At 44.1% G+C, this 72,089-nt stretch overlaps 1 protein-coding gene across 1 annotated transcript; it reads left to right on the top strand.

Annotated features, from left to right (window-relative positions):
- Positions 1-18,073: 18,073 nt before the first annotated feature.
- Positions 18,074-71,032, top strand: LOC141086313 (uncharacterized). Its single transcript, XM_073572271.1, has 3 exons — positions 18,074-18,314; positions 60,404-60,485; positions 69,668-71,032. The coding sequence occupies exon 3, from the start codon at positions 69,916-69,918 to the stop codon at positions 70,906-70,908; it is 993 nt and encodes a 330-aa protein (XP_073428372.1). The 5' UTR covers positions 18,074-18,314; positions 60,404-60,485; positions 69,668-69,915; the 3' UTR covers positions 70,909-71,032.
- Positions 71,033-72,089: the final 1,057 nt, after the last annotated feature.

Raw genomic sequence — 72,089 nt, 5'->3', positions numbered from 1 at the left:
TCGTCATTGGAGGCTCATGTTCATGAACCACACCTTTCCTTGTGTCCTTCACCCCAACCAAGATTGAACGATGACGCAGGCCATACAACTGATTACTCCATGGAGCTGTTAGAATCATAGAATCGTAGAGTTGGAAGGGACCTCCTGGGCCATCTGGTCCAACCCCCTGCTCAAAGCAGGATTCGCTAAATCATACCATTTCACATACCATGCCTAGGTTATCAAGTGAAATGGTGAATTACCCAGGCCAAGATGAATCTGACATGGAGTGCACTGATGCACAGCCACTGATAGATGATTCTGCTGGTACATTTACTCGCAGTGTAATGAGCCAGATTCTGACCCTGATGAGACTCAGGTGACCCTTCCCGCATACTATACCACCATACACGGTGATACAGAGGAAGATGCACATGACATTGAAGAGGAGGTGATGGATGACCCAGTTGTTGACCCAGATTGGCATCCATTGGGGGAAGAGGGTGCTGCTTCCAATAGCTCAGAGGAGGAGGAGGAGGAGCATCCACAGCAGACATCGACATCGCAACAGCTGTTATCTGGCAGGCCCAGAGCACTCCAAAGACAGGTTCCAAAAGTCAAAAGAGTTGCTGGACAGCTTGTCCAGACGGTCAAAATAGCACAGCGTGCTAGGCCGCAAAATGTCTTCCAAAGTAGGAAGAGTGCAGTGTGGCACTTTTTTGAACAAAATCCTCATGATCAGGCCAAGGTTATCTGTAAGAAGTGCGCAAAGACCTTTAGCCGAGGGAAAAATCTGAAAAATTTGAATACCAGTTGCATGCTTAGACATTTAAGCAATCTCTCATACAATACTAGAAAGGGTCAAATGTAATCTCATATATATATATATCCCCTAAAAATGATACTTTATTAGTTAAAAACCACAAGTGTGGTAGACACCAACGAAGTGACAAGAAATAAACAAAAATAGAAAAGTGTTCACAATGCATTCTACTTTGATGGCAAATTCTACCACCAGCTCAGGGGCACTGCGATGGGGTGACCCTGTGCCCCGTCGTATGCAAATCTGTTCCTGGGCTGGTGGGAGGAGACCATTGTGTTTGGAGGGGAAGAAAAGTGGTGGCACGGAATGATTTCCATGTGGTATAGGTTCATAGATGATGTCTTTGTAATATGGACAGGGGAAAAGAATCAATTTGAAGAATTTGTAAGAGAATTGAACCAAAATGATGTGAATCTGAGGTTTACCTCAGAAATTCACAAAACTGAAATACCATTTCTGGATATTAGAATCAAAAAAGATCTGATGGGAGGTGTCTCCACAAGTATATTTCGTAAACCGACGAGTACAAATAGTTTGTTACATTGGCAGAGCCACCATCCAATCCCTCTTAAGAAAGGAATTCCGAAGGGACAATTCCTCCGACTTAGGAGGAATTGCTCTAGGAATGATCTCTTCCAGAAACAAGCTGGGGATATGTTTTGCCGCTTCAAGGAGAAGGGTTACCCTAAACATATTTTAGACACAGCATATGATTTTGCAAGCAAAGCAGACAGACAAAAACTCTTGCAGAAACGTGAGGTAGGGGACTCGATGGAACAAATAAGGGTCATTGGGACTTTTGATGTCAAACATCAGGAGGTCAGAAAGGTTCTGTCCAAACATTGGGACGTTCTCAGATTGGATCCAGATTTGAAGGATGCGATCGGTGAGCGCCCCAACAATATGTTCAGAAAGGGTAAATCCATCAGAGACATGTTGGTCCATAGTCAATACAGGAGGCCAGCGGTTGGTGGTACGTGGCTGGATAGGAGACCTTGTGGTTTCTTCAAGTGTGGGGATTGCAGTTTTTGTAAATATATGAGACCGGGAAAGTCCTTCTGTAGTGCGAGTACTGGCAAGACTTTTTAACAATGAGACTTTTCTAACTGCAAGACCACAGGGGTTATCTATATGGCCACTTGCTCATGCCCTAAAAATTATATAGGGAAGACTAGGAGAGAATTCAGAAGGAGAGTAGGGAACACATGGGTGATATTAGAAATCAAAGAGAGACCCCACTTGCTAAACACATGTGGATGTGTCATAAAGGTGACCCCGGTGAAATCAAATTCTGTATTATAGAAGTTGTGAATGTGAACCCCAGTGGAGGAAATGTGGATAAGAATATTCTGAAGAGAGAATGTGAATGGATATTCAGGATGGAGTCCCTGGAGCCGAGGGGGCTGAATGACCAATTGTCGTTTGCCTGTTTCTTATAAACCATAACTGAATAATGTGATCTCCTCTTTTGAGGATATTGACCTTCTGGATTTTGTCTTTTGTTTCCCGTTTGTTTGGGATTCCCATGTATTGCCATGGATCATTATATATATATATATATATATATATATATATATATATATATATATAAATAAATGTTCCCTTCTTACTGCCCTACGCTAACTCACTCCCCACTGGACTCTGAACAACCTCAGTTAATTTATAATACCAGTTGGTATGTACAAAAAAGCGTCTTTTAATTATATGTATTTGACAATGAGGACGCATTCTGGCGCTTGTTCGCATTGGTCAGCGTCGGCTGCAGTTTGTTTGTGTGCATGTTTGGGTTGTTGGTGCACGCTGTGTGGTGGGACGCGGTTGTTGTGCTGCTGAGGGGTGCAATTTGGCCACTGAATATGATATGTTTGCATGGTGGTGGGCTGTGCACCTGGTGCTGTGTCATTTGTGGCGCGTCTTTTCGGGATGGGGGAGTGCGGCATTCTCTGTGGATCGCGTGTGCGGGCGCTGCGCGTCGGACTTGGCGGTGTGTCTCGGCCGCGGCGGTTGGGGGGGCTGCGGGGCTGCCTGTTTGTTCTCCAGGAGTGACGCTGAGCACGTCAGACCATGTAATTTGTCTCAGCTCCAGTGATTGGATGGTGCTGTGGTGCTTGAAGAGACCCGATTGGTTGTCCTTGAGTGACGTTGTATGTGAGTCCTGACAGCCAATCGGAACACCTGGGTCTGGCTAGTGCTGTTTGATAATGTAGTAGGGACACTGTAATAGGCGCTTAGCGTTGCTATGTCACGTGAGTGGGCGGAGCATATGCGGTCTTAGCGGTGGGTTTAAAAAGAGGAACTGGGATGAGCATCGGTTGGCTTCTGCACCGTTATGGGACACAAGATATTGCATTATCGGGCCTCCTGATGAGCCTACTCAGGCAAAACGCGTTGAGGCGTTAACCATTTGATGGCTGGTGGCGATAAACACAGATGAGTATCGCTGTGGCAGCTCTGTGTTTATTTTGCTATTGGGATGTTAATTGATTTAATAATGGGACACTATCCTCTATCCTGTGTTACACTGGTTAAATTGCCAGTTTTGTATACACTTTTTCTCTCTATATGAAGAGATCGTATTGCTATGAGATCGTGGAAACATGGAATGTATCTAAAGTTTCCGGTTTTTGACTCCCAATAATGTGTATATGATACCTCACTGTTGATATTGGATGTGGGGCATCATTATGCAAATGAGTATCTAATTACACCACCTGATGCCATGTGTGTTCTTTATTTTTAACCTCTTTCTTTGGGACACAGGGCCCTCTTTAGAGCAGATTGGTCTCTGTCTAGCAGTAGAGGTTCCCTTTATTATCGGGTAGAGGTGACCACTAGTGGCTGTAGGGTATACTAGGGCCCCTAGGGATAGTCATCATTGAGCGGGGGCGCCACAACGTTCCCCCCTAGGGTGCCAACCTCCGCGGACAGGTAGACTCAAGCTCAGGATCACATCAGGGATTCCTAGGTGTCACCTTAGAGTGGTCTCTGCTTGAACACTTTTCTATTTTTGTTTATTTCTTGTCACTTCGTTGGTGTCTACCACACTTGTGGTTTTTAACTAATAAAGTATCATTTTTAGGTGATATCTATATATGAGATTGCTTAGACATTTAACCAGCATGCATTTGCAAGCGTGGACACAACACCAAACCTCAAGTACCACATGTGCAACTGATCACAAAGAAGGTAGTCAGCAACGCTACATTGTTTCCCCCACTGTAAGCCCACCGGTTAGCACAGCAGCAAATGTTGAGGTGTCGTTGCAAGGCCAAAGCAGTCAGGGAATCCCACTGTTATATCAACGAAAGACTGAATCTAGGCCATCAGAAAGAACACCAACTCCATCACCATCATCAACCCTCTCTCAGTCCGCCCTGTCCACCGCTAGTTCCACCATATGCAGCTCTCAAGTCCAGCTCACCCTCCCAGAGACTATGAGTAGGTCAAGAAAGTACTCAGTCTCTCATCCGTGTACACTGGGTTTGAACGCCCACATTGCCAAACTAATCTAGTTAGAGATGATGCCCTATCGGTTGGTGGAAAGCGCAGCTTTCCGCGAACTCATGGCCTATGCAGTACCACTATGACCTACCCAGTCGCCACTTCTTCTCTCGCATAGCCATCCCAGCTCTCCACCATCATGTGAAAGACCGCATTGTCCATGCACTCAAGCAGTCAATGAGTGGAAAGGTGCACCTCACAACAGATGCATGGTCCAGTCGGCATGGCCAGGACAGTTACGTGTCCATCACTGCGCACTGGGTTAATGTGGTGGATGCAGGGTCCACAGGGGACAGCGGTGATGGGACAGTGCTGCCTATCCCACGGTATAGGAAACAGTTGGCTGTAGGCGCTCGACCCTCCTCCTCCAGAAGTGAAATCTCGTCCACAGAGCACAGTCGTACGAGCACTCCATCTGCAGCTGCCACTGTTGCACACGAGGTGTCCCCCTATCGAGTAGCTAGTGGAAAGCGTCAGCAGGCTGTGTTGCAGATGATGTGTTTGGGCGACAGACACACGGCGGAGGTGCTGGCCGAGTACTTTCAGCGACAAACTGAGTCATGGCTGGGCAGTATACATTTTGAGGCAGGCAAGGTAGTTAGTGATAACGGCCGTAATTTTGTGGCAGCCATAGCCCTTTCAAACCTCAGCCACATACCTTGCTTGGCTCACACCTTGAACCTGGTGGTGCAGTGCTTCCTCAAAAACTATCCGGAGTTAACAGCCCTGCTCCAGAAGGTGCGAAGACTGTGCGCGCACATCCGCCGGTCGCCTGTACACTCCGTTCGTATGCAGAAGCTGCAGCGATTGCTCCACCTTCCCAACCACCGCCTCATTATCGACATTGCAACAAGGTGGAACTCCACCCTGCACATGGTTGAGCGGCTGTGCGAACAGAGGCAGGCCATAATGCATTTGTGGGAGGATACACGGCCAGGCACTTTGAGAGCAGACATGGAGTTGACAGGTGTGCAGTGGTCGAAGCTGAAAGACCTCTGTAATGTCCTTCAGTGTTTTGAGGAATGCACACGGCTGGTAAGCGCAGACGACGCCATCCTAAGCATAAGCATCCCACTTATGCGTCTGCTCATGCAAACTTTGATGCACCTTAAGGAGCAGGCGTCTGCAGCCAATGTTGATGAGGAGGAAGAGGAGGAGGGAATCCTTGATGACATTCAGCCATTGTCTGCTCAGGGACCTCTCCTGGACAAGGTGGAGGAAGAAGAGGAGGAGGAGGATGATGATGGGGATGATTACTTAGGGGAGGAGGATGCATCTCGTGGGGCAAGTGAAAATGTTGGCGTGGCAAGGTCTGGTACAGGGTTTGTGCGTGACTGGAGGGATGTGGATTTGCCAGAAAGTGCTCCTCCAACCAGCACTCGCAGTGCATCATTGACACCGGGAACATTGGCCCACATGTCAGATTATGCCTTTCAGATCCTAAAAAGGGACCCCCGCATTGCCAAAATGATAAACGATGATGACTACTGGTTGGCCAGAATCCTGGATCCACGCTATAAAGGCAAATTACAAAATATCATGCCACAGGAGAACCTTGACCTAATATTGGCTAATAGACAAGCAACTCTGGTAAACCGGTTGGTTGAGGCATTCCCAGCACACAGCAGCGGTGATGGTTCTCACACGAGCCGTACGGGCCGGGGGCAGCTTGGCAGAGGTGTTCGTGGTGCACACAGCAGAAGTGGCATTGGAGACAGGGGTTTCATGACAATGTTGTGGACTGATTTTTCAAGTACTGCTCACACAACTGGTAATACTGCATCGATGGAAAGTGACAGGAGACAGCAGTTGTCAACTATGGGTACAAACTACTTTTCCTCCCATATCGATGTTCTCCCGCACAGGTCATTCCCCTTTGACTATTGGGCCGCTAAACTGGACACCTGGCCTGAATTGGCACAATATGCCTTACAGGAGCTCGCTTGCCCAGCTGCAAGTGTGCTATCGGAAAGAGTCTTCAGTGCAGCTGGATCAATCCTGACAGAAAAAAGTACCCGTCTGTCAACCCAAAATGTGGATGATCTAACCTTCATTAAAATGAACCATGCATGGGTTTCCAAGGATTTTGTCCCACCTTCCCTTGATGACACATAGGTTGCCAGAAAAATGGCTTGCTTTGGTCCTCCTCCTATTCCGCGAACTTGACCTTTTTCACCTTTTGCAGCAGCTGAATGTCCCACATCAACATATGCCACTTTGTAAACCGCCCTAACTGGGCTGCCCCCTCCCCCATGGCCGAGGTCACCACCTAGCGCACGAAACCGTGCGAGTGCCGTTGCCCTGGACAGGTGGGTAGGCCGACTCTTGGGCGCGGGCACTGGCACAGGGTCCCTCATAGTGCAATCAAGTGTCTCTGATGGTGGTGGTGCACACCCGCCGTCAGACACACCGCCGTACTATGAGGGGCCCAGTGCCAGTACCGACGCCCACGAGTGGGCCCCCCTTGCTTGGGCAGGGCCCCAGCATTTGCAATGTTTACCTCTCCCTGCTCCTCCGCTGTGTAGTCTGGGCAGTCAAATCCTTCACTGGGACTGCCACTACAAATTAATTGAACTGAAAGATGATGGTTAAGATGTAGCTATGCCCTGTCCTGCTGGCCGGACTCTAGCTCCAGATGATCAATGGCTTCCATTTCTTATGGACATCGACTCACAATGACATGCAGTGGTGGTTTATCATCAGCTTTCACAGTTTTCCTACTCACAAACGTGTGACATTCCGGCGCACATTTTAAAATGTGCCCTCTCATGCCAATCAAATAGAATAGTCTACGACCTGTGGCTTCTGTCTTTTGCACTCCAAAGTTACGTGACAGATCATGATAGCCATTGAGCACCTTGTTTACATTGCTCCCTGTGATAAAAATTTGATTGAGATGAGTAACAGTGATGGAATCAACGGAAGTGCGATAGAGCAAGACTTTATTCACAAAAAAATGTTTTCACTGTCACACACAAAATAATTGAGGGTCAGCATCGCCTATGAGAATTGTGACGGAAGTTTTTCCCGTGAATAGTAATTTCTAGATTTCTAGCCTTTATGTCAGTAATTGTATGCATCTCATTTCCTATTGCAGAGAGGCTGGACTGTATTACTGAGACAGAAATATATATGAAGATTTAAAAATAACACCAAAAGTATATAGTTGTGTACACCTCAAATGCATTTCCTTTTTTCCACTTTTTAGATTGCTGTGTAATCCATACTGAGAACACAGAGATTTTACATGTTTAAACTATGCTATATATACCTGCTATCCAATGATAAAGTACCCTTTCTCAACTTTGTACAATCTGGTCAAATCCATACTAGGCCTGAGAACATTGGAGTCTGCCTCCTGATCTATAGACATATATTTTTAATGTGTAAACTAGGCTACATATATACATGTTATCCGGTGAAACTGTACCCTTTATCAACTTTCTACAATGTTGTTGAATCCATACTGGGCCTGAGAACGGCTGCCAAGCTGTTATGCAAGCTACAGCACGTGTGGTTAATCCCAGATCCCCATCACTAACGGAGTTCAGCAGGTTATCTGCACCTGTAAGCGACAAAAGCCGGTCCTTTCAGTGCAGCGTGCATGCAGCCCTGGACATGTACGGGAATGCTAGACCTGTTATTGCTCGATCTCACGTGCCAGAGCCTCGCTTATCCCTCTAGTAAGCTTGACGTGTACTGCGGGGGCATGCCGGATTCTTGGTTGTTAACGGAATAAAGCTGAGAAATCGCTAGCACAACTACAAACACACATACCACACCACACACAGAATTGACAAAGCTTTCAAAGTGTGCATCTTTTCTTTAGGTGGCATGGTTGTGGTTTCCTGGGTGGAGTCCAATTAAGCCACAGGCTCCACTCCTGGTGGTGCCCTTTTGGACATTCCTTTAAGGTTCAGCTTTGCAATCATACTGCCCCTGGAAACCAAAAACTTTGCCTTCATGGACGCTGTTTGGAGGTTCGTGGGAATAACTGCGCCCGATCAGCAGTCGGCATATGGGTCGCCCTCCCAGGGCTGTGGGGTACTCGGTACCGGGCCGGTTTCAGTGGGATGTGTTACAGCAGCGATGACCCAGACGGTGGCCCTGGGCACCCATGTAAATGGCATGGTATAATGGTAAAGAGTTTATATAGATAGTTTCACGCCACCTGTGGTGTTGGGCAACATAGTTGTTAGGCCGACGCTGCATGCAGATCCTCTGGGACTGATGATGTTGTGCAGCAAAGATGGTGAAGCTCCCCACAGGTGGAGCTGGAGTCCCAGGGAAGTGTAGATGTAGTGATGGGGGAAAGGCACAGGCGGTGTAGGTGCTGGTACCCAGATGTAGCGGTACTGGAATAACTGTAGGACACCAGAGCGTGCAGTTCCAAAGCTTTACTCACAGTCTGCAGGTTACACAGATGCCTGCCTCCGTGCTGTGTCCTCCGGGTCAGGACCTCAGCCAACCTCCGGGACCAAAATGGAAAGCTCCCTTCCAACACTCCTCCAACATGTACCTTCCTGAACGTCTCCTTTCTAGCGCTTGTGGGGGAAGCACTCACAGGACCGTGGTTCACTGAAGCGCCTCCTGTCTAACAGATGTTCCTCAGACTTTACTTGTATGGCAGACAGCTGTAGCCTTTTCCTTCTGGCTCCCACACGTCGATGCTGGGGCCTCCGAGCCTTAGTTGGGAACAGAGCATTTACAGCTGCTACTTCCCCCGGTTTCTGCTACAGGAACGTCAGTGTCCCTACAAACTCGGAGACCGGAATCGGGACCATGCGCTCCAGCTAGGAGTGAGCCTTAACTCTGCTCATCCTCCAGCTCCCCTTCTCACATCCACACACTTCCCCTTCCCTGCACAGAGTGCCCTAACTTACCTCCTCCCGACCACAGAGAGCAGCTCCTCAGCAGTCAGGTTCAGAGGTCTCCCTGCTAGACTGGAGTGGGAAATGTGTTGTGTGTTGGTTTCACTGCTCGAGAGATCCTTCGTTGCTCCCAAGCTTGACAACATACTCCCTAGGAGGAAGGTAATGCCACAGTGGCGACCGTACTCTTGGGGACGCTACAAGTGCACTGAGGCCCAGCCACTGCTGGATGATGCTGCTGGTACATTGACCCAGACCACTACATTCCCCTCGCACTCTACACTGCCAGAATCTGACCCAGAGGAAACTCAGGTTCCCCTTCCCACATACTATAACACCTTACACGGTGACAAAGAGGAAGGTGCAGATGAAAGTGCAGGTTCCTTGAGCAGGTGGGGGGCATACTCATGGGCGATGTCACCGGCACAGGGCACCTCATAGTACACAAAAGTGTCTCTGCTGGTGGGAGGGCCTAAACAGCCAAGTGCAGTGAGATGGAAGATGGGGACGACAAGGAGTTCAGAGTAGTGCAGGGATTCCCTAGCAAGGAGACTTATGTAATTGTTTTCAATGTTGGGACAGCAATTTTTGGGGAGCACTATACTCTGGTGAATGATATATGGGGCCCACCATACACTGGAGCATTCCAAAGGTGGACATCAGACACTGGAGCGGCATTTACAGGGCCCATTATACACTAGAGCAGTAGAAATGGGGCCCATTATATATGGAGCATTATTTGGGCCCATAAGACAGTGGAGCTTCATCCATTGGGACCAACATACACTCACTGGCCACTTTATTAGGTACACCTGTCCAACTGTGTGTTAAGACTTAATTTCTAATCAGCCAATCACATGGCGGCAACTCAGTGCATTTAGGCATGTAGACATGGTCAAGACAATCTCCTGCAGTTCAAACCGAGCATCAGTATGGGGAAGAAAGGTGATTTGAGTGCCTTTGAACGTGGCATGATTGTTGGTGCCAGAAGGGCTGGTCTGAGAATTTCAGAAACTGCTGATCTACTGGGATTTTCACGCACAACCATCTCTAGGGTTTACAGAGAATGGTCCGAAAAAGAAAAAAAATCCAGTGAGCGGCAGTTCTGTGGCCGGAAATGCCATGTTGATGCCAGAGGTCAGAGGAGAATGGGCAGACTGGTTCGAGCTGATAGAAAGGCAACAGTGACTCAAATTGCCACCCGTTACAACCAAGGTAGGCAGAAGAGCATCTCTGAACGCACAGTGCGTCGAACTTTGAGGCAGATGGGCTACAGCAGCAGAAGACCACACTGGGTACCACTCCTCTCAGCTAAGAACAGGAAACTGAGGCTACAATTTGCTCATCGAAATTGGACAGTAGAAGATTGGAAAAACGTTGCCTGGTCTGATGAGTCTCGATTTCTGCTGCGACATTCGGATGGTAGGGTCAGAATTTGGCGTAAACAACATGAAAGCATGGATCCATCCTGCCTTGTATCAACGGTTCAGGCTGGTGGTGGTGGTGTCATGGTGTGGGGAATTTTTTCTGGGCACTCTTTGGGCCCCTTGGTACCAATTGAGCATCGTTGCAACGACACAGCCTACCTGAGTATTGTTGCTGACCATGTCCATCCCTTTATGACCACAATGTACCCAACATCTGATGGCTACTTTCAGCAGGATAATGCGCCATGTCATAAAGCTCGAATCATCTCAGATTGGTTTCTTGAACATGACAATGAGTTTACTGTACTCAAATGGCCTCCTCAGTCACCAGATCTCAATCCAATAGAGCATCTTTGGGATGTGGTGGAACGGGAGATTCGCATCAGGGATGTGCAGCCGACAAATCTGCGCCAACTGTGTGATGCCATCATGTCAATATGGTCCAAAATCTCTGAGGAATGCTTCCAGCACCTTGTTGAATCTCTGCCACGAAGAATTGAGGCAGTTCTGAAGGCAAAAGGGGGTCCAACCCCTTACTAGCATGGTGTACCTAATAAAGTGGCCAGTGAGTGTATACTATAGCATTATGTGGAGCTCATCACATACGGTTTGAAACATTATATGGGATCAATGATTCCATATGGAGAAATATATGGGCCTCATTACTCTGTATAGCGCACTAAGCGCTGGCCATAATACTGTATGGAGTTATATACTGTCCGTTTTTGGAGGTATTGGAGAATTTAAAATGGATATCAGTTATGAGATGTAAGAAGTGAAGTATTTTTCATTATACTATACTGCTATTTCTCTGCCGTATTGGCGCATCATGAGTTGTGGTATGTGTTAAAGGGGCGCTCTTTGGCCCTGGGCCCACGAAAACCTGGAGCCAGCCCTACCCCCCCACAACTGTAGCCAAATAACCCCCATTTTTCAGTGCGTAACTAGTATTATGAAGTAAATTAAGGTTGACAAGCTTAAGTAATAAGAATTGATGCTTTTGGCATTCAAATGGGCACTGTAGGTGTGTTTCCTGTCCTCCTCTCACTGCCGATTTTAATTCCCCATTGACTTACATTGGGTTTCGTGTTTCGGTCGGACCCCCGACTTTTTCCTATAGTCGGCCGATTTTGCTCGACCCGACTTTTTGAAAAGTTGGGTTTCATGAAACGAAACTCGACCCTAAAAAAACAAAAGTCGCTCAACTCTAGAGACAACCATTACATTAAAAAACAGTCTTTATTGAAGTACATAAAAGAAACCAATGTATAAAAAGAGAACACTGTATACATGTAGTTACGAAGTGCCCAGTGGGGGGGTGCTGATCTGTCCTGTGGTTCAGATACAATGTATATTCCATATATAGTAGTTGTCAGGGTCCTGACAGCGCCAGCGTACAGCCTCTGCTAAGCATGGACTCACCCGCACCATAGGGACCCCTGGGGACAAGAACAGCCGGAAAATAAAGATGCACAGGACCTGAATGTAGAAGTTTAGCAAGCCGGCACAGGACCTACGGTCATGTGAACGGTCATGTGACTGCAAGGGGGCGGGGCTTAGCGTCCTGCTTTCAAAGAAGGTAGAAAACTCAGTCAGGCAAAGCAGAGGTCAAGCACAATACAGGCAAGCAAGGTACAGGAGGGATAAACAGACGGGAGGTCAGACAAAGCCAAAGGTCATACACAAGATATCAGTAAAGTACCAGGGATGAGACAGAACGGATAGTCAGGGCCAAGCAGAGATCAAAAACCAAACAAACAGACGTAGAAGGTACCAAGCAGAATCCAAAGGAATATCCAGAGAACAGACCGAGTCGTACACAGAGAATCAAGCAACCAGAACACAGCACAAACACTCTCAGGGGTCACCACACAATGCCAAGGGCGAGAGTATAACTGACGGGGGACGGGAGCTTCCTGAGGCTATAAGAAGCCTACCCAGAACCAATGAGAGGTCGGTCACCCAGCACTGGTATCATGACAGTACTATAATCAAACAAGAGAAATATGGTATATGTACAATCCAAATCTAGTGACCTCCCATAAAGAAATATATTTAAAGCAAATGTTAAGTGTAATGGTTTAATCAGAAATAACCTCCAATTAGCAATGTATCACTCTCAGTCCCTCCAATTCAGTGGGGCATATACCTCCCACCCCTCCCCCTGTGCAATACTCTACCTATGAACAAGCACTCACTTGAATGCATGCTGTAATGCATAAGGCCCTGGCCATCCCATGGACGCGGTCAGCACATAAAGCCCACTCCCCTTCTGTAATACGCCACTTCCGCGAGAGCGATCCGTGGAACGCATGCAGTCCAAGTAAGGTGCACCCCTGGAAGTGTATGACGCTGTGGAAAACAGCGTATGTGCATAATCCAACACAGAATTAAGGAACAAATAGGGAGGGACAGATGTATGCTACAAACACAGCCTAAATCTCATACCCATGGGCATCCACACAGTCTACGCAATCATCAGCAGAGGAGAAATTATTGCCTAAAACTATATCTGTCCGAAGTATTAGAGAAGGGGAGTGGCAAGGGCTTCATGTGATGACTGCGTTTGTGCATTCCAGTGCTTGTTCATAGGTAGAGTATTGCACAGGGGAAGGGTTGATTTATAGTCTCTATATTCATCTTAAAAAAAGAACGTAATCTTCTCTATAAACATTCATCTTCACCTTCAGAGAAAAAAAAACAAGATGCCAAACTATAAGGGCTGATCACTGAATTATCTGGTAGCTTCTGCCTTATCAAATTCAGGAACACTACACCTTCCATAGCATGGCATGTGATGATTCATTAACATGTGCTCATTCAAAGATCTAATTCGTAGTGATTTGAAATCTGTCCAATTTACGCAGAGTCCCTTATTGCAATCATTCCGCCTGATACTCAGCTTAAAGTGAGTTGAATGTCCTCTGTCACTTACATTGGACCACACCTATTGAAACCCTCATCAATCAGAGACTTATTTTTTGTCCCTTATACTCAGTTACTCATCAATCATGTCATTCAGATGTTCCCATAAATAGTAGTGCTCACTGACACTACGGAAATGCCCAAAGCCACTTACATGAATACAGCCCTAGACAGTTTACTCCCATTCGAAATTGCCACAGCAGTAGACATACAGAGACTGCTCTAAATCTGTACCACACAGCTAGTTAGTAGAGAAACAGATTATACAGATAATACTTATTATCTTGTTACTCTATTATTCAACTCTTATGCAGACCTAAAATCAAAAAACTCGCTGGTGATGTCAGTTCTTGAATCATGTTTTTGCAACCTTACTCAGACATCAGGAGAATCAGAGTGATCAAAAACAAAGTGTAAAAATCAAGCCTTCTTACCTTGCTTGAATTTTCTAGGTCTCAGGAATCTTGCACATGCAGTTTCCAAATAGGCTGGTTGCCACTGCCCCACATTGGGCACCAAAATTGATGCAGCTGTTTTGTTCTGACCCAATGTCATATTATGGGATCACAAGTGAGACCAAATTAAGAGACTAGGCCATTACAATTAGAAGTTGTTAGGAAAAAGAATACACACACAATTTGTGAGCAAATCAATTCTGTTTATTATTCTTTGAGTAGTACCATCTACAGACAAATGTAGTTCCTATTGGAAATCTCTATTTGCCACTGCTTTTTGGGACCACTACAGGGCTTAGAAGAAAAGGAGCACCATTGCTTCTATCGCAAAATTGGCTGGACTAGATAGCAGATACCATGTTGCGTTTGCAGAGCTCCTGATGTGCCTAAACAGTGAAATCTCCCAACAAGTAACTCCATATTGGAAACTACAAGCCAAAAAAAAATTGATCTAGAGCAGTGGTGAGCCTCTTGAACCCATAGGTGCTTCAAATAATTTTATAACGTTGTTGATTTCTATGGATTCTGCCACACTATGGTGTGGCCCGACTTAATTGTGTGTGGCCAAATTGGATCTTTGGTAGAGATTTTACGTGCACGGAGAAAAGAATACACAAGACAAGGTGTATCATGTCAATATGATTCTTCTCTGTCTTTAATCCAAAGTGAGCAGCTTTTATACAGATAATGTGCTATCTCATCGTGTTACATCATGGGTACATTTCTAAGTTACTATTTACTGCTCCCATATCATACACAATCACTTTGTCCATTTCCAAGTTACTGTTTACTGTTCTCATATTGTACACAATCACCGTGTACATAAGTATTGTTCTTTAGCCCGATCCACCCTAGTCCACCCAGTATTGCGGTATTACATGAAGCCTAGGTGGGTCATACACAGAAACAATTCAGCAGAAAATCAGAAGTATCTTAAAGCAACATGATCCTAATATTCAGCAAAGCGTCTATATAGTGGTACAGTTTTGATTCTTGTATATATTCATGTGCCATATATTCTCCCCTTAACAGTCCCTCCTTTGGAAATATGCAAAATCAAAATCCTAATCTCGTCGAACCTATCGATCTGTCCTCCCGGCCTACCTATCTCAACAATGCTGGAACCTAACTAACTAATCTTCACCGTATATACGAGACGACCCATCTCTAGTAGATGGACCCCCTCCTAACGGACTTTGCACAGGAGGAAGTCAGATCCTGGACTTTCCCTCGTTGGCTTGCTTCAAGCAGGCATATTCCGGAGGTGGTGCTTGCATGTTTTCATTAGGACATCTTTCATACAGGGGATCTTCAAAAATGGCATGCATGGTCATCACTGTGGTTTCCATGGTCATCGTCATCATTTTCTTAAGGCATGGAGCTATGCAGCATAGAATTAAGGAAAATATGATCAAAGGACATAAAATAACTATTGTAAGCTTAATGGGTCAATAATTGCCTTTATGGCATCCCCAGTGTATTTTATAAACCGTTGTTGATCATTGTATAAATAGTTTATCCGCTTTGCATTCTTATTTACGGGGATGGTGGGTTTAAACACAACTATTGTCTCGTTCTCGACTTTGAATTTGTCAGGTGCTCCCTGTGTGCCCCCACTGGTATCTATGCTTCTTAGCCAAAATTTACCTTTTGTGGCACCATTTTCCCTCCCAAGTTTAGTACTTGAGCCTAGTACATATAACCCTTGCTCATTCTCTGAGGGGTTCTCAATGGTGAGGTACAGAACTATGCATCCCTCCTTGGGGCAGTGAACGGCAGTGACGGGGAGTATTGAATCTGGAAGGCCACTCTGACCCTTAAAATGGGCTTTGGACAGGGTCATGCGACTTAATAGGCTTATTCCCCATTTGTCCCTTCGCTGTAGGGCCTGGGCTGGTTGATGTCTCTAGTCACTTTCACCAGTGTGCCACCCAACAAGAGACTAATCCTCCCAGTTTGAACCTTCCCCTATTTCAGCAGTAGTGACACAGATGAATTGTGTATTAAACCCGATATGAAACTGTGCCATGGGGCCTGGACATTGTTATTGTGAGACAGTAGTCAAATTGATATGTTACTCTTGGGGTGGAGACATTATACCAGAAAGTCAGTATGCCCTTCTCATGAGTGACTACCCCTTGGTGACTGACTACCCCTTGAGCTAGGAAAAGGATAAGTGCCAGATGGATGAAGAGTGGCAGCCGCTACTGGACTCTGGATCCGGCATCTCCTTGCAGTGGGAAGCGAGGACCCATGGACTGCTGCGATAGTTGACAGGACTTGGAACAGGCTGTCATCTCTAGGTTCAAGGGTACGTCTGTTGAACCTCTTGGTGATGAGGACTCAGTCACCGGGCAGGATCTGGTGGGCTCCTATGTCCTCAGGATCTGGGATGGATGAAAAGACTCGAAAATGCATTTTAGTCACATGTTTTTAAACTTAGTCTACATATAGGCAATTATACTTGTGCGTGTATGTGACCCAAGGGAAAGACTAAACTCTTATGCTATGACTTCCCTGTTTCCTGTATAGCACCAAGTATGTAGAGTTTTGTTCGAGGCCTTAAATTTTCCTTGTTCATCCTTAGGCGTATTTCATCCTGTATAACTTCATCTTAGGTCCATTTCTTCTTTTCTTCCTTGGATACTTGTTTCTGGAGTGTCAGAACATCTTTTTCCAGGGTTATCCCTTTTCCTCTGTTTCCGTGTCAACCGGTATTACTGCTGCTTCTTTTGCTGTTACTTCAGCTAGTCTGTTGCCCACTGCTTCCCTTGAAGTGTCTCCAGGGTGTGTGCTTTTACTTTACCACCGCAACTCTTCCTGGCATCAACAAGGACTCCATTAATTCTTGTATGACTTTGTGGTGTCTGACCGGTGTTCCGTTAGCCGTGATGAAGTCTCTTTCCCTCCAGATTGATCTTGATAGCTTCATGTTGAATGAACCTCTCGTATGCTTCTGTCAAGGCCCGCAGTCCTGCCTTTGGATGTAGGCAGTGGTTTTGCTGGCAGCAAGTTACTTCTGTGGCTACTGCTATACCAGTGTGCGATCGGCCTTCTTGGTCTGCATACCTTGGTCTATCCACAAAGAGCATCAGGTCAGGATCTTCCAGGTGTTCTCTTGCCTCATGACAGCAAGACAATCGCGTTCAGCCATTTCAGAGTCGACTACCTCTTCCACTAATGTGTCAGAGATGTGGTTTTCATCCTCCATCTTCCTCCCCCCTTTGGCAGAGGTAGAAGAGTAGCTGGATTATGGACAGCACATCTGGAGATGGTGACGTTGTCCGGGAGCAGAGTAGGGCATTGCAGACAGGTGCTTTGGGCCAGGATCTTCAACTGGTGACCCATAAAAATATCAGAAGCTTTGTCCAGCACAGGTGGGTTGCAAACACGGTTCTCATGCAGGTTTGGACTTCACGAGTCACTTGGTCAAGTCTTGGAGAGGAGAAGCCAGGAGGGCATTGTCTTCCTCCGTGAAGCTGTGTTAGGACTCCATTTACATGGTCAGGCTTCTTCATGACAAACAGACAAAACAGTTCGGTATAGCCTGGCAGTCCTAGTGCTGTGAAAATGTGATTGCAATTTAGCATATAAAACGCATTGATGCCTTCTTTGGTTAACCTTAAAATAGTTATAAAAAGGTTGCATGTATAGAAGAGCAGTATTGTCTTGGCTGCCTTCAGTCAGGGTCAGAGGTCATCCATATGTATTGTAAAACGAAGTGGCTGTGGGATGTATCCTCTTCCTGGGCTCCAGGACCGTGGTCATGGCTCGGGTGAACATAGAGAGGCTATACTGTGCCCCTTGAGGCATCATAGTCCAAATATATTGCTGGCACCATATGTAAAAACAAACAGGTACTGGCTTGCAGCATGTAGAAATAAACTGAAGAAAGCATTGGCCAGGTCAATCACCATAAACCATAGAAAAATAAATAGAATTGATAAAAAAAAAAAAAAAAAACATAGTGTGTGGGTTTGGCACCACAGATGTGTTCAGTACTATAACTTCACTGACAGCACACAAATCATGCATCATCCATAACTTCATAGAAATAATTACAAATTATGAAATGGAGGGTGAATATTGCAATTTCCTTGGCAGCAAAGCTACTAGCTTCAGCCACACCTTTACAAACTGGATTTTCAGCCTGCCAATATTGAGTCTGGGATCAGTGCCATTAGTTCAATGTCCACATGATCTACAGATGTGTCCTGTAAAAAAGAAAAGACTACATACTTCTTCAGCAAGTAGATCAATGTCCCTGATCACTCTTCTGATTGCATTGGGACCCACCAGGAATTTGAGAGGAGTATCCTCAACCTCTTTCTGGGTGAGAGATGTTGTTTCTCTATTGTATTTTTGTGGGGGGGGGCTGTAAGAGTATACGTACTTTCATGGGTTGTGGAATCAGTATGCCAATACCCTATTAAAATCTGGAGCTCGATGTTGGTGGGTGTCAAGCTTCTTCCAACTGGGAACTAATTTGCATTTTAAATCTGAGATCCAGAAACTTTTTGTTACATTGGTGGAAGAAATTATCCACAAGTTCTCCTTTTATATATACCTCCATGTCATATTCATCTTTTTCCTCATTATTCTTTTCATAAACGACATTAATTAATAAAACTATAGTGGATGCTGGACAGGATGTAGCATAAGATATGCCGTCTATATAAATAGTTGGATAGAGGGTAAGACTACTTGAATTGGTCATCTGACAGTCAGAACAAGTTTCACGATATTCTGCATTCTGCGTTTGACAGCTGGCACACGTCCAGTCATTGGGAATGTATATAGAAGTATAAATGAATGTAATGCAGATATTGCAACTGACACATCTTCCTGTGTAAATATTTGTTTTGCATAACATTCAGCAATCTTGTTATATTCCTCTCCTCATGCCTTTTTTCCTAACTTCCTCTGCCATCTTATAAAATGCTTCAGGGTCCTGTAATACCTCATAATACCTGAGGCTGTGACGCTGCTCTCCACTCATTAACACATTCTTCTATACCTTCTTATCTAATGCTCCTCCCCTCGGGATCGGAGGGTTTCTTAACATACATTTTCTTCCTCACTTCACTATGGGTCATATCTGTCTTATAGATATCGACTGACTGCTCCCACCCATTCTATCATCTGAATTCTGAGTAGATCTGAAAAACATATGTATGTGTGCGTCTTGAAACAAATTCTCACGGGATTATGAACAATTGGATATGTGACTGTAAAAGCTCCTTATGTCCGAGTAAAGGGGTCTTCAGTGAACATAGTGATGTCTAGCTATCTTGAACACAGTAATATAGGGAATTAACCAACAACTAACACCAGAGTAGTTCACAAATCTCGTGTATCCAGAAACTGCGTAGTATAAAAAGTCTTAGTTACTCACCGGTTAACGGTGTTTTTCGGAGTCCATGACAGCACCACCTAAGAGAGGGGATCCGCCCTTCAGGAACAGGAAACCTACAGATACAAAAGGGCGGCACCTCTCCCACGCATCAGTTGGATTACAGAGCACAAGAGGACCACAATGGTTAATGGCAAAATTTATATACAGTACTTTTACACAACTATTCCTTACCAGTGTACATACAAGAGGAAGAAGTGCACACCCAAATTTAAACTAAAGGGAGGGAATATACGGGTGCTGTCATGGACTCCGAAAAACACCGTTAACCGGTGAGTAACTAAGACTTTATCGGTCGTCCATGACAGCACCACCTGAGAGAATTACAGAGAGTAAAACTATTTAGGGAGGGACTACAGCCTGCAGTACCCTTATACCAAAAGAGAGGTCTGTGGAAGCACCCAAGTTTAACCTATAATGATTATAAAAGGTGCTCGGAGAGGACCAAGTAGCCGCCTTACATATCTGGTCAATGGAGACTTCTGATCTCTCGGCCCACGAGGACGCCATGGCTCTGGTGGAATGCGCCCTCACTTTTGCAGGTGCCGGTCTGCCCTTTGAGGTGTATGCAATTGAAATAGCCTCTCTAATCCACCTAGCTAGTGTATTTTTTGACACTCTACAGCCTTTCCTGGGACCTTGATGGGAGATAAATAGGGCATTCTCTTTTTTCCAGGGGTCAGTAACCGCTAGATATTCTTTAAGGCATTCTCTAACATCTAAGGTGTGTAATTTCTCTTCCTTCTCATTAGCTGGATTAGGGAGGAAGGATGGAAGGACTATTTCCTGTGTTCTATGAAAGCTAGAAACTACCTTCGGTAAGTACGCCGGGTCAGGTCTGAGTATTACCCTATCGTCCTTAAACTGTAAATAAGGAGGACGCCTAGATAATGCCTGGATGTCGCTTACTCTACGAGCTGAGGTTAGAGAAACCAGGAAGGCTACCTTGAGGGACAGGTTTTTTATAGAGGCTGATGAGATGGGTTCGAATGGAGCTTCTGTCATGGCTGTAAGGACTAGGTTCAGGTCCCATGGCATGAATCTATCCTTCACCACTGGCCTGGATCTACCAGCTGCCTTGATGAATCTACTGATCCAGTAATTACACGCGATGTTGCAGCTAAAGAGGGCCCCCAAGGCTGAAACTTGTACTTTGAGGGTACTAGTGGAGAGCCCCATTTCTAGACCTTTCTGAAGAAATTCTAAGATTTGATTTATAGGAGCCGAACCCCCAGCGACTACTCTAGAGTTCTTTAGGAATCTCTTCCAAATTCTGACATAGATCTTGGTAGTAGTGATCTTTCTACTTTTAAGTAGAGTGTCAACCAGGTCTGGGGAGAAGCCTTTATCTTTCAGCAGTGCCCGTTCAAACTCCACGCCGTCAGATGTAGGCCAGCCACCTGAGGATGAAAGACTGGGCCCTGGGATAGGAGATCCGGGATCTCCGGCTGGACCCAAGGATCGGACACTGACATGGTCCTGAGGCATGAGAACCAAGCCCTCCTGGGCCAAAACGGAGCGATCACTATAACTTTCGCTCTGTCTCTCCTGATTTTCCTCACCACTAGAGGTAATAGCGATAGGGGAGGGAAGGCATAGGATAGCCCGAAATCCCACTTTATCAGCAAGGAGTCTACCGCCAGGGGGTCTTCTCTGGGATTTAGTGAGCAAAACTGTCTTACTTTCCTGTTTTCTTTGGTGGCGAAGAGATCTATCTCTGGCAGTCCCCACTTCTGTACAATCAGGTCGAAGATAGAGTTTTTTAGGGACCATTCTCCTTGCCTTAAGAGATTGCGGCTCAGGAAATCTGCCGTGGTGTTTTCTTTCCCCTTTATATGTAGAGCTGTTAATGATAGGAAATGCTGCTCTTCTAGCTGGAACAGCCGTTCTGCTACATTCATTAGGGATTTGGAACGGGTCCCGCCTTGGTGGTTGATATACGCTACGGTGACCAGATTGTCGGAGAACACTCGCACATGATGGCCCTGTAGATACACAAGCAGTTCTTTAGCCGCCAGCTCTACTGCTGTCAATTCTTTCAAGTTGGATGACATCTCTATCTGATGATGCTCCCATAGGCCCTGGACCAGAATTTCCCCCATATGAGCCCCCCAACCGGAAGGGCTAGCATCCGTGGTGATTATGCGGGATATGTCATATTCCCAGGGAACCCCTCTGGATAAATTATTCTCATCTAGCCACCATTCTAGGGACTCCCTTGTGTTTCGGGACAAGGTTAGCTGGCCCTCTAAGTAACCCCCAAGCATTTTTTGATGCCTTAAGACCTCGCCCTGTAGAGTTCTTGAATGAAACTGGGCCCACTGGACCGCCGGGATGCAGGAGGAAAGTGAACCTAGAAGGGACATGGCTTTCCTGAGGGACATGGTCGGGTTATTGGAAGCGTTCAGGACCTGATAGTGTAGGCGAACCAGCTTCTCTGGGGGCAGACGGCATTCCTGTTTTACGGAATCTAGGATGAGGCCCAAGAATTGTTGGATTCTCATCGGCTGTAACCGAGATTTTTTAATGTTAAGCAGCCATCCTAACCGTTCTAGGGCAGACCTTGCCCTTTGTAGCTGTTGCAAACAATGGTTAGCCATTTTCCCTACAATCAAGAAGTCATCTAAGTAGGGAACTACTAAAATGTCTAATTCACGTAGATGGGCCATAACTTCCGCTACTACTTTAGTAAACACACGGGGAGCGACTGCCACCCCAAAGGGAAGGGCCGCATACTGGAAATGTTGAACTGACCCATCTAACTGCACTGCCACTCTGAGAAAACTCTGATGATCTGCATGAATGGGTATATGGTAGTAGGCATCTTTCAAATCTAACACCACCATGAAGCAGTTTTGAAACAGTAATTTTATTGTTGAATTAATTGTTTCCATCTTAAATGGGCGTGTGACCAGGAATTCATTGAGGGATTTAAGATTTATTATGGTCCTAAAGGAACTGTCTGGCTTGCGGACCAGGAACAAAGGGGAGTAGAAACCTTTCCCCCTTTCTTCCTCTGGAACTTTAGTTAGGACCTTTTTATGGCAAAGATCCCGAACTTCAGCTTCCAGGGCAGACTGTTCTGAAGAGGATGACCTAAGAGGAGTGACCTTAAAACGATCTTGGGGAACCCGGGAGAATTCAAGTCATAGGCCCGCAGCTACCACCCCCAGTATCCAGTTGCTATTAGAGATTAATGTCCAGGCCGGGTAGAAGGCAGCTAGTCTCCCCCCTACCGGAGCAACTAGTCATTGGGGCGGCTTTTTAGTGTCCCGTGCTGGACCTTCCTGGCGCCCCCCTCCTCCAAACATGAATCCAGTACCTCTCCTTCTTTTGTCATCCCATCTGCCCTGATCCCTGGACGGCCTCCTACGGAAATATCCTTTCCTGGTAAAGGGGCGTCTAAAAGAGGGGTTCGGCAGACAGGGGAACTTCTTTTTATCGTCCCCGGCCTTCTCTAAAAGTTCATCCAGGACGGGCCCAAACAGGTATTCGCCCTCACAAGGAATGGAACAGAGTCGAGATCTGGCCTGGATGTCTCCTGGCCAGCATTTTAACCAGAGAGCCCTTCGAGCTGCGTTGGATAAACCTGCGGTTCTAGCCGCCATCCTCGCAGAATCTGCTGACGCATCAGCCAGAAAAGCAGCAGCACTTTGGATAACTGGTAAAGCTTTTCGAATGTATGCTCTTGAGGTTCCATCCTTCAATTGGGAATCCAGCTGATCCAGCCAGACCATCAAGGATCTGGCCGTACATGTGGCCGCTACCGCTGGTCTCAAGGCACCCGCTGACATCTCCCATGTTCCTTTCAGAAAAGAATCCGCTTTATCTAGCGGGTCTTTTAAGGAGGCCATGTCATCGAAAGGTATGGAGGACTTTTTGGAGGCTTTGGCCACTGCCGCGTCCAGCTTAGGGGCCTTGTCCCATTTGGTTACCACTGGGTCATCAAACGGGTACCTTCATTTGAAGGCGGGTGGCAAAGAACCTCTTTTTTCTGGCTTTTTCCATTCTCTATCTATTAGGTTCTGGACTTTATCATTCAGCGGAAAGGATCTGCGCTTTCTGGGATCTAGGCCTCCGAACATCACGTCCTGTGCCGAAAGTTCCGGTTTTGTGTCTGCTACCCCCATGGTGGACCTTACTGCTTTAACTAACTTATCCATCTGGTCTAAGGGAAAGCAGAAACGGCTCGAGTCTTCCTCTGAAGATGATGAAGTGGAGGCCGAGGAATCTGAGGAGATATCGATTCCAGGTGCGGCCGAAGACTCTGAACCCGAGAGGTTAACATCTCTTCCCTTAGAGGAGTCTTTTTTAGATAGGGCCTTCATTTCTGTCCTGATTATCTCCCTCAGGCTTGTGGTGAAGTCTGGTGTTTCTTCCGCCACCTGTATGGATGGGGAAAAGTGTAAGGGCCTGTCAATCTACCCCTAGGGTACCGTCCCCATCCAACCCCTACCGTTTGTCGCACGCAAGGCTGACACAACTTTTTAGGGTGGCCGTCTGGCAAAGGACAATTACAGAGGGCACATTCCCTGTGCTTCTGCTTCCCCGTAGCTTTCCTTGCCTGCGAAAGAACGAAATAAAACACTGCATCAGGGTACATTCACGGAGATCTCTTACCCATGCAGACGAGGCAGGTACCGGGTCACGGAGGGAGGCAGGAGGGTCCTTTAGCCTGGAGGAACTTCTGTGGCTTTGTTCGCCCGTCCGTTTCTTCTTCTGCTGGCCACTCGCATGTAAATTCGCTGTGGCCTGTTTCTCTGGGCGCTCCTGCGCCTCGTCCTGCTGCTCTGTGGGGGCTTCTGTCGAATCCATTGCTGGGCCTTCAGAAGCACCCCAGCAGCGTCACCTCCTGCTTTTAAAGCCTCCCACAGTGTCCGGGTTAGCAGGGCTCTGTCGCGGCACCTCCCCCCGGGTCCTCCCCCCCCCGCGACTCCCCCCCCACATGCTCCGTCTCCCCCCCGCCCCCCCCCCGGGGCCGCGGGCCGCCCCAGACCGCCGAGCACCGGCGGCGCATCCCGGAAAGCCGGCCGGCACCCGACTTCCGGTTTCGGCGTTCCCGGCCCCGCCCCTTCCGCTGCGTCACTTCCGCCGCGCGATCAAGGCCGCGGGAGCGCGCGGAAAGGAGCCGGCACGGCGCCCCCGGCTCCGGAATGCCCGCCGCCCCCACATGCGCCGACCTGCGCCCGCCGAACAGGCGCGACCACCAGCCCCCGGCAAGAGAGGGAGAGAGAGAGAGAGGAGCAAGCGGAGACCGGGTGAATGCAACAGGAGGGGTTCCAGGGGTCATACTTACCTTGTGCCGGCCCTATGGAGACGGCTGTCCACCGGACCCTCTGCTCCGCCTGCTCCAACCACTGTCGTGGTGACCTACCCGGCCCCACCGTGGCACATCCAGGGACCCGAGCTTGACCGAGGTAGGAGACCCCCCCGCTACCTGGGTCGGTCAGCCGGCCTGGGAATCCCTCGACGACTCCATGATGGACCATCTGTAGGAAGTCCCGTCCTATAGGAACAGGAAACCAACTGATGCGTGGGAGAGGTGCCGCCCTTTTGTATCTGTAGGTTTCCTGTTCCTGAAGGGCGGATCCCCTCTCTCAGGTGGTGCTGTCATGGACGACTGATAAATACCTGATAAATTGTTAAAATTTCTGTTTCCTCAACATTTTTGCTCCAAAACATTTCAAGGAAAACCATCTCATAGAGAAATGTAGTGACATTAGTAAACAATAACTAAAAAGTAACAATAGACCTCGGATCTCACAGAGATATCTGTACAAATCAAGCAATTACCATTCAAGTAATTCTCTTTCTACCTGAAACAACTAACCTTATAATTATAGTATGCAGAACAAAACCAGTTTATCCAATTCTCTAATTTCACAACATATATATATGTATACACACATAGAATGCATTCAAAAATTTTAACCACATGCTAGTACGCCTCCTGCAGGCAAATCATACACACTACAAAAGACAAAAGACAATGAATTTAAAACTGGTACTGACATCAAATACTGCGAATCCTTGACACCAAAACAATTCGCAATTTACCTATCCATATGCCAGCCTGATTTGTAGAGGTGAAAAATCTACACCTGGGCAAACCATACTTTTCAGGGAGAGAGCAATCACTCAGTCTCATCAACACGGTAATTGAAATTAGTATAATTACCCTTCCACCCGTATAACTTATGAACCTATGCTGCAGCTAAAACACCATCATCTTAGCCAGATGATGTCCGGTGGGAAACACGCAAGAAGTCACCAACCACTTAGAGGTTGGAAAATCACTCAGAGTAATCAAGCCCCTACTCCCACTTGCCCACTGGGAGAGACACAGTTCAGACTTCTGCGATCATCGGTCAAGCCGAGAGCAGGACCGGAACCAGAGTGACAGTGAATTTGCTCAGTACGTCTCCCTATCTATATTTTTTCCTTTTCAGGCTGGCTGAGGTAACAATCACGTATGCAAACAACCAAAACAGCAAAGCAGAGAGGCAAAGCAGAAAAGGCAGACAATTAAGGAAATCGTGACCAGGGTGGGTTTTTGGTGCTAGGACTTGTAGTAAATAGTGGTAATCACCTCTAGATAGGTGGTTGATATTTCAGCAGAGGGGGAAGAATAGTAATCACCTCTTTCCTTAAAAATATATATATATATGCCGTGTCATTCACGTCACCGGGCCCAGTTTATACCGTGGGCGTATGGCCGGACGTGAGCACCTATATGTGTATATATATATAATACATATATATAACTTCTTCGACCGTCAAGGTCGGAACCAGGGTGATAACCCAGTGTGAACACCCCCTTTGTACTCTGCTCTGTTTGTTTCTAGTAGCCCTATTGCAGTTTGAAATAGTTTTTAACAGATACTTGACAGATTCTAGATACACCCTCTGAATTTGTTAGACCGGACAATACACACAGACAATTAAGGAATTATATACCTGACCGGGTCCGTAGGCTCTGGACTTTCAAACGTGGTCAGTTTAATGGTTCAGAGAAGACAGCCAACTATCTCCTCCCAGCCAGACGTGAATACAGAAGGGTAGGTAAGATGATATATTTTCTCACCAGGTCTCGAGCTGCAGCCTCGTCCTGCTGGAAAGACGTCCGTCCTGGGGGAGATTTTGTTGTGGCTGTGATCATCTGGTATCGTCCTGAGCCCCACTGTTTGAGCGCCAACTGTTGATTTCTATGGATTCTGCCACACTATGGTGTGGCCCGTCTTAATGGTCTGTGGCCAAATTGGATCTTTGGTAGAGATTTTACGTGCACGGAGAAAAGAATACACAAGACAAGGTGTATCATGTCAATATGATTCTTCTCTGTCTTTAATCCAAAGTGAGCAGCTTTTATACAGATATTGTGCTATCTCATCATGTTACATCATGGGTACATTTCTAAGTTACTATTTACTGTTCCCATATCATACACAATCACTATGTCCGTTTCCAAGTTACTGTTTACTGTTCTCATATTGTACACAATCACCGTGTACATAAGTATTGTTCTTTAGCCCGATCCACCCTAGTCCACCCAGTATTGCGGTATTACATGAAGCCTAGGTGGGTCATACACAGAAACAATTCAGCAGAAAATCAGAAGTATCTTAAAGCAACATGATCCTAATATTCAGCAAAGCGTCTATATAGTGGTACAGTTTTGATTCTTGTATATATTCATGTGCCATATATTCTCCCCTTAACAACGTCATGAAAGTGGAAAAATAAATTTTTCTCGCAAAAATGTTGCTTTAGCCACAAATTTTTCATTTTTAGAAGGATAACAGGAGAAAATAAACTATACAGTTTATTCTGCAATTTCTCCTGAGTGCACAGGAACCCACAAATGATGGAAAACTACTGTTTGGGTGCACTGCAGGGTTTGGAAAGAAAGGATCACCGTTTGATCTTTGGAGATCAAAATTAGCTGCAATAGATAGTGGGTGCCATGTCACATTTGCAGAGGATCTGAAGGACCTCAACAGAGGAAACCCCAACAACTGACACCATCTTGAAATCTAAACCCCTGAATGATTTTATTAAGAGGTATAGTTAGCATGTTGAATCACAGGTGCTTCGCAGAATGTTATAAATTTGAGTCATGAAAGTGGGAAAAATGCATTTTTTCCACAAAAATGATGCTTTAGCCCCAAATTTTTATTTTTCAGAAGGGTAACAGTAGAATATTGGCCATAAAATTTGTTGTGCAATTTCTCCTGAGTACACTGATACCCCATGTGTGGTGGAAAACTATTGTTTAGGTGCACTGTAGGGGTCAAAAGAAAAAGAGCACCATATAAACTCTGATGAGCAAATTTAGCTGAAATAGATTGCGGGCACCATAACATATTTGCAGAGCCCCAGAGATACCAAAAAGCTGAAGCCCCTGACAAGTATCCCCATTTTGGAAAAAAAAACCTCTCAATCTAGGTGTGTGTTGAGCAAAGTTCCCAGATTATAACATTTTTATGCGATAATAAATTAATTTTTTTCCAGTAAGATGTTATTTTAGCCTCAGGTGTGTAATTTTCACAAGCTCTAACAGGAGAAAATGACCTCAAACATGGTAAAAACTACACATGGCACATGGCAGGATCTAGAATTGGATGGGTGTTTTTTGGAGTGTAAACTGTGCTGTAATGGATTATGTAACAGCTGTGTGAAAAAGCTGAATTTGTTCACAGGACAAAGAACATTCAGGGATATTGCTATGCTTGTTTTAAAGGGACTAGTTGTACAATGTCTCTGTAGCCCAATCAATCCATATATGAGGGACGAATATGCCATGTGATGCTGGCACACTAATAGGTCCCTCTCCGACAAGTAGGAACAACCCATCGTTTTATAGAATATATAAAGAAGTATGCGACAGTTCACCCTGCTAGACCCTTGCTACAAGGAGAACCTTGCATCTCTCCTTCTTGAGACAGAGAGGTTTACTGAAATGGTGCTATAGCAGAAGGCCATTGTGGAAAATATGTTGGAAAAATTCCCATCAGACAACACTAGTGGCAGGGTGAACACTTTCTTGCTCAACCAATGAGGAGAACTGGAGGGAGACACAGCAGAGGAAGGGGTACACTGTCAAATGCCTGGGTCAATTTCTTGACAGCATCCCAACGTCCAGGCCTGGATGACCGGGTATTTTTGACAAGCAGGGACATTTTTAAAAATGGTCAAGCAATACTTGGCCAACCAAACCTGTGTACTCCCTAATTCCTCTGTGACTTTTAGTTATTGGATGCCTGGCATGAGCTGTCACTCTATGCCTTGGAGTTGTTGTGCTGCCCTGCCACTAGCGTCTTGTCTCAGCAGATTTTTAGTGCCACCAGGAGGTCAAAACAGACAGACGCTTTTTTATCAGTCTCACTCTGATAAAAAATTATCAAAGCTCGGATTAGCCCACACTTTTAAACACCACCAGATGACAGCAGCAAACAAAGTTTTTATAATTTTCAATATTTAATTGAGGCCCAACAGTTGTTGCCTTCAACAGTCTATGGATGACTAGATGACCCTTCTTATTTTTTCCAGGCTCTGCACTTAGTGCAAAGCATTTATGAGTGTAGGAGCACATCAACTACACTTTCTTATTTTAATTAGGCCCTCCAATTATTGCCTTTATGCTTCTATGGATGAGCCGGCTTATATTTTTTTCCTGGTTTTGTACTGTGTGTAGAGCCTATAGGAGTACTACAACTACACTTTTGTTCACAATATTTGAATAGTTCCTTCAAGGGTGAATTGATGACCCTGCTTGTAATTTTTGTGCTGGATTCTGTTGATTGTCCCCTATGAGGGTGGATTCCCGCAGGCCTAAAGACTGTGCTATATGTTATCTTTCCCAGTTTTGCCAGAAAGCCCATGTTTATTTATTTTTTTTCCAGAAAATATTTATTAAAGTTTTTTTTTTTTTATAACAAAGAAAGGGTACAATACAATAGACCATATACTACCATTATCTGAGTAATTAAACATTATTTAAGTATGGAAGTAGAGAAAAGAAGAGAAAGACATGAGGGAGAAGACATAGTAGTAAGAGTAAGGAAAAAATAGGTATGGGGATATAGGGTAAGGGAAGGAAGAAAGGGGGGGGGATTATAGCCCATCAGTAAAAAATAATAATTTAACTTATTTAACTCAAATCATCTAAATTACTCGGGAGCTAAATATGTATCCAGTTGGCAAATTCCGGACTCTCTTTGAATGAATGCCAAGGAAACCAAGTGTGTCCCTGTCTAGATGTGGAGCCCCTATCTTGGGACATCAGTGATTCCATACGCTCCAATCTGTCCATCTCCACCACCCATTCCATCACAGAAGGGACCCTCATGGATCTCCAATGCCTGGGTATGATCATTCTTGCTGCTATTAGGCAAAATCTCCAGAGGCCCCTTTTAATTGTTTTTAATGGGCCAGGGATTAGAGAAAGGAGAGCAATCTGAGGAGATGGTTCATACCTGATTCCAGAAATGATATAGAAAATCTGGAAGATCGCCAACCAAAATGGCTTCAGCAGACGACAGGACCACCAGACATGTAGCATGGAGCCCCCGTCCTCTCCGCATCTCCAGCATAAATCAGGGACCCCCGGATAAATCCTGTGCAGCATGTCAGGGCATCTATACCATCTAGTCAAGATTTTGTAGTTCTTCTCCTGTGACTCACAAGAGATAGACAACTTATGAGTCAGGGTGAAGATTTTATGGCGATCCGCATCGGAAAAGTTAATCTGCAGATCTTTCTCCCATGCAGTGATGAAGCGGGGCGTGTCTGTAGATTCCAAATCAGAGATCAGGCCATAGAGGAGTGAGATCACATGAGCAGGGCCCTCCGTTAGCTGCATAAGGGTCTCAATTGGTGTCGGCAGGCCAAGATCTATCTTTGAAAAACAGCTCTTGAGCTGAATAAATTCAAGCCAGGGTATCGATCTCCCCGGGCAGGCCGTCCTCATATCCCCCACCACAGGGAATCCTGCAATCTTGTCTGCAGCCTGGCCCAGACTAACCCGGTCGTCAGAGTCCCAACAAAGAAATGAAGTCCGTGTCGTGGCAGGAGGGAAGTCTATGTTATTAAAGAGGGGGCCTAATCTACTTGGTCTGTTAATGATTTTCATTTTGGTGCTATATTTGTACCAGAAATTTATTACCACTTGTGTGAGCGGTGGGAATTCAGAAACTGTGTAGTTCCGAGGATCATAGGTCCAAGGGAGCCAATACAATGAATGTGGGGACATCAGCTTTTCAATGATCACCCATTGTTTATACAGGTCACCATATCTCCAGTCCACCAGTCTGGAAAGAAGAGCAGACCGGTAATATGTTTTAAAATTAGGAAGACCCATGCCACCCCTCGACTTAGGTCTAATCAGAGTGGAGAACCCAAGTCTTGGTTTTCTTGTGCCCCAAACAAAACTGTTAATTGCTGATTGGAGACGGTTAAAGAAATGGTCAGGAACAAAAATAGGGACTGTCTGGAAAAGATAAAGAAAACGGGGAAGAATGTCCATTTTGACTGCATTAATACGGCCAAACCAGGAAAGTTGGGATCTATTGTATTTCTTCAAGTCAGCTAGGGTAGTATGGAGGAGTGGGATATAATTAAGATTGAGTAGATCATTGGAGTTTTTAGGAATCATAACTCCCAGATATTTAAGTGCCCTGTCCTCCCACCTAAAAGGGAAGGAAGATTGGAGTCTATGGGCCTCTTCCTCGGGGAAAGTTATGTTCAAAACTTCTGTTTTGGAGTAATTAACTTTAAAGTTAGATACCTCCCCAAATTTTAGGAACTCTCGCATGAGCACTGGAAACGCAATTGTAGGGTTTGTCACGTATATTAATAAATCATCTGCGTATATTGATAGTTTAAAATTATCGTGGCCAATCTGTATGCCCTTAATGTCAGGAGCGCTCCGCAGTGCAACTGCCAGGTGCTCCATGGCAATTATATAAAGCAGAGGGGACAATGGACACCCCTGTCTGGTACCATTAGATATGCTCAAGCAAGATGAAAGAGTACCGTTGACTCTAATACGAGCCGTGGGGTTTTGGTACAAAGCGAATATTCTCCCCAACATTGTAGACCCCAGTCCCAGTTGTGTCAATGAAGAACGTAAAAAGGTCCACCCAAGGCGATCAAAAGCCTTCTCGGCGTCAATAGATAAAAGGCAAGCTGGAATCTTGTGTCTGCGTACACAAGATGCGAGCAGTAGTGTTTTAACAGTGTTGTCTTTGGCCTCTCGTTTCTGCACGAATCCGGCCTGATCACCATGGATGGAACCCGGAAAAAGAGGGCTCAACCTGTTAGCCAACGCCTTAGCAAAGACCTTCATATCCACATTAATAAGTGAGATGGGACGATAATTTGAACACATCGAATGGTCCTTACCAGGTTTAGGTATCACCGTAATTGTGGCGGCCAAGGTCTGTCTGGAAAAAGGACAGGTCTCTGAGATAGAATTGAATAGTTTAGTTATAATGGGTACTATATTAGGTGTAAATAATTTATAAAAGGAAGCTGGGAACCGGTCGGGTCCGGGACTCCTACCATTAGCCATAGATTGAATAGTATCTGAGATCTCCTGATCTGTGAATGGTTCCTCCATGGCTGCTGTATCTGCCACTGGAAGAGGAGGGAGCGGGGTGTTGTTAACATAGTCGTCCACCCTGGCCTGGAAGTTAGTCGGGGACATATCAGCTATTGGCCCCCTGAGATTGTATAAGGAATCGTAATATTCTTTGAAGGAAGCCGTGATTTCTTCTGGATGATGTAATAGTTTACCAGTTTTAGATTTTATGGTAGGGATGTAAGTAACAGGAATACGTGGGTGCAGGAATCGTGCTAAAGCCTTACCAGGCTTATTGGAGAATTCATATAAATATCTCCTAAAACGGTCTCTTTGCCGTGCTGATGCCGTATCCAACAGGGAGGTAAGGTCTTTCCTGGCCTTTAAGAGGTCAGCCAAGGTTTGAGAATTGTGGGTATGCTTATGATCTAGCTCCAGCTTTTGAATGCGTGTGAGTAGATCGTTGATTGCGAATGCTCTCTTTCTTTCTTTAACCACGCTCCCTGTTGGATAAACACTCCTCTAATTACTCCCTTTAAAGCCTCCCACTGATAGGGAAAGGCTGTGTGGTCTGATTTGTGGAAGTCTATGAAGTCAGTGATGGCCGTTCGGATTGCTGTCTGGCATGTGGGGTCTTTAAGGAGGCCAGGGTGTAACGACCACGTCCATTCCGTAGGGGCCAGGTCCGGTAGTCGTATGGACAACAGAACAGAGGCATGATCTGACCAAATCATCGGTCCAATCTGAGTCTCTGGGTGACATGTTAATAGTTTGTGACTGATCAGGAAGAAGTCTATCCTACTATAGGAGTCATGTATAGCTGAGTAGTAGGTGTAGTCGCGTGTAGTGGGATGAGTCAGTCTCCAAACGTCCACTAGTCTAGACTCCACTAATTTGGTCTTTAGGCTCTCCAGTTGGGACGGGGGGTATGGACGACCTACCAGACGATGAGTCCACGGACCTGTCAAGTACAAGATTGAAGTCCCCACCGGCAATCACCAAGCCCTCGGCGAACGTTGCGAGGCAATTCAAATATGCTCTACATGTCCAAGCCTGATCCTGATTAGGAAGATAAAAATTAGAAATAGTGAACACACCAGCAGCCATTTTCAATTTTAGAAATAAGAACCTGCCATGGGGGTCCAATTTAGAATCCAGTACCTGAGCCTGAAGGGATTTGTGAAGTGCAATTCTGACCCCCTTTGATTTAGATTCTGGGTTGGTACCATGGAACCACTGTGTGTAGTACCTATTCTTAAGGGCCGGTATGCGGTCTGATCTGAAGTGGGTTTCCTGTAGCAGGAGTACATGGATATGTTTCTTATGCATATGGTAGAGCACTTGGGAGCGCTTTTCAGGAGTGTTAAATCCCCTAACATTCAGTGAACACAGATTTAAAGTTGCCATATCAATATGCTATCCGAGCCGAGGGAATAGTAACAGCGGTGGTTGGTAAAAGGTTGGAGAGGGAAGGTTTACACAAGAGGGAAGAAGAAAGATGGGAAGAAGTGGAAAGAAAAAAGAAGTAGTAGATATTAACAGACGAACAGCAAGAAATTTTCAGACAGGAGAAACTTTCCTGTCAAGACAGCTCCCAGGTCACTATGCCTGAGAACTGGAAACTATACAGAGGATACTCTGTAACGTAGTGTCCTTAGACACTCCCTAAAGTGGGGACTGACTGGACCAGGGCACTGAGACTCAGCCAAGCCCCCGCAGCAATTCAATAAGACATTTAAACATAAACACGATTAACTGTAGACCGGCATAAAGGCAAACTGTGTTAGTAACTGTTCCTATTAACAAATATCAGAGAGCTATGAAACAAAACCACAGTCTAAAGTAACGGGGCCGCAAGGTGATCTACAGATCATATTAGTATATGGAGACTATATAATAACCAGAAAATATAAAATTGGTAATAAGATAGCATAATAATAATAATAATTATCAGCTCTTCTCTGGTCACCAGCAGGAACAGAACATCTGTATTGCTCCCGATTTATTAGCCCAGGGTATAATTCCACCAAACAGAGCGTAGTTCGAGATCTTCAGGTAAGGTGGAGAAGAGGGGTCAATGGGGGGAGAATTCCCCTTGAGTCGATCTAAATAAAGTCAAGGGTCCCCATCTTGGGCTCCAAAATCGTGCCTCGGGCCACGTCTCCTCTTCCTATTAGGTCCCGATGGTGGTCTCCCCCCTCCCTGTCCTCCCCACAACAATAAAGGTGATGGTCGAGGCCACTCTCCCAGCTGCACCAAGGGTAAATCCAGAGCAGAAGAAAAGGTTGATAAGTCCGCCGGTGTCCTCAATATCACTGGGCCAGCTTCTCCGAGTACTTGTAGTTGAAAGGGGTATCCCCATGAGTAGTTGATGTCTTTAGTGCGAAGAGCCTCCAGGAGTGGCCTGAGCGCCCGTCGTTTGGCCAGGGTCAGGCGAGAGAGATCTGCCATAAGCTGAATGTTAGAGTCATTGAATTCAATAGCCTCTTTCTCCCTGGCCCTTTGCATAATTTCTTCCTTTTGTCGATAGAAGTGGATTCTGCATATCACATCTCTTGGTTTGTTGGAGTCGGGATTTTTGGGGCCAAGGGACCTATGTGCTCTGTCCATTTCAATATGATCGCCTCCAGGTTTGCCTAGAAGCGAATTAAAGATGTTTTGGATGGCAGGGACCAGGTTTCTATTAGTCACTGTTTCCGGAAGTCCACGGATGCGAATATTATTCCTCCGGTTCCTATTTTCGGAGTCTTCCATCATATCAAACACCAGCTGGAATGTCTGGGAGTGATGATCTAGGAGTTCATGTTGGTTATGTAGTTGAGATGCAAGATCCTCCACTTTAGATTCCAAGGTAGTGATTGTACCCTTAAGCTGTGACACTTCCTCTTTAAGTGAGCTAATTTCACCTCTATATACTGCTTCAAGGCGCTGGATATAACCCTCCATGTCAGATTTAGTAGGTATAGCATTCAGCCGGGCATATAGAACCTCATAGCTCATGTCACAGGATGGGAGTCCTCGAGGTGTCTCTGGAGTGATTGAGGATAGCACCATCGGGTCCACAGACTGCATATCTGATATGTCGTGGTTAGGGGACTGTAAATTCTGCATCTCAGTGGTGTTTTGCAAATGAGCCAGGGCCCCAGTAGTGGGCTGAGGAGGCAAAGTTACCTCCTGCTGGACTGGGGAGGAAGGGGTTACACTGCTTGCTTCTTCAATTGCGAAATGGCTGCCTCCTCCCTCCTGCTCTCTGAGACCTGCTGCAGACAGTGAATGTTTAAGTGATGAATATGTGGCAAGGGGGGGATGGGAGCCCCCACTCACTTCATGGGGCTGTTGCTTACAAACTTCTCTGGCCTTTCCCGGGGAGAGCCCTGTCAGAAAGGAGGTCTCTGAGGACCCCCGTAGATCTGGGGAGGGTCGGGACATGCCGCTCACCTTTCCCTGCTTATGCTGAGCATTCTCCCCGATGGGTTTCTCCAGTCACGATTGAGGTACGGCTGGTGACTTTTCCAGAGGACTGGCATCGCTCTGCACTGCTGCGCTCCCCTCCTTTGTCCACAGGAGAGGAGCGGACCCCTCCTGTTTGTCCTGCTTTTAGTGTCGCTCCAGGAGCCATCATGGCCGCACGGGTAGTAGTTTTTCCCGCTCTCCCCGAGGATGCCAGAAAGCGGGTAATATCTCCATTTGAGGTCCCCGTCGGTGGTTCCTGTGATGCCTGGGATCTGAGGCCACCTTTGCCCTTCATTTGGGAAGGTTAATGTGTAAATTAGTGCTAGATTTCAGCTGCAGGGGCTCAGAAACTGAGGAGCTCTCAAAAGGCACGTCCTCCCAGCACCATGTCCAGGCCACGCCCAGCCCATGTTTATTTTGTTGAACCCTGCACTAGTTTATGCTGTGATTTAAAGAAACCAACAGAAGAAACGTTCCTGTGTCTAACTCTGAGCAACTGCTTAAGTTGACCTACCACAACTTGTTACTTGAAACGAGTATCTTAGTATTAGGAATTGCTCGGTTTGAGTAATGAGTATCAGAGCATTTTAGTGTTCGCTCAGCTCTAAAGAACTATCAATTGTGGATACGTGAATAAAATGACCAAAATTTGACACTGTGTACCCACAGTTGATAGCTAAATTACTGTCAATGAGATTAAGGCAGAACCTGACTCAATAAATGCAGAGGTAATTTTAACTCCAGATTTTGTAACTAAAGATACTTGTAAATAACAACCAGTAGCATGCATGAGAGATACCATCAAACTTTCAGGATCAGTGCCCTTCCTTTAAATGTTTTTTTTAAATATTATTTTCCTGTAATAAATTAATCATTGTATTTGGAACACCAAAATCATTACATGACCCATTTGACCGCAGTATAAACAGATACTTCATGGGATCATCTGCATCAATATGATGATAGGGAGTAATTACAGAATCACAGAATTAGTCTCAAATGTGTCCTTACCCCATTGGTCCAGCTGCACCGCAAGAAACATGGCCTCATCCAAGGAAAACGTAAAAGTACTATAAACCATTATATCACGTATTTTACTAGAGAGACTCAGGCAGAATTGACTATGGAGAGCTGCATCACATCAGGCGGTCTCCAATGCCCAGCGTCTGAACTCAGAACAATAGTCATCCACTTTACGATTTCCATGAAACAACCTACGAATCCTTGATTCAGCAACTGCAACTCTATCTGGGTCATCTGTGCCTTAGACTCCAGAAAAAAGCATCAAAGGAAAACAATGTAAAATCCTCAGGCAAAGGAAATGCCCATGCCTGAGGATATCCATGAAGCAACGACCAAACAATACCCACTCGTTGACTCTCCTCCCCAGACGAAGTAGGACCAAGATGAAAAAATAATTTACATGAAGCAAAAAAGATTGAAAACATACTTTGATCCCCTTCAAAACAGTCCTGTAATTTCACTTTAGACTCAGATGACTGATTAGTGGGGAGTAGTGAAAAGTGCAAGTTGTTGCTGCTTGATGTGTGCCGCTTCCAAAGAAAATGACCCCAGGTGCATGGTCACAGCACCCATGATGACTTCTTGGCACACAACAAATGGAGTGGGCTGGTGATAATGTTATTACCGCCAATGCACATTAACACGGGTAATATACAAATCAGAGGGACATATACCTGAAATTGACAGGACCCTGTTCAGACTAGGAAAAGCCCTTCTATGACAGTAGTCTATCCCTGACTGATTGTGGAGTTTGACACACTGAGAAAATGCAATGGTGTTCCCACTCCCTGAATGTCCTTAGCAGCTCCCAGGATAGCTAGAGTAGCAGTTCAAAAAAGAATAAAGGAATCACTCGCAAAAAAACTGCAACCACCACAAACTACAGCAAAGTGAATGAATGAATGAAGCAAAGTCTATCAGTAGTAGGATGCATCAATAGGGAAGTTATTTAAAACAGCATCCAAAAGGTGACAGTACAAACGGAGTATATGAAAAAACCTATTACCCAAAGACGAAAGAAACCAAGATAACAGAACTAAAAACACCCAAAGAAAAGGTATCTGTTGTAGTTCAGTGGAAAGAGATACCGACCACAAAATTAAAGGTTTGAATCCAGAAGCATGACAATGGCTAACTGGTAGCTCATAAGCTCTCTGATAGATTCTATAAGACATTGTGGTATTCATAATCGCTGTAAAAATTAATTGAACCTCAAAAAGTTCAAGGACCCATTAAATTCAACATTTTCCAATATTCATTAAAAATGGATCAAACATAGCTCTCATGCCTCCTTTATAAGCAGTCATAATGATGTTAATGTAAACTGAGCCCACCAGGCTTTTTTTTTATGCATTTTAATAAATCTTAGTGTAAGTATGGGAATGCCGACCACATAGTTTAAACCATTATCAATCTACATTACATAGTTCAGTCATTAAGTAGTCTGTCTTTATTCAATTATATGATACACATCACATTATCTTTGCCATCAACTCTTCTGTTTTTATCTTAACTTGAATAATTCCTGAAAAACTTTAAGAAATAATAAAATGTATTAACGAAAAGTGATTGGTGCTTGACATTGTTCTGTTCTTTCTAATATTACTCTTCTTTTTATAATACAGTCAGAATGAAAAAGTGTCAAGCTACTTTTTAGCAGAACCATGAAATTACTGTTTAAAAAGATCATAATATTTGTAGTAACACATTATCACTTCAACTGACTGCAGGGCTTATTAATATGTATTAATTTTCCTTTTGAGTCATGCTGTAAGGCACCTTTTAAATGTAAATGCAATTTGCTTTTATGATAAGTTTTAACATTTCTTGATGACATGTGCGGTTCTCTTAGGACAGTTTATGGTCATGTTTGACACAACATCTGAATATGTCAAAAATTTCTGTAAGCTTTAATACATTCTAATGACTTTAATGAAAAAAATTGGTTCAAGAATTTTCAGAAATAATTTAGCACATTGAAATCTTTTTTTTTTATCTGCTTTTATTGAAAGATTCCACAGGAAGGTTAAAACCATATAATATCACAGTATAAGGTCAGAATGATTCAGTCACCATTCACAATATCATGTAAGTAACATTACACTGTCAATAATAGACTAAACAAATAAAGCAAACAAACAGAATGGAACAAAGCATATTAGGATCATTTCCATTATGAAGCATTGCACACTCAAATTAACAGGTTCTTTATCAAAATTTAAATCACATACCAATTCGGGTCATAATAAAAGTACACTCTTGCAGCCTATATACATCATATTCCATATGTTGACAGGGACATACATCAGGGTTTGTATCGTGAGATAGATGAAGCCATGGCATTAGGGGATAGGTGCATCAAGGGTGAGTCACACCATTTCTCCCATATTTTATGGAATTTCTGGGGACATCCTCTATTTCCATACAATACATTCTCATATGGTGTTATATCATTCACTAATTTTTTTTCCACTGGTTAATAGTGGGAGGCTTCGACCATCGACCTTAATGCTATTGCTTTTCTGGCAATAAATAGAACGTCCAGAAGAAATATTCAATCATAGTGCAACCACAGTTCTTCATCCACAAAGCCTTTGGCCTTTCGCAGCTCACTAATTCTCCAACGCATGAAGACGGAAACTCCCTCGACTTGGTTTTCTCTCGGCTTTGTGCAGTGGATGATTTTGCAAACTCCCCTCTCCCGCTCTCTGACCACAATCTTCTTTCCTTCTCTATAAAGAACTGCCAGGCTGCTCAGGTCACCCCCACTGTCCAGACTTATAGAAACATACAGGCCATTAACACCCAGAAACTTATGAAGAACTTGCAGTCTTCATTGGCCCCTATCTCCTCCCTCTCATGTCCTGATTCTGCATTGAAGCATTACAATGAAACACTTCAAACTGCCCTGGATGAATTTGCACCCCCTATAAATAGAATACCACAACACAGACGGCGACAACCCTGGCACACGGTGCAAACACGTTTCCTGCAGCGGTGCTCCAGGTGCGCCGAACGTCTGTGGAGAAAATCCAATCTACACGAAGATTTCATCCATTTTAAGTTTATGCTTAGAACATACAACACTGCCCTTCACCTCTCCAAACAAACCTATTTCAACACCCTCATCACCTCACTGTCCAATAACCCGAAACGTCTCTTTGACACTTTTCATTCTCTACTCAATCCAAGAGTACAGGCCCCAACCACGGAGCTCCGAGCTGACGATCTGGCCAATTACTTCAAAGAAAAAATTGACCAGATCCGACAGGAAATTATCTCCAAATCCCCTCATACCATGCACCGTCCTCCCTCCCCCACTGCATCTAACTCACTCTCTGATTTTGAACCAGTCACAGAAGAAGAAGTAAGCAGGCTCCTTGCATCTTCTCGCCCAACTACTTGCACCAGTGACCCATTTCCGTCACATCTCCTCCAGTCCCTTTCCCCTGCTGTCACCCCTCACCTAACTAAAATATTTAACCTCTCTCTCTCTACTGGTATTTTTCCCTCCTCATTTAAGCATGCCATCATACATCCACTACTTAAAAAACCATCCCTCGACCAAAACTGTGCCGCTAACTATAGACCTGTCTCTAATCTTCCCTTCATCTCTAAACTCCTGGAACGCCTGGTCCACTCCCGTCTTATCCGCTATCTCTCAGAAAACTCTCTTCTCGACCCTCTCCAATCCGGTTTCCGCTCTTTACACTCCACTGAAACTGCCCTCACTAAAGTCTCTAATGATCTGCTAACAGCTAAATCAAATGGTCATTACTCCATGCTAATTCTCTTGGATCTCTCTGCAGCATTCGACACTGTGGATCATCAGCTTCTCCTCACTATGCTCCATTCCATTGGCCTCAAGGACACCGTTCTCTCCTGGTTCTCCTCCTATCTCTCCGACCGCTCCTTTACTGTTTCTTTTGCCGGTTCCTCCTCCTCTCACCTTCCCCTTACTGTTGGGGTTCCTCAAGGATCGGTTCTAGGCCCCCTCCTCTTCTCCTTGTACACTGCCCCTATTGGTCAAACAATCAGTAGATTTGGTTTCCAGTACCATCTCTATGCTGATGACACCCAATTATACGCTTCTTCTCCTGACATCACGCCAGCCTTTCTAGAAAACACTGGTGATTGTCTAAACGCTGTGTCTAATATCATGTCCTCACTATATCTGAAACTGAACCTGTCAAAGACTGAACTCCTGGTGTTTCCTCCCGCTACTAATGCACCTATACCCGACATTGCTATTTCTGTGTGTGGTTCCACTATTACTCCCCAGCAACATGCCCGCTGTCTTGGGGTCATACTTAATTCCGAGCTTTCCTTTGCCCCCCACATTCGATCACTGGCTCGCTCTTGTCATCTGCACCTCAAAAACATTTCTAGAGTTCGACCTTTTCTTACTTTTGACTCTGCAAAAACTCTTACTGTTTCTCTTATTCATTCTCGTCTCGACTATTGTAACTCTCTTCTAATCGGTCTCCCTCTTACCAAACTCTCCCCTCTCCAATCTGTCTTGAATGCTGCAGCCAGGATCATATTCCTCACCAATCATTACACCGATGCCTCTACCTTGTGCCAGTCATTACACTGGCTACCCATCCACTCCAGAATTCAGTATAAAGTTATTACCCTCACCCACAAAGCCCTCCATGGCTCAGCACCACCCTACATCTCCTCCCTTGTTTCAGTATACCACCCTACCCGCGCCCTCCGTTCTGCTGATGACCTGAGGTTAGTATCCTCAATAGTCAGAACCTCCCACTCCCGTCTCCAAGACTTTACACGTGCAGCGCCAATTCTTTGGAATGCACTTCCCAGGTCAATACGATTAGTCCCCAATCCCCACAATTTTAAGCGTGTCCTGAAAACGCATTTATTCAGACTGGCCTATCGCCTCAACACATTAACCTAACCTATCCCTGTGTGGCAGAGCCAAAAGTTTTACCATAACCAGGTTCCCAGCATCATGTTCCCACATGCTTTATGCATCCATTAGCCCTCTGTGTCTGTACTGTTACACACTTAACATTATGGCTGGTCCATACAATCAGAGCAACTGTTACCACCCACCTTTCGTGTCTATCTCTTTCCTCATAGACTGTAAGCTTGCGAGCAGGGCCCTCACTCCTCTTGTTATTTGTTATAATCTACTGTATGTGATTATTGTTATGCTGTAATGTCTATTGTCTGTACAAATCCCCTCTGAAATGTAAAGTGCTGCGGAATATGTCGGCGCTATAAAAATAAAATGTATTATTATTATTATGATACATACCTCTGGACTACATTCAATTGGTATCCCAATTATTCGTTCTAATATAGTTATCACCTCAATCCAGTATCTTTGTATTATACCACACTTCCAAATAAGATGCCAGAAGTCCGCTCCCGATTCCCCACAACTATGACATTCATCAGTTACTAGTCTGCCAAATCTATGTAGTCTATTTGGGGTCAGGTAGGATTGATGTAGTATATATAGTTGAATTAACTTATTATTTGCAGCTGGCGATACCATCGTATGTGCCTCTAGGGCATCATTCCACTGATCATCAGTTACAGAGCTAATTAGTTGCCACCATTTACTCTCTACAGAAAGTTGGGTTGAAGCAATCATGGAGTTTAGTAGAAAAGTACATAGGGAGGATATTACGCCTGTGGGTCCTTGAGTTGTTAACACTCCTATCAATGGATATCAGGATATACGCATCCTAGAATATGGAAACTGGTGTCTAGTGATGAGCAAGCACTAAAATGCTCGGGTGCTCAATGCTCGGGCTGAGCAAATTGGTATACTCGGGTATTCTGATAGAACAACGAGCCCAATGTAAGTCTATATGAGACCTGAGCATTTTTATAGCAATCCCCCCTGGGGATTCTTTCAAGGTCTAAAAACATCAGAAAATGATGGAAACACTGCTAAAATGCCACGGGAACATCATGGCAACTGCCCCTGGAAGCATTCCTGACTCCTAGTTCACAGCTTTAAACAATATTTTCAGCGTTTCATGCCATTTTTACCGATGCACAAAAAAAACATACCAAAACGAAACCAAAATGGATTTTTGCTGGGAAATATGTTAAGGTACATCCTTTCCAGGTTAATGACTTGCATATAAGGCAAAATAATTAACCTCAGACCCAAATTTTTCTCCTCCACTTGGGCTATGTTCAGATGCAGCATTTTTGAAGCGTTTAACTTTAACAATACAAATGCATTCACTGGGAAATGTCATTGTAACATTTAACAACCCTAGCTGGCCATGTGGTGTGTGACACATAAGCAGACACATCTTGTTTCATTTATGAAGGAGGGACTCTTAAAGTCACAGAGCCTATTTTTACAGGGGCATCAGGCGGCATTAATATTCTGTTATTTTTTATGCAGTGCGTGGATGGGCTGCCAAGAATTACAACGCACCACAATACCCCTTTCACGAGAAGTAAAGGAAGGCTTCCTTTAAAAAATGTTACATTGAATGCAAGGCCTGGCTTGCCCCAAAGTTACATGCATGTACGGGATGGCAACTGGAAAATCCACTTCACATTATTAATTTTGTACTCCCATTCTGCAAGGCCTGCCCTGCTGCCAAGTCATATGCACCCCAATAAGCCTTTGAACCCAAATACTGGACGGGCACAGGAAAAACACTTCACATTATTCATTTTGTACTCCCATTCTGTTTTCTTATGCATTGACTGCAAGGCCTGCCCTGCTACCAAGTCATCTGCACCCCAATATGTCTTTGAACCCAGGTACTGGATGGACACAGGAAAATCCACTACACGTTATTCATTTTGTACTCCCATTCCTTGATTCTGGCGCCGCTGGAGTGACAGCCTGTTACAGTAGCTCCTTCTTTGCTCTCCTTTTTTCTCTATTTTTTCTATTTTTCCTTTCTCTTTTTTATTGTTACTCCAAAGGACATTGCACTATGGAAAACCATAAGAGGACCTGGACCTTCGATGGACTTTTTACCTTGTTTTTACTTGGATCTATTGTGTTGGGAAATCCAGGAACTGAAAAAGACCCTATTGTCTACTCCAGAGAAGCTATACTGTTGCTTAGGGATACAGCAAGGCAGCATGCTGCTAATAGACCAGAGGACATTCTACCAGAAATAAGGAGGACTAAGAGAAGAGGTTGCAGAGCTGGAGCCCTCAGGAAAGCTAGAAGAAGGCGCTATAGACCTGCTCTTCCCTCCGTCATTATGGGCAATGTGAGGTCACTCGGGAATAAGATGGGCGAACTGTTGGCGCTGACCAGACATCATCGGGAATTATGGGAATGCAGTATGTTGCTGTTTACAGAGACCTGGCACCCCGAAGGTACTCCGGACACTGTTGTCTCGCTGGATGGCTTTAAACTCATTCGCGCAAGGGCAAGGACAAGGGAGAGCGGTAAGAGGAAAGGCGGAGGGCTGGCGATATTTGTGAATGATAGATGGTGTGACTCTAGGCACATCGTGGTCAAAGAGCAAACATGCTGTAAGGAAATTGAGCTATTAGCTGTGGGCATGAGACCTTTTTATTTACCGAGGGAACTATCGCATGTAATCATGATAGCTGCATATGTCCCCCCTTCTGCGAAAGCTGATGCCGCCACTGAGGTCCTACAATCCACAGTGAGCATGATGCAGTCCCTTCACCCCCACGCACTCCTTCTGGTTTCGGGAGACTTCAATCATGTGTCTCCAGCATCCATACTACCCAGTTGCACACAGTATGTTACCTGCCTCACTAGAGACAACAAAATATTGGACTTGTTCTTTGCCAATGTGAGGGCCATATGCCTCGTCAGCCCTACCGCCCCTTGGAAGATCGGATCACAACCTAGTGCACCTCCAACCCGTGTACAAGCCACTTGTACAGAGAGAACCTGCTGTCACTCGCACAGTGAGGATATGGACTGAGGAGAGTGATGATGCTCTGAGAGACTGCTTTGAAACAACCACTTGGGATGTGCTGCAAGATTCCTATGGTGATGACATGGATGGTCTCACACACTGTATAACGGACTACATTAATTTCTGTGTAGACAACACGTACCCACAAAAGTAGTGAGGTGCTTCTCTAACAAAAAACCATGGATGAGCCCCGGAATAAAGGCTCTTCTCAAAGAGAAGAAGTTGGCCTTCAGATCAGGTGACAAGGGCAGGCTGAGAGAGGTGCAGAAAGATCTGAATAATCTAATCATGCAGGGAAAGGCTAATTATAAGAGAAAGATTGAACTGAAATTGTCACAGAAAAGGATTCATGAAGTCTGGGAGGGTCTAAAGTCTATATCTGAGCATAGACAGACTGTCTCCAGGATGGTTGTAGATAAAGAGGGGCTTAATGAACTTAATCTATTCTTTAACAGATTTAATCACACACTGGCTGCTCCTGCATACCATTCACACCTCTCTGCTACAATAACCTCACCCCCTGCTGCAACTTATCAACTGAGCCAGGGTCTGTTCTTCACAAGTACACAGGTTGCAAAAGAACTGGATAAGATCAAAGTTTTGAAGGCTGCAGTTCCTGACGGCATCAGTGCAAGGCTAATCAAAACCTGCGGGCACCAGCTGAGTGAGATCATTACATATCTGTTCAATGTGAGCCTGAGAATAGGTATAGTACCACAACTGTGGAAATTATCGTGTGTGGTACCAGTTCCGAAGAAACCTTATCCGAAAGACCTTAATGACTATAGACCTGTAGCATTGACTTCACACCTGATGAAGGTACTAGAGAGATTGGTTCTCACACGTCTCCGTCCTCTAGTGAGCTCGGATATGGACCCTCTCCAGTTTGCCTACAGGCCGGGCATTGGTGTGGATGATGCCATTATCCACCTTTTAGATAGGACTCTCTCTCACTTGGAGAAACCTGGGAACACTGTGAGAATAATGTTCTTCGATTTCTCTTGTGCTTTTAATACCATACAGCCAGGTCTACTGAGAGACAAGCTGGGCCTTGTTGGCGTGGACCTCCAACTCTCCACCTGGATCCTTAACTACCTCACGAACCGACCTCAGTTTGTAAAGGTTCGGGACAGTGTGTCAGACACGGTGATCTGCAATACAGGGGCACCTCAAGGTACAGTTCTTGCCCCTTTTCTCTTCACACTGTACACTGCGGATTTTAAGTGCAACTCATCTAGCTGCTACTTGCCGAAGTATTCTGATGACTCTGCAATAGTAGGCCTCATCACAGGAGGAGATGAAAGAGAGTACAGAGATACTAACCAAGCTTTTGTGGAGTGGTGTCAGAGGAACCACCTTAGGAATAATTCCGGGAAGACCAAGGAATTGGTGGTGGACTTTCGCAAGGGGAAAAAGCCACCATTTTTGGCAAGGATAAATGAGGCCTGTTAGGGAGATACCACAACCAAACGTTTCTGGCCTGTATTTTTTTATAAAAAAAATTTGTGCTAAATACTGCTTTATATAAGTCCAGTGACACCCAAGACCAAAAAAGAAAACAGCTGTAAACCGGCCAAACTTTGAGCACACACAGATATGAGCTTGCACGGAGATACCACTTTGACAAATGTTTTTTTTTAAAGAACTTATTTTTTTGCTAAATAATGCTGTATAAAAAAGTCCACTGACACCCAGGACAAAAAAAGAAAAGAGCCGTAAACTGGCCAAACTTTGAGCACACACAGATATGAGCAGACACACAGATACCACACCAAAAAATGTGTGACCTGTTATGAATGAGTCACCGTAGGAGGCAAAAGCAGAAATACAAGCTAAGTCCAGAAAACCAGAGAAGTTGGCAACTATCAGATTGCAGACCCCTGAACCTAACAACACAACTAGCAGTAGCCGTGGGGGGTTCCTACGAAGCCCTAGACCCCTCGATCACAGCCGGAGGAATAAATAGGCCTAAAAGAAAGAAAGGGGAAATCTAAACTGCCCCAGAGCAGACCCCAAAGCAATAGGCAGCCCCCAACATATAATGACGGTGAAGCAAGATGAAAATACTAACACAGACAGAAAGATAGACTGAGCAAAGATGGGGCCCGCAACTATCTAGATCGGAAAGGACAGGAAGGCTGCTGTCTGCAATCTGCCAAAACACTATCAAAGACATAAGCCAACAAGCTGATATGAAAAAGGCCCTGAAGCAACTAGGCTTCAAAAACTAAATCAGCACTCAGGTATTTTCAGAACACAGAGCTAAATGAATTCAGCACACCCCAGCAGGGAATGGCAGAAATCCAGAAAAACAAAGCAAAAACAAAGTCAAAGCACAAAAGCAAAAGGCCGAGCAGCAAACTTAGCTTTAGAGGAGCAGGAATTCAGACTGGTCTCCAAGGATCCCACAGAGAAATCACCTGCAGGGCAGAAGGGCGTCGGCAGCCTTATATCCAGTCCGTAACTCCACTCAGCCAGTCATCATCATCAGCCTCAGGTGTTTGATAATCAGGCTCACTACCTTTCTTTACCAGAAGAGGGAGTTCCTCGGGCCTCAGTAATGAAGGGGAAAATGACTCACAACAGTACCTCCCCCTTGAGGAGGGGTCACCGAACCCTCAACTACGCCACCAGGGCGATCAGGGTGAGCCCGATGAAAGGCACGCACCAATCTTTTGGCATGAATATCAGAGGCAGAGACCCAGGAATTATCCTCCTGACCATAACCCTTCCACTTAACCAAATACTGGAGTCTCCGTCTAGCCAGACGGGAATCCAGTACTTTCTCTACCTCATATTCCATGTTACCTTCAACCAATACAGGGTCTGGAGGTGCCACCCCCGGAACAACAGGTTCAAAAAACCTCTTCAACAAAGATTTATGGAACACATTATGGATTTTAAATGTGACAGGAAGAGCCAAACAAAAAGAGACCGGATTAATAATCTCCACAATCTTGTAAGGTCCAATAAATCTAGGCTTAAACTTAGGAGAAGCCACCTTCATAGCAATATTTTTTGATGATAACCACACCATATCACCAACCTTAAACTGGGGACCAATGGTCCTATGTCGGTTGGAAAACCGCTGGGCCTTTTCCTGGGAGAGAGATAACTTATCCACCACTTGGTCCCAGATCTGGTGCATTCTCTCCACCACAGTGTCAACACCTGGGCAGGCAGAGGGCTCCACCTGCCCTGAAGAAAATCGAGGATGAAACCCAAAGTTACAAAAAAAAGGTGACATTAAAGTGGCAGAACTAGCTCTATTATTTAAAGCAAATTCGGCCAAGGGCAAAAATGAAACCCAATCATCCTGATCAGCCGAAATAAAACATCTCAAATATGACTCCAAGGTCTGGTTTGTTCTCTCTGTCTGCCCATTGGTCTGAGGGTGAAAAGCAGAAGAAAAGGACAACTGAATTCCCAGCCTGGAACAGAAAGTTCTCCAAAATCTAGACACAAACTGGACTCCTCTGTCAGATACAATGTTCTCAGGAATCCCGTGCAAACGAACCACCTGTTGTAAAAACAGGGGCACCAACTCAGAGGAAGACGGCAACTTAGGGAGTGGTACAAGATGAACCATCTTAGAGAACCTATCACAAATCACCCAAATAACAGTCATCCTCTGAGAGACAGGCATATCAGAGATGAAATCCATTGAAATATGGGTCCATGGCCTCTTGGGGACAGGCAAAGGCATCAACAACCCACTAGAGCGAGAACACGATTTAGACCGGGAACACGTCCCACAGGACTGCACAAAATTCCTGACATCACGAGACAAGGAGGGCCACCAAAAAACCGACTCACCAGATCTCTAGTACCAAAAATACCTGGATGACCAGCCAAAGCAGAGCAATGAACTTCAGACATCACTCTCTTCTTCCACTGGTCAGGAACATACAACTTTCCACTGGGACAACGCTCAGGTTTGTCCTCCTGGAACTCTTCCAGAGCACGTCTCAAATCGGGCGAGATGGCAGAAAGAACTACCCCTTCGCCTAAGATGGTAGCAGGCTTGGTCACCACAGGAGAATCAGCAAAGAAGCTCCTAGAGAGGGCGTCTGCCTTGACATTCTTTGTTCCAGGAAGAAAAGAAACCACAAAATCAAAACGTGTAAAAAACAAGGCCCACCTAGCCTGTCTAGGGTTCAAGCGCTTAGCCGACTCTAGGTAAATCAAATTCTTGTGGTCAGTGAGGACCATGACTTGATGCTTAGCTCCCTCCAACCATTGTCTCCACTCCTCAAATGCCCATTTCATGGCCAACAGTTCCCTATTCCCCACATCATAGTTACGTTCAGATGGAGAGAACTTTCGGGAAAAGAAAGCACAGGGATTCATTTTAGATGTTACAGGATCCTTTTGGGACAAAACAGCTCCTGCACCAATCTCAGAAGCATCCACCTCTACCTGGAATGGAAGTGAGACATCAGGTTGCCGCAAAACCGGGGCGGAGGTGAATCTTTGCTTCAGCTCCTGAAAGGAAGAAACAGCCTCCGGAGACCAATTTAACACATCAGCACCTTTCTTAGTCAAATCAGTCAATGGCTTGGCAATACTAGAAAATTTTGCTATAAATTTCCGATAAAAATTAGCAAAACCCAAAAACTTCTGGAGGGCCTTCAAAGAAGTGGGCTGAACCCAATCGGAAATGGCCTGTACCTTGGCCGGGTCCATTTCAATAGTTGACGGAGACAAAATAAATCCCAAAAAAGAAATCCTCTGTACTCCAAAAAGGCATTTAGATCCTTTGACATACAGGGAATTCTCCCTCAAGATCCGGAACACAGTCCGAATATGTTCCACATGAGAATCCCAATCCTTGGAGAAGATCAAAATATCATCCAGATAATCAAAAATTTAATCGACAAAATCTCGGAAAATATCGTTCATGAAGCATTGGAAGACAGAAGGGGCATTAGTGAGCCCAAAAGGCATCACCAGGTACTCAAAATGTCCCTCCGGAGTATTAAACGCCGTCTTCCATTCATCCCCATGCTTAATGCGAATAAGATTATACGCCCCCCTGAGGTCAAGCTTGGTAAACCAGCAAGCACCTTTAACTCTGGAGAATAGATCAGAAATCAGGGGTAACGGATACTGATATTTAACAGTAATTTTGTTGAGGGCACGATAATCAATACAAGGTCTTAATGATCCATCCTTTTTGGCTACAAAAAAAAAAAAACGGCACCTAAGGGTGACGAGGATGGTCTAATATGACCCTTCTCCAACGCCTCCTTAATATAGGATCGCATAGCCTCGTGCTCGGGTACAGATAAATTGAAGAGCCGACCCTTGGGAAATTTACACCCCGGGCTCAGTTCAATTGCACAGTCATAACTCCTATGAGGAGGCAGAGACGCAGACTCATTCTCACTAAATACATCATAAAAGTCCGCCAAATAATCAGGAACATCATGCGACTGAGGAGAGGTGGAAAACACCGGAGCCTCACTAAAGGCACACCGACAACCCCAACTCACCACAGACACAGATTTCCAATCCAAAACTGGATTATGAATCTGTAACCAGGGAAACCCCAGAACAATAGTATCATGCAGATTATGCAACACCAAAAATCTGCAATTTTCTTGATGGTCTGGGGCGACCCGCATTACCACCTGGGTCCAAAACTGGGGTTTATTTTTAGCCAAAGGAGTAGCATCAATCCCCCTCAAAGGGATAGGCGTCTGCAGAGGTGTCATCGGAAATCCACAACGTTTAGCAAAATCCAAGTCCATTAGGTTTAGGGCTGCTCCCGAATCCACAAAAGCCTTGGCGGAAAATGTGGACAGGGAGCAGATCAGAGTAATAGCCAGAAGAAACTTAGGTTGAACACCCCCAACAGAAAACGTGTGTGCAAAGCGTTTCTCTCATTTAGGACAGACAGAAATAATATGCGAGGCATCTCCACAGAAAAAACACAACTTATTACGCCTTCTGAACTCCTGACGCTGCTCTCTGGAAAAAACTCTATCACATTGCATAGGTTCAGACATTTGTTCAACAGGTGGCAACACCTTTCGTGCAGCTTTGCATTCGCGCAAACGCCGATCAACCTGAATGGCTAGTGACATAGAATCGTCAAGACCAGAGGGAACAGGAAATCCCACCATAGTATCTTTTACGGCTTCTGACAACCCCTTCCGAAAGAGAGCAGCCAAGGCATTATCATTCCAGGTAGTAAGTCCTGCCCACTTTCGGAATTTTTGACAGTACAATTCAGCAGAATCATGACCCTGGCTCAATGCCAGCAGGGTCTTTTCAGCCTGATCAATGGCATTAGGTTCGTCATACAACAACCCCAAAGCTTGAAAGAATGCGTTCACATTAGTCAGAATAGGATCATCTGGTTTCAAAGAAAACGCCCAATCCTGGGGATCGCCACGCAGCAAAGAGATGACAATTTTAACCTGCTGCGCGGAGCTCCCTGACGAGTTAGGCTTCAAGGCAAAAAATAATTTACAATTATTTTTGAAATTCAAAAATTTAGACCGATCCCCAAAAAATACATCAGGTGTAGGAATCTTTGGTTCAGCAGCATGTGAATGAGCAAGGTAGGCAGAAATTCCCCGCACTTCCGCAGCGAGCTGCTTCCACATGATCAGACAATTGCTTTATCTCCATTGAGAGAAAAAAAAATTCCCCCTACGGCCTCAGAGATATAGAGGAAAAAATATACACACTTTTTTTTTTTACAATTCTTTCCTGCTATTGAGTACCCTAGAATCTGCGGTATGGCGGGTGATTCTGTTATGAATGAGTCACCGTAGGAGGCAAAAGCAGAAATACAAGCCAAGTCCAGAAAACCAGAGAAGTTGGCAACTATCAGATTGCAGACCCCTGAACCTAACAACACAACTAGCAGTAGCCGTGGGGGGTTCCTACGAAACCCTAGTCCCCTCGATCACAGCCGGAGAATTAAATAGGCCTAAAGAAAGAAAGGGGAAATCTAAACTGCCCCAGAGCAGACCCCAAAGCAATAGGCAGCCCCCAACATATAATGACGGTGAAGCAAGATGAAAATACTAACACAGACAGAAAGATAGACTGAGCAAAGACGGGGCCCGCAACTATCTAGATAGGAAAAGGACAGGAAGGCTGCTGTCTGCAATCTGCCAAAACCCTATCAAAGACATAAGCCAACAAGCTGATATGAAAAAGGCCCTGAAGCAACTAGGCTTCAAAAACTAAATCAGCACTCAGGTATTTTCAGAACACAGAGCTAAATGAATTCAGCACACCCCAGCAGGGAATGGCAGAAATCCAGAAAAACAAAGCAAAAACAAAGTCAAAGCACAAAAGCAAAAGGCCGAGCAGCAAACTTAGCTTTAGAGGAGCAGGAATTCAGACTGGTCTCCAAGGATCCCACAGAGAAATCACCTGCAGGGCAGAAGGGCGTCGGCAGCCTTATATCCAGTCCGTAACTCCACTCAGCCAGTCATCATCATCAGCCTCAGGTGTTTGATAATCAGGCTCACTACCTTTCTTTACCAGAAGAGGGAGTTCCTCGGGCCTCAGTAATGAAGGGGAAAATGAACTCACAACAGTGACCTGTATTTTTTTAACTTTTGGGCTAAAAACTGCTGTATCTAAGTCCAGTGATACCCAGGACCAAAAAAAGAAATCAGCCGTAAACTGGCCAAACTTTGAGCACGCACAGATATGAGCTAGCATGGAGATACCACTACAACAATTTTTTTTTTTTGGGGGGGGATAAATACTGCTGTATATAAGTCCAGTGACACCCCAGACAAAAAAAGAAAATAGCTGTAAACTGGCCAAACTTTGAGCACAAACAGATATGAGCTGGCACGCAGATACCACACTGAAAAATGTGTGGCCTGTATTTTTTTAATTTTTGGGCTAAATACTGCAGTGACACCCCGTACCAAAAAAGAAAACAGATATACCATAATGTAAAATATGTGGCCTCTCTGTATTTTTTGGGGGAGTTAAGCAAAATAGTGTTAAGAAATTGTGTAAGACACTCCAAAAAACCTGCTCAACCATACCACATAAATAATAAATATTTATCTGCACACTCAAAAGGGATGTTTGGGACCCCTTTAAAATAAATTGGTGGATTTTCATGCTGTGCTAGGAAAAGGATCTGGTTGTATTGTGCACTGTCAAAAAGCAAATGGAGGGAAAAAAAAGGGCTCTGGATTGCTTTGCAATAAAAAATGTTCTATTAGCCCTGGCCTAAATAATTTTCAAAGCCAAATACACCTGGGGCTAGGTATATGCGGCCAATATATCCCACAGGTAGCAGCAGCAGCACCAGAACACAGGACCCTCTTGATACATGCAATGATATGTATATACACACACATACAGTGCCTGCAGGCCTTGCAGTGATGTCTATACAGCGATGTACACTACCCTGCCTCCCCAACACTGGAACCTATATACTCTGGAATTTGTCCTTAGAAGGACTATTGGTTTAGCTGGATTTGAGTTGTTTAGGATGGTAGACCCCACACTCACTAATAAATCCCCAATTCTGACCCTGTTAAGGCAGCAGCTCTCCCTACACTATCTAAATCCGGAGCTAAATGCGGCGAGCAGGGCGGCGTCCGGTCTCTTATTCCCCTGATAATGCTGTGCAGCCAGGCAATCACTGCACGACCACAACAAAGATGGCTGTGGCATTTCATTGCCTGGCAGACAATCCCTGCATTGTGATTGGTTCTGTAAAGTTCACCAAAAAAGCTGGGTGGAGACCCGAATTCCCGCAGAGTAATCCCGAAAATGGTCGCTTGCCGAGTACACCGAATACAGTGATACTCGGGTGAGAACACGTTCGCTCATCACTAATAATTGTGCATTTTTATCATTACGGAGGGTTTTGTTTTCATATGGATACTTTTAGAAATATTTTTTTTATATGCGATACTAATGTTTCCATATATTTTTGCATGTATTAGTTTTATATTTAGATATATATTTTTTCACCTAATAATTATATTTATTCATTATATCAAATTTATACACATTTTTACACATTATCTTTAATACATTATTTATGACACCAGGACGTATTGACACCCCTATATCATATCCTTGCTTTACCTTTTTATCCATTTTTCATTTTTATTTATAAATACTTTAACCTCCTTCATCATTGTCATTTGTCCAATCAGTGTTGTAGTCTTACTATTTAAACCGGTATGCCCCTGCCCTGACAAGCCTCCCGTAGAAGCAGAGCGAAATGCGCGTTGGGGCAGAGGGACGCCTGAGGATTTGCACCTGCCCTTCAGTAGGTATGTAACGCCCTGCCACTTACCATTTCACAGTTTTCTAGGTGCTGCGCATATTTTGTTAATAGCCGCTCTTTTTCAGTGAAGTTAACATTAGGACACTTTAACTCCAGCATATTTTGTATAACATGCATTCATGGCAGCGTTTTGACTAAAGTGGGTTTTATTTGTGCTATTACTACCATTTCTGCTATTTTGCTGCTATCATCAGCGTTACTCTTCTTATTGTGTATGTATTTATTATTATCGGTGCACCTTTGTGAATGTATTGGATGTTACTGTTTGGGGCACGATTACATCAATGGGTTCTGTTGTAGGATTCCCCAGGGCCTTGCAGTACCTCTAGTTTTGATCTAGTACCTTTCTTATATAAATGTTTTTTATTGTCTTAACGATAAAGCTATACTTTTTATTCTGTAAGTACCATCTATTGAGATCATTTCTTGCATATTGGTTTCCATCAGTGTGATATATAGTGTAAAAAGCGTAAGGTGCCAGTGCAGCCACACACCGGTAGGTGTCACCATAAGTCATAATGTGAAATCAAGACACATTAACAACTTAAATAGGCATGTCCTAATAAGGAAGAAAGAGACCATATATGGGTGTAGAAAAATCAATTCAAAGTGGAATATAACTTACAATGATAGTGTGGTCCCAATCTACTGGTGGACGCCATCCAGTAGTTTGGGACCTCAATATCATTGTAAGCAACAAAAAGAACAGAGAGTCCTGGAAGTTAATAATATGGCCCCCAGAAAGCAGTGATCTCAACACTGTCTGTGTAGGATAACATGGAGAGATAGAAGGATTTGCATTAGTCTTCATCCACATAAGATCTGTGGATGTTTCTCCAAGATGTTTAGAGCAGCATCCCTGCAGAGTTTGTCCAAAAACTGTGCAAGTGTGCCTAGAAGTATTGATGCTTTGGTGCTGATACTTCATAGCATTTTCTCAACCCCTGTTTAAAACTCTTGCACAGTACTGTATATGCTGCCAAATATATTCTCTCGTCATTTCATGTATCATATACAGCATTTTGTGGAGTCTACTGATTTATGAAATATTGGAACAAATTAGAAAGAAAACAGGGCTTCAAAGAACTAAGTTCAACCACTGATTTACACAAGTCCATATGTGTGAGAACTACTGTTGATTTTACCTGCAAATTTGCAGATTTGCATAACAAATATCCACAGTGGATTATAGTACTATGCATGAGGATATGATTTTACAAATCTTCTTTAGATACTGCTTTATATTTTGTCAAACTTAACGGATGCTCAAAAACTCATTAGGTTGTTGTAACACACGCATTTCGTAAGGTAGACAGTCACATAGTTAAACGCATTATTTTTACTTCTCATTTGTATTTTTTTTACAAAATTCACCTCTTCTCAAAAAGAGTAAATGAAAAAAAAATGCTAGTTTTATGCCCAAAAAAACATCAGCGGCAACAGATTTCAGTTGCATGAATATACAGTTGTGTGAAAAAGTGTTTGCCCCTTCCTGATTTCCTATTCTTTTGCATGTTTGTCACACTTAAGTGTTTCTGATCACCAAACAAATTTAAATAAATATTAGACAAAGATAACACAAGTAAACACAAAATGCAGTTTTTAAATTAAGGTTTTTATTATTAAGGGAAAAAGAAATCCAAACCTACTGTATGTCAAACTGTATGTCAAGTTGACTATTAAAAACATGTAAAAAAATCAGCAGTTTGTAACACATTTACTTTATGAGTCAGTAATAGAATAAAATGCTTTTCTTTTTGTTTCAGTGGCTTGCTTTTGCATGAATGCAAAAAAAAATGTATAATTGAAGTGCAACAGCAGCAACACTATAATCTTTGTATTATTCTTTTCTTACTCATGCACAAATCTACTTTACTGCTGTACTACAGCATTAACTGACATTATCTATCCAAATTTTCGCCAAATTTCCGTCTTTTCCACAAATAGACGCAAGTTATTTGAATGAAATTTTACCACTAACATGAAGTACAATATGTCTTGAGAAAATAATGTCAGAATCACCGGGATCCATGGAAGCGTTTCAGAGTTATTACCTCATAAAGGGACAGTGGTCAGAATTGTAAAAATTGGTCTGGTCATTAACATGCAAACCACCCTTGGGGCTTAAGGGGTTAAAAAGTGCACAGAACATTATAATTTAGCACATTCCTTTTACAGATACATAAAAAACTATTTGAAATTTGTATGTGAATACAACATTCTTTTAATTTTAGTTATTGATGTTTTTCAGAATATGTACTTCAGTGTGTGAAATAAAAAAAAAATCTAGTTTGTTATCTAAAATTGTATAATGAATGATCTGTGCTGTTTAGCAATTTCATAGTCCACTTTTTATGCTTGGCACACAGGCCAGAATCTGGATGCTTCATGATGGTTAGATACAATATCCCAATCAAGATGACTAAAGATGAGATAAATTAACATTATATTGAGACTTCATGTTAGTGGTAAAATTTCATTCAAATAACTTGCGTCTATTTGTGAAAAAAAAACGGAAGTTTGGCGAAAATTTTGAAAATTTCGCAATTTTCCAACTTTGAATTTTTATGCCCTTAAATCACAGATATGGCACTCAAAAAACTTAACAACATTTCACATATGTTTACTTTACATCAGCACAATTTTGGAACCAAAATTTTTTTGGTTAGGAAGTTATAAGGGTTAAAATTTGACCAGCGATTTCTCATTTTTGCAACACCATTTTATTTTTACGGACCACATCACATTTGAAGCCACTTTGAGGGGTCTATATGATAGAAAATACCCAAAAGTGACACCATCCTAATTTCACCATTTCTCCTGAGTACGCTGATAACTGATATGTGGGGGGAAACCACTGTTTCGGCACATGGCAGAGCTCAGAAGGGAAGGAGCGCCGTTTGACTTTTTCAATGCAAAATTGGCTGGAATTCAGATCGGACGCCATGTTACGTTTGGAGAGCCCCTGATGTACCTGAACAATGGAACCCCCCCACAAGTAACCCCATTTTGGAAACTAGACCCCCAAAAGGAACTTATCTAGATATTTAGTGAGAACTTTGAACCCACAAGGGCTTCACAGAAGTTTATAATGTACAGCCGTACAAATAAAAAAATCATATTTTTTCCACAAAAATAATCTTTTCACCCCCAATTTTTATTTTCCCAAGGGTAACAGGACCCTAAAAGTTATTGTGCAATTTGTCCTGAGTACACTGATACCCCATATGTGGGTGTAAATGACTATTTGGGCGCATGGCAGAGCTCGGAAGGGAAGCAGCGCCATTTGAATTTTTTGGCTGGAATTGAGATCGGACACCATGTCATGTTTGTAAAGCCCCTGACGTACCAAAACAGTGGAAACCCCCCACAAATGACACCATTTTGGAAACTAGACCCCCCAAGAAACTTATCTAGATGTGTGGTGAGAACTTTGAACCCCCAAGGGCTTCACAGAAGTTTATAATGCCTGGGCGTGAAAATAAAAAAATCATATTTTTTCCACAAGCATGATCTTTTAGTCCCCAATTTTTTTATTTTCTCAATGGTAACAGGAGAAATTGGACCCCAAAAGTTGTTGTCCAATTTGTCCTGAGTACGCTGATACCCCATATGTGAGAGAAAACTACTGTATGGGCACACGTCGGGGCTCAGAAGGGAAGTAATGATGTTTTGGAATGCAGACTTTGATGGAATGGTCTGTGGGTGTCATGTTGCCTTTGGAGAGCCCCTGATGTGCCTAAACTGTTGAAACTCCCCACAAGTCACCCCATTTTGGAAGCTAGACCCCCCATGAAACTTATCTAGATGTGTGGTGAGCACTTTGAACCCCCAAGTGCTTCACAGAAGTTTATAACACCCGGGCATGAAAATAAAAAAAATCATTTTTGATATTTTTGGCCCCAGGTTTTTTATTTTTCTAAGGGTAACAGGAGAAATTGGACCCCAAAAGTTGTTTTGAAATTTGTTCTGACTAGGCCGATACCCCATATGTGGGGGTAAAATACTGTTGGGGCACATGGCAGAGCTTGGAAGGGAAGGAGCACCATTTGACTTTCAACGCAGAATTGGCTGGAATTGAGATCAGACGCCATGCTGCATTTGGAGAGCACCTGATGTGCCCAAACAGTGGAAACCCCCCAATTCTAACTCCAATCCTAACCCCCAACACACCCCTAACCCTAGCCCTAATGGGAAAATGGAAATAAATACTTTTTTTTATTTTATTATTTTTCCCTAACTAAGGGGGTGATAAAGGGGGGTTTGGTTTACTATTTATAGCTGGTTTTTATGTTTGGCAGCTGACATACGCTAAAAGACGCTTTTTATTGTAAAAATAGTTTTTACATCACCACATTTTGAGAGCTATAATTTTTCTGTATTTTGACCCACCGAGTCATGTGAGGTCTTATTTTTTGTGGGACGAGTTGATGTTTTTATTGGTACCATTTTCGGGCACGTGACTTTCTTGATGGCTTTTTATTCCGATTTTTGGGACGCAGAAAGAACAAAAACCAGCATTTCAAGAATTTCTTTTGGGGGATGCGTTTACACTGTTCCGCGTGCGGTAAAATTGATAAGGCGGTTTTATTCTTTGGGTCAGTACGGTTACAGCGATACCTCATTTTTGTCTTTTATGTTTTGGCGCTTTTATGCAATGAAAACAATTTTATATAAAAAATAATTATTTTGCATCGCTTTATTCTGCGAGCTATAACTTTATTTTTTCGCCGATGACACTGTGTGGCAGCTCATTTTTTGCGTGACAAGATGACATTTTCAGCAGTACCATGGGTATTTATATCCTTTTTTTATCGTGCGTTATTGCACTTTTTGTTCGGCGGTATGATAATAAAGCATTATTTTTTGCTTTGTTTTTTATTTTTATTTTTTAAGGGGTTTGCTAAAGGGGTTAACTAATGGGACAGTTTTATAGGGCGCGTCGATACGGACGCGGCAATACAAAATATATACTTTTATTGTTTTTTTTTATTTCCCAAAAATGAATTTATTAGACATTTTTTTTTATTTAGCGATTTTTTATAAATTATTTTTACACTTTTTTTTTAGCTTTAATACAATGTCCCAGGGGGGACATCACTGTCATGTGACAGATCGCTGATCTGTCACATCACTGATCGCTGTGACAGATCAGCGATCTGTCACAGGCAGTGCAGAAGGCTTCCTTGTGCCTGCGCTTTGCAGGCATGAGGAAGCCGGCTCTCTGCAGGCCCCTGAAGGTCCCTGCCGCCATATTGGATCCAGGGACCTGCAGGGAAGGAGGCCCCTGCGGCAGTGATGCACATTGCGCCGCTGCGGGGGTCTTAGGGAAGCACGGAGGGAGCCCCCTCCCTGCCGATGCTTCCCTAAACCTCCGGTACACTGCAATCGTATTTGATCGCAGTGTGCCAGGGGTTAACGTGTCGGTGGCAGTTCGTGACTGCCCCTGACACATAGTGCCGGGTGTCAGCTGTGATAATCAGCTGACACCCGGCCGCGATCAGCGGCACTCACCACGTGAGCGCCGCTGATCGCTATGATGTACTATCCCGTCCCTGGGAATTAAGTCCCAGGGCACATGGACAGGATAGTATGTCATATGGCAGAAAGAGGTCAAAAGGGGCAATTCTGTGCAGTGAGAAGTGTAAAAAAAGCATAGATAACGAGATAATGAGTTCAAAGTGAGCTAATTGGTTTGTAGACAGAGTGACTAGGACCTGGCTGCATGTTCACTGCATCTGTATTGTGATAGACAATAAAACAAAATCGGGTACTGAGTTTTGAGGTAACAAGTTTTCCGCACAAATTGTCTATCAGATAGCTTGCTTTGCCTTGAGGAGGGGCAATACTCTGAAACACGTCTGCAAATAGAGATTAAAAGATTCTGGTTTGACTTTTATCCCAAGACATGTGTAAAGGGTCAATATTATCTTATAGGATTTCTACTTCCAGCAGGTGGCACTAGAGTTCAAGTATTCTACCTCCATGAAAAGGCAATTTGCATATTTAATTTTCCAGAGGAACAATATATGGCCTATATATCTCCTTAAACTGGCATGTCAATCTCCACAATGAAAAATGTTACCCTGTAGACTACAGCACAAGCTGCTAAGTTTTGAAGATAGAGACTTTATAAAGATACTAAGTAGAGATGACCGAGACATTTTTTATTTTTACAGAAACTATTCTTTAAAATTCTGAGATGGATTTAGCGTATCTAAAATTGCAGATACTTTTTAAAAAAAATGCCACATAAAATAATGGAAAATTGGAAAAATATACAGCTCTGGCAAAAACCCTGTCATGGGCAACCTGTTCTCCAGACCTGAAGCCCATTGAAAACCTCTGGAATGTAATCAAGAGGATGATGGATAGTCACAAGCCATCAAACAAAGAAGTACTGCTTAAATTTATGCGCCAGAAGCAGTGTGAAAGACTAGTGATAAGCATGCCAAGACGCATTAAAGCCGGTTTTTAGAAATCATGGTTATTCCACAAAATATTGATTTCTGAACTCTTCCTGAGTTAAAACATTAGTATTGTTGTTTCTAAATGATTATGAACTTGTTTTCTTTGCATTATTTGAAGTCTGAAAGCACTAGGTTTTTTTTAAATTTTGACAAATTTCTCCTTTTCAGAAAAAGACAAACAAAATTTATTGCTTGGAAATTTGGAGACATGTCAGAAGTTTGTAGACTAAAAGAAAAGTTTACATTTTACTCAAATGGATGTTATGTCTCTATTACAGAGCCCCTGATGTGCATAAACAGTGGAAACTCCCCAAAAGTGACCCCAATTTGGAAAATAATCCTCTTGAGATATTCATCTAGGTAAGAAGTGAGCATTCACAAAATTGTATAAAATTGGTCTGAGTAAATTGAAATTTACCATTCCACTAAAATGTTGCATTGTCCCAAAAGTTTTAATTTTCAGTAGGGGTAATGTCATGCTGTGACTGTCTTTATAAGGAAAGGGGGCCACAAACTGTCCCTGGAACTATCCCTTTCCCAGAGGTACTGTTGAAGGTATAGAGGACCAAGTCTCCAACCTTACTAGGCTCCTGTTAATGTCTTAAGCTTTCCCCTCCCTTTCACCCAGGAGGTCTGGGACAGATATGTTAGAGTGTGAAAAATGTAAAGCGCTGTGGAATATTTTAGCGCTATATAAAAAAAAGATTATTATTATTAAGGCAAACAGGAATAACATAAAGCAATTTACATACAAAAATACTCACTAAGGGTAGAGAGGAGTAAAGGGAAGGATAGAAATGTACAAACCAAATGGGAATAGGATAATGGAGAAAGCAGAAAGTGAACTTTCACAGGTGGGGATGAGAAGATCTAGCCAGGTTTTATATAGAGAGAAAATGAGCAGGTCAGGAGCAGTTGTGAGATGGAGCTGCATGTCTCTAACCAGCATACAAAGAGTCATTAACCTCTTCATCGCCAAAAGAAACGGAGTCCATTTAATATGAGGAACAAAGCACACAGGATAAATGGAAGACCTTCGATTCACAATACATAATGATCGCCTAACCCCAGATCTCACAGGAGCACGTGACACTCGTGACAGGTAGTATGAGAAAACGATCATTACAATTCCTTACACCAGTTCTCTTGAGCATGCCAATTCCCCATATGTGGTCAAAAACTAGTTTTGAGGCACAGTGCAAAGCTCAGAAGTGAAAGAGTGCTATATTGGATTTCAGATTTTGCTGCAGTGGTTTGAGGGTGTCATGTCACATTGACAGAATCCCTGAGGGGCCAAAACAGAACCCCACTTTGCAAACTACACCCATCAATGAATTAATCTAGGTGTGCAGTCAGCATATTGACACCACATGCTACTAACAGAATTTTATACCACTGGGTATACCACCCTCAATTGATCATCATTTGCTCTTCCATCTCGCACCTTCAATTCATCATCATCTGCTCTCCCCAGCCCCACCCTCAATTCATCATCATTTGTTCTCTTCCACACCCACCCTCAATCATTTACTGTCCCCCACCCTCAATTCATAATTTGCTCTCTCACCCTCAATTCATTATCATTTACTGTCCACATTCCCACTCTCAATTCATCATACCTTGATCTTCCCCACCCTTCCATCCACAATTCATCATCATTTGCTGTACCCCCATCATCTACTCTCAAGTCATCATCCTTTGCTCTTCCCCACCCGCAATTTATCATTTGCTGTACCCCATCCCTCACCCTTAATTCATCATTATTTTGTCACTCCTACTCCCATTTAATTCATTTTATTTAAAAGAAAAAAAAAAGTTTTTCATAGTTACCTCTTCCTCTTCAGCTCCACTTCTGAAAAGCCAATGCATACATGCTGGTGACATTGTCAGCTGAGCCAAGTAGGGAGCTCCCCTGGAGCTGTACTGCTGCTTTGTTTTGATGGCTGTGGAGCTTCAGGTAAGCTCCCTGCGCAGACATTGATGGCAGCAAACAATACCTTATAATGAGGGCAATTTGGCCATGGGCCTCCCAGAGTGATGGGCCACAGGCGGCCTAGATTGCCCTCATAATAATCCGCCTATCGCTATAACTTACGCCGAGCTCACAGCAGCAATCGCAAGGGTACAGCTCCTGTGCCCGCATGATCTCCACAGTGTAAGTTTGTCATAAGTTGTAAATCCCTCCCCAGTCATGATGTAAACTTACATCAAAGGTCATGATGGGGTTAAATAAACTTTCACGCTTTGAATGTATGAAAAAATAACCTTTTCACCAGACTGTACCATTGTTTGGTTGCGGTTGTTATAAAAATTCTTTCACAATTGTTTCTGTGATTTGATTTGAATGCTTCAAAGCTACTTGTCCCAATAACATAGTGATCAAAGGTGGGTCTGCTACCATTGGGCTTCGATGATTCACACGTACCAATATCCATTTAATTCCCTTATTGTGCAGTACTGTCTGTGCGAACATAACTATTTAGATATGTAATTGGAGATGTTTTGGAGATTAGGTCAATAAATTAAGATGTGGGATGCAAAAGAGGCAAAGTCCAAAAAACGCTCATCTAGATCTAGATCTTCCTCTGTTTATGTTAGGTCACCTTTGTGTGACATAAGGCCCCGTCACACATAGCGATCTCGCTAGCGAGATCGCTGCTGAGTCACAAGTTTTGTGACACAACAGCGATCTCACCAGCGAGATCGCTGTGTGTGACAGTGATCAGCGACCGGCCTCCCTGCCGGTATCGCTGATCGCTCTGGGAAACCTCTGGACTTTTCTTTGGTCGCTGGTCTTCCGCTGGCAAGCACGCATCGCTGCGTGTGACAGGCGGGAGACCAGCGATCTGCTGGTAACTAACGTACACATCGGGTATCCAAGGCACATGCTGCTGCTGCGGATTTTTCCGCGCGGTTTTGCTGCGGTTTACAATCCGCAGCATGTCAATTCTTTTGTGCAGAAATGCTGCGGTTTCACACTTCATCCATTATGAGGTGTGAAACCGCAGGACAAAACCGCAGGCAAATCCGCAGATAAACCGCAGGATTTTAGTACTGCGAATTTATCTGCGGATTTTACTATGAAATCCGCACCACCAAAAAACTCTGTGTGCACATATCCTAAGGCCCATTGACACACCCACACCTGTGTTTTGGGATTGAAACTCTAGTGATCCATGTCTGGTTTGCTCCATTAGCTGTACATGCTGTGCTTTCATCTAGCATCCATCCTTGCTGGTTTCCAGTCCATCTGTCTGACTGCTCCTGCGATTCCACATGCCCTCTGGGAAGCTACATTAACATCCGATGCCTGTGTGCCACCTCATCCCACCCCCAGACCAGATACTTAGAGGATCCACCTCACCTGGGGAGCCCTTACATACCGTAATTATTATATGCACCAAAATAATATCAAGTCTCTTGGTACATAATTTTATTTTGCACTTGTAACATAATCTAGGTTTTTATTTTACATTGTATCCAGAACATGCTAATATTAATAAAATGTATTGCAGCTTAATAAAATAGTGAAGCAACAGCATTCTGAATGTGTATGCTTAAGACTTTTACTATATGACTGTAGAGTTAAAAAAGACAAAGAAGCAAAGAGGAAAAAAAAAATTCCCAGATAAAAAGTAACAAGTTATATTATGAAAAAGTATTTATACACTGAAAACTAACAACATAATAACATAAATGACCAAGTAGACAGTTTTGGAACAAAGGTTTAAAACATCAGGACCCACAATATTTAGATGGATGGGATAACCGATAGAATAGCAGCAATTTATATAAAGTGGCAGTGCTCAAATGGTTAATATCTAGCCAAAGTACAGCTCTGGGAAAAATTAAGAGACCACTTTTAAATGTTTGGTTTGTCTGATTTTTCTCTTTATAGGTATATTTTTGAGTAAAATGTAAATTGTTCTTTTAGTCTATAACCTTCTGACAACATGTCTGAATTTCCAAGCACTAATTTTTGTATTTTTTTCTGACAAAGAAAAATGGGCAAAATAAAAAAACCCAGTGCTTTCAAACAACGCAAAAAAAAGGTCATAATCATTTAGAAACAACAATACTAATGTTTTAACTCAGGAAGAGTTCAGAAATCAATATTTTGTGGAACAACAATGATTTTTAAAAACAACTTTCATGCATCTTGGCATGCTTTCCACTAGTCTCTCACACTGCTTCTGGGGCAAAAATTTAGGGTATGTGCACACGCTGCGGAATGCTCTGCGGATTTGCCCACGCGGATTTTGTAAAATTCGCAGGTAAATTTGCAGGTCAAAAGACCTGCTGTTTTACCTGCGGATTAGCCTGCGGTTTTGCCTTGCGGTTTATCATCTCTACAATGGAGGAGATGGTAAACCGCAGTGGAATCCGCAGAAAGAATTGACATGTTAATTCTTTCTGCGGTTTAGCAACCGCAGCAAATCCGCACAGAAAAATCTGCACCGTCTGCACTGCGGTTTTTAATATCCATAGGATATTATGGTACTGTACACCGCAGCAAAAACTGCTGCGGATCCACAGCGGCCAAATCCTCTACGGATCCGCAGCAGAATCCGCAGCGTGTGCACACACCCTTGAGCATTTCTTCTTTGTTTGATGGCTTGTGGCTATCCATCATCCTCTTGATTACATTCCAGAGGTTTTCAATGGGGTTCAGGTCTGAAGAATGGGCTGCCCCTGACAGGGTTTTGATGTGGTAGTCTCTTAATTTTTGCCAGAGCTGTATATATACATGGTGACATAGCCACTCAGTGCCTCAAATACACCTGTGTATAATAATAATGCTGAGTGAATAACTATAGTTAAGAGGCAGAAGTGAAGAATCAGCAGTAGAGTGGTATATATAAATACCGTATATACTTGTGTATAAGCCGACCCCCCCTAATTTTGTCACATAAAACTGTGAAAACTTATTGACTTGTATATAAGCCTAGGGTGCAGTGAGTGGCCCCAGTTTCGCTGCACAGTGAGTGGCCCCAGATAATGCTGCACAGTGTGTGGCCCCAGATAATGCTGCACAGTGTGTGGCCCCGGTTTTGCTGCACAGTGAGTGGCCCCATCATGTTGCTGCTGCTGCCACTGCCTCCGTTACAAAAAAAACTATATACTCACCTCCTGCTGCTCATCAGCGTTGCCGGCTCTGGAACGGGGACAGGTGAATATGGCTCCCCCCGTTCATACTCACCCCCTCCTGGCGCTCGTCTCTGCAGCGCAGCCCCTGCTTGTTCCATGTTCTCGGCGCTGCTGCTGTTCCTGCTTCATCGGTCACATGGTACCGCTCATTAAAGTAATAAATATGTGCATATTCATGAGTTTAAAGAGCGGTACCACGTGACCGCTGAAGCAGGGGCTTGAGAACATGGAACAAGCAGGGTGGCTGCAGAGAAGAGCCTGGAGGGGGTGAGTATGATCTCTGATATCCCCAATCACCCTCCCCCTGCCGATTCCCACCCGGTATATGACTCGTGTATAAGCAGAGAGGGGGACTTTCAGCCCCAAAAAATGGGCTGAAAATCTCAGCTTATACACGAGTATATACGGTAGCCTAAGTATGAAAGGTGTATATCACTAACCCCTTTCCGACATTGGGCGTAATAGTACTCCGATGTTGGACTCCCTCCCTTTGATATGGCCTCCGGTGGTGAGCCCACATCTTTCCTGGCACACGTCAGCTGTTTTGAATAGCTGACAAATGCCCGGAACAGCCATGGATGGAATTGCGATCCACCTGTGGTTATTAACCCATTAAATACCGCCATCAAACACTGACAGCGGCATTTATCATAGGTCTGGATACATCTATGGTTGTCACTGCCGGCTTGCTATGAGTGCTGCCCAGCAAGTGAGTAATTTGGCTACATATAGGCAATCTGATCATTGCCTGTATGTAGCAGAACTGATCGGGTTATGGCAGCTTCTAGTCTCCCATGGAGACTATTGAAGCATGCAAAAGTAAGAAAAAAAGGTTTTAAAAATATATAAAAAAAAATTAAGTTCAAATCACCCCCCTTTCGCCCGATTCAAAATAAAAGAATAAAAAAAAAAATACACATATTTGGTATCACCATGTTCAGAATCGCACGATCTATAAAAAAAAATTAACCTGATCGCTAAATAGCATAGCGAGAAAAAAAGTCAAAATGCCAGAATTACTTTTTTTAGATCGCTGCAACATCACATTTGACTATATCTGCACCAAAATGGTATCATTAAAAACATAAGTTCGGCTCGCAAAAAATAAGCCCTCACCCAACCCGAGATCACAAAAATGGAGACGCTACTGGTATTGGAAAGTGGAACAGTTTTTTTTTTTTTTTAACAAAGTTTAGAATTTTCTTTCACCACTTAAACAAAAAAAACCTAGACATGTATGGTGTCTATGAACTCGAAATGACCTGGGGAATCATAATGGCAGGTCAGTTTTAGCATTTAGAGAACCTAGTAAAAATGCAAAACAAAAAACAAGTGTGGGATTGCACTTTTTTCGTAATTTCACCGCACTTGGAATTTTTTTCCTATTTTCTTGTACACAACATGGTACAACCAATGGTGTCATTCAAAAGTACAACTTATTCGGCAAAAAACAAGCCCCCACATGGCCATATTGATGGAAAAATATAAAAGCTATGGTTCTGGGAAGAAGAGGAGCAAAAAAATTAAAATGCAGAAGCAAAAATACCTCTGGCCATTAAGGGGTTAAAATTATTGGGAAATGCAGCATTTTAACATTTAGTTGGGTAGAAAGATATTGTATATATTCTTTTTTTTCTAGAGCCTTACTATAGCCTAATAATGATGTTATTTTGTAAAGCTGTTATTCAGAATTTCTTTTGTTTGTTTAAAACCCAGAGGAGTGTTCTTATTTAGTGCAAGCAATATATTTTGTGTTTCTTTGTGAACAGAAGTCATGAAATTTTTGCGAGTGCAATAAGATAAGTCTCTTAATGGTTGTGAAAAATCTATTAAAATACTTGGCACACAAGTTGTGTTTTCTCAGCATATGTAAAATAAGGCATCTCAAGCATTAGATATAAATGGCTGATACATTTAAAAAAAAAAAAAAAAAAAAAAGGATTTTCTGCCATTTATATTTTTATTCATTTTAGAAAGCAAACATAACTATAAATGCAACAATTTTAAAAATATATAATATATGAAACTTATTGTCATACATACTCTAGTGTTCATAAAAGCAGGAGTAGAATAAAAACATTGCTCCTAAGAGTAAGGGCCCCGTCACACATAGTGACTCACCAGCAATCCCGACAACGATAAACGTGTCAGGATCGCTGGTGAATTGCTACATGATCGGTGGTGAGCTGTCAAACAGACAGCTTCACCAGCGATGCCGAGCACGCGGCGTCGCTGTGTTCGTTAGTTAGTGGACGTGCGTCCCTTGGATACCCGATGTGTACGTTAGTTACCAGCTCCCTACATCAGAGCGCTGGTAACTAACGTACACATCGGGTATGGAACACGCGGGGTGAAAATTTCGCCTCACAACATAGCTTAGGACGTTCTCGAGATCCAGACGTGTGACTGTGCCAAATTTTGTGACTGTAGCTGCGACGGTGCGGATGCCTATCACGGACATAGACACACAGTCACACGTCTGGACCCAGAGAGCGTCCTAAGCTATGTTGTGAGGCGAAATTTTAACCCTGCGCGTTCCAATTCACCAAACAATTTTGCCCCTATCTACATACTGGGGAAAAAGTGTGTGCGCGTCAAGCCCCGCCCCTCATTATGATGTCATAATGCCCCTATCTACATAATGGGGAAACTGTGTGCGTATCAAGCCCCGCCCCTCATTATGATGTCACAGTGGTTGCCATGGCGACGCTGATGTCATCATAGGTTGCAAGCCCCGCCACTCATTATGATGTCATAATGGTTGACTATGGGATGGAGGATATGTTGACAGGTATATGGGCATGGGACTATGGGATGGAGGATGTGTGATGGGTATATGGGCACGGGACTATGGGATGGAGGATATGTATGACGGGTATATGGGCACGGGACTATGGGATGGTGGATATGTATGATGGGTATATGGGCATGGGATGGAGGATGTGTGATGGGTATATGGGCACGGGACTATGGGATGGAGGATATGTAGGACGGGTATATGGGCACGGGACTATGGGATGGTGGATATGTATGATGGGTATATGGGCACGGGACTATGGGATGGAGGATATGTTGACAGGTATATGGGCATGGGACTATGGGATGGAGGATGTGTGATGGGTATATGGGCACGGGACTATGGGATGGAGGATATGTATGACGGGTATATGGGCATGGGACTATGGGATGGAGGATGTGTGATGGGTATATGGGCACGGGACTATGGGATGGTGGATATGTATGATGGGTATATGGGCATGGGATGGAGGATGTGTGATGGGTATATGGGCACGGGACTATGGGATGGAGGATATGTAGGATGGGTATATGGGCACGGGACTATGGGATGCTGGATATGTATGATGGGTATATGGGCACGGGACTATGGGATGGAGGATAATTATAATTTGTTATAACTAACCACAGTTAGTTACTATGCCTGGGCAACGCCGGGCTTGTCAGCTAGTATACTGTATATATATATATATACATATATATATATATATATATATATATATATATATATATATATATATATATATACACACACACACATACACACACATACACACACACACATACATACATATACACACACACATAAATTAAAAAAAAGATTGAGGCAGCGCACCATATTAAAGCTGAAAAAAAGTGCTCTTTTAACCCCTTCACGACCTTTGACGCCACGTAGGCGTCATGAAAAGTCATGCCAGAACGACCCATGACGCCTATGTGGCGTCATGACTTTAAAGCCCCCCTGCGGGTCGGGTGACCTAGGTCACTAAAAGGTCACCCGACCCGCAGATACAGGGGGCTTTGTTCTTTGCCACAGGGGGCGTGGCTTCACCCCCACGTGGCTACGATCGCTCTGATTGGCTGTTAAAAGTGAAACAGCCAATCAGAGCGATAGTAATATTTCATCAATGAAAATTGATGAAATATTACAATCCAGCCATGGCCGATGCTGCAGTAGCATCGGACATAGCTGGAGACACCGATTCCACCCCCCCACCGGCGATCGCCCCCCCCGCAACTGAATGACCGGCGATCTGCCGCCGCTGTCATCATCTGCCCCCTCCCATTCCCTCTGCTCCCCGCCAGCTTCCGATAACCCCCTCACCCCCTCTCACCTCCCCCGGCACCTTCTAAGTCCCCCTGTCGCTCCCGGTGTCCGGCGGGTCCGGTTCATGGGCACCGCCATTTTGGAAAATGGCGGGCGCATGCGTAGTGCGCCCGCCCGAATCTGTCGGCTGCAGATTCCATTCTTTCATTTTGATCACTTTCACAGTGATCTTAATGAAAGAAAAAGTAAATAAACCCCCCGATTATCACCTCCATAGGTAGGCACAACTAATAAAGTAATGAAAATATTTTTATTTTTATTTTTCCATTAGGGTTAGGGTTGAAAAGAGGGTTAGGGACAGAATTGTGAAGCGGTGGCGGTCTGTGAGGGATCGTTTCAAGAAGGAGTTCAATAAAGAGATGCGGGCCCCGAGTTGATCAAGAGGACGCAGGAGCAAGTACAAGTACGCACGAGCCCTGTCGTTCCTCCGGGATACAATGGTCACCAGAAGGTAAATATTACACGCCACATGTGAAAAAAAAATGTTTAGATGTAACAATTTTTTTTTCGGCCAGGGCCATGCCATGTCACTATTTTAATTGTTTTTTTTTCTCTTTATTCCACAGCACGGTGAGCAGCACTCGGGAGCTTGCACGATTGGACCCTTCTGAGGCGATCCCTGAGGAGACCGGCACCGAGGGACACTTCGACCGCCCCGGTACATCTGCACCTTCCCACACATTCGACCCATCTGTCCCATCCACCAGCACAGGAGCATCGTGGCCGCCTACATTACATGAAGCTGCTGGTGAGGAGATCGCTTTCCCTTTACCCCACCCTTCTGCCCCTGCCACCTCTAGTACACCTGTGGGTACTGGGCAGCAGCGGCAGAGGGATCAGGAAAAGACTTATGCGCCAGAGTTCTTGCATCTGAATGCATCTTTCCAGAACGGTCTAAAAGTCTTGTCAGAGCAAATCTCCGCAGGGTTTCAGCAGATCAACTTCAGCATTCTGGAGGTGAAGACACTTCTGCAAACCATGCATTCAGAAGCAAAATCTTCGCCAAACTACACCTTTTTCAGGTCTGTTGTGGAGCGCATGTTAACGCTCTCTCCTACCCAGCAGATGCATGTAATGCATTTGTGCCACGGTGCTCTACAGCACGTTACCTCCCAACTTCCTCCTCCCACCCTAGTAGTTCCTCCACCTGCACCCCCTCCAGCCACTTTCCATCCTCCCCCTCCTATTACATACCAGCAACCTCCCCAGTACCAGCAACCTGCCCCACTTCCAGCAACCTGCCCCACTTCCAGCAACCTGCCCCACTTCCAGCAACCTGCCCCATACAACTTTCCATCATCTGCTCCTACAGTCCCTGCCCAACCCTCCACTCCACCGCCCACCACCTCTTCTGCCTCCCACATGTCCACCCATTCTGTAGCTTTTTCCACACCTTCACCTCTAACTGTTCCTTCCCCACCACGATCCCAGTCCTCTCTCCACACACCCAGTGTCGAAGTGTCCTGCAGCCCCTCCAGCAGTATTTCCACCCCACACTACACAGATTTGTAATGTGTGTGTTTAATAAAAATGCCCATTGGGTTTAAAACCTTTATTAAAAAAGTTTTTTGCACTTTAAAAACATTTTACAAAAAAAAAAAATATTTTAAATAAAAGTTAAATTATCGTTTCACAATGGTTGTCTGTCATTTCTTTCTGCGGCAAACTATGTTTAAAAAAAAAGGTTAAATACAGGGTATTTCAAAGGTAAAAAGGTATTCAAAACCAGGTATATAACTGGGTAAATTTTAGCTTTTTGCCACAGTTGTGTTCCTGGTTGTGTTTGAAGCAAAGTATTTCACCTAAAAAGTTGTGTTTATTGTTGGTGATTTCCTAACAATGTACACAACTTTTGTTAAAAGGTGAAATACTTTGCATAAAACACAACCAGGTACACACCTGTGGCCTAAAGCTAAAAATAGTAAGACCATGACAAGATAGCCAACTTTGGTTGGCAAAGGTATATACTGTTGGTACAGAAGGTACACAAGTTTGGTTAGGGCACAAATCTTTCACACTCTGTCATCCTGCCAGTGTACTCTGCCTTGAGGTGACATAAAGTATAGTGCAAAATTGTCCCTCATTACTGAAACCGTCACAGAACTTCTAGTGGTAATGTCATGGTAATCTTGCAAGGTGGTTTCTTCAGAGGTGTCCTCAATGGAAATGGGTTCCTTGCAGATAACAAAATTGTGTAGTACCACGCAAGCTTTGATCACCTCGTCCACAGTTTCTGTATTGAGGTTGATCGCAGTCAATAGGACCCGCCATTTGGCTGTCAGAATACCAAAGGTACATTCAACCATTCTTCTTGCTCTTGTGAGGCGGTAATTAAAAATGTGTTTTGTTCTTGACAATCCTCTGCTACCGTACGGTTTCAAAAGGTGTTCTGACAGCTGGAAGGCTTCATCCCCTACACAGACAAATGGCATAGGTGGGCCAGATGTTTGTGGCAGCGGTCTAGGGGGTGGGAACTGGAAGGTGTTTCCATACAGTTTACGCCCCATGGCAGACAGTTTGAAAACTTGAGAGTCATTGGAGCGGCCATAGGCCCCAATATCAACAGCAATAAATTTGTATTCCGCATCAGCGATGGCCATGAGGACAATTGAAAAATATTTCTTGTAATTGAAATATTCCGATCCCAATCCGGCTGGCTTTACAATGCGGATATGTTTCCCGTCCACAGCGCC

Source organism: Dendrobates tinctorius, unplaced genomic scaffold, assembly GCF_039654945.1.
Source record: "Dendrobates tinctorius isolate UK_male_01 unplaced genomic scaffold, ASM3965494v1 ptg000031l, whole genome shotgun sequence".
Lineage (NCBI taxonomy): Eukaryota > Metazoa > Chordata > Amphibia > Anura > Dendrobatidae > Dendrobates > Dendrobates tinctorius.
The sequence above is the reverse complement of the archived record's forward strand: the minus strand, read 5'-3'. Positions and strand labels throughout refer to the sequence as shown.

What these genes read in the sequence shown, in the direction of transcription:
- LOC141086313 (XM_073572271.1), top strand. Translation starts at nt 69,916, where the DNA reads ATGCCATGTCACTATTTTAATTGTTTTTTTTTCTCTTTATTCCACAGC.